The 60,541-nt window shown below is 42.0% G+C and overlaps 7 protein-coding genes across 7 annotated transcripts; 3 read left to right on the forward strand and 4 right to left on the reverse strand.

Moving 5' to 3' along the window:
• Positions 1 to 4,570: 4,570 nt before the first annotated feature.
• Positions 4,571 to 6,565, forward strand: MELLADRAFT_112323 (uncharacterized protein; the record flags this gene model as incomplete). Its single annotated transcript, XM_007416799.1, has 4 exons — positions 4,571 to 4,577; positions 4,722 to 6,071; positions 6,274 to 6,381; positions 6,480 to 6,565. 4 exons carry the CDS (start codon positions 4,571 to 4,573, stop codon positions 6,563 to 6,565), a joined length of 1,551 nt encoding a protein of 516 aa, XP_007416861.1.
• A 1,036-nt stretch (positions 6,566 to 7,601) lies between these two features.
• MELLADRAFT_79375 (uncharacterized protein) lies at positions 7,602 to 13,897 on the reverse strand (the record flags this gene model as incomplete). Its single annotated transcript, XM_007416774.1, has 5 exons — positions 7,602 to 8,737; positions 8,826 to 9,198; positions 9,265 to 12,960; positions 13,055 to 13,194; positions 13,744 to 13,897. The coding sequence occupies 5 exons, from the start codon at positions 13,895 to 13,897 to the stop codon at positions 8,010 to 8,012; spliced, it is 5,091 nt and encodes a 1,696-aa protein (XP_007416836.1).
• Positions 13,898 to 15,619: 1,722 nt separating this feature from the next.
• On the reverse strand, positions 15,620 to 16,193 carry MELLADRAFT_29450 (uncharacterized protein; the record flags this gene model as incomplete). Its single annotated transcript, XM_007416733.1, has 3 exons — positions 15,620 to 15,822; positions 15,900 to 15,988; positions 16,069 to 16,193. Coding segments are annotated over 3 exons (417 nt in total), but the record flags the coding sequence as incomplete, so codon positions are not given.
• Positions 16,194 to 17,753: 1,560 nt separating this feature from the next.
• MELLADRAFT_118193 (uncharacterized protein) lies at positions 17,754 to 20,575 on the reverse strand (the record flags this gene model as incomplete). Its single annotated transcript, XM_007416814.1, has 12 exons — positions 17,754 to 18,085; positions 18,158 to 18,586; positions 18,648 to 18,668; positions 18,740 to 18,796; positions 18,863 to 18,907; positions 18,984 to 19,034; positions 19,100 to 19,150; positions 19,216 to 19,393; positions 19,460 to 19,656; positions 19,721 to 19,795; positions 19,859 to 19,983; positions 20,047 to 20,575. The coding sequence occupies 12 exons, from the start codon at positions 20,205 to 20,207 to the stop codon at positions 17,883 to 17,885; spliced, it is 1,593 nt and encodes a 530-aa protein (XP_007416876.1).
• Positions 20,576 to 20,922: 347 nt separating this feature from the next.
• MELLADRAFT_118194 (uncharacterized protein) lies at positions 20,923 to 24,054 on the forward strand (the record flags this gene model as incomplete). Its single annotated transcript, XM_007416800.1, is given in 13 exon segments — positions 20,923 to 21,562; positions 21,630 to 21,754; positions 21,814 to 21,888; positions 21,949 to 22,151; positions 22,213 to 22,390; positions 22,448 to 22,483; positions 22,538 to 22,651; positions 22,671 to 22,784; positions 22,846 to 22,923; positions 22,984 to 23,145; positions 23,228 to 23,284; positions 23,344 to 23,616; positions 23,690 to 24,054. The coding sequence occupies 13 exon segments, from the start codon at positions 21,402 to 21,404 to the stop codon at positions 23,830 to 23,832; spliced, it is 1,719 nt and encodes a 572-aa protein (XP_007416862.1).
• An 11,591-nt stretch (positions 24,055 to 35,645) lies between these two features.
• MELLADRAFT_118195 (uncharacterized protein) lies at positions 35,646 to 39,419 on the reverse strand (the record flags this gene model as incomplete). The annotated part of the gene is made up of 5 exons (XM_007416813.1): positions 35,646 to 36,310; positions 36,375 to 36,498; positions 36,570 to 36,590; positions 36,659 to 36,850; positions 36,937 to 39,419. The coding sequence occupies 5 exons, from the start codon at positions 38,914 to 38,916 to the stop codon at positions 36,129 to 36,131; spliced, it is 2,499 nt and encodes an 832-aa protein (XP_007416875.1).
• A 10,761-nt stretch (positions 39,420 to 50,180) lies between these two features.
• On the forward strand, positions 50,181 to 55,568 carry MELLADRAFT_112328 (uncharacterized protein; the record flags this gene model as incomplete). The annotated part of the gene is made up of 8 exons (XM_007416801.1): positions 50,181 to 50,212; positions 50,288 to 50,358; positions 50,490 to 50,789; positions 50,851 to 52,194; positions 52,265 to 54,611; positions 54,681 to 54,825; positions 54,900 to 55,447; positions 55,529 to 55,568. The coding sequence occupies 8 exons, from the start codon at positions 50,181 to 50,183 to the stop codon at positions 55,566 to 55,568; spliced, it is 4,827 nt and encodes a 1,608-aa protein (XP_007416863.1).
• Between the last annotated feature and the right edge of the window lie 4,973 nt (positions 55,569 to 60,541).

Consider the following 60,541-nt stretch of genomic DNA (forward strand, 5'->3'; position numbering starts at 1 on the left):
CCAAGCTTTTGAGCGTTCCTTAACCGGAGAATTCTTTATAAATACAACAACAAAAACTTCAAAATAGAGGTGTACACTGTCAAGAAGAAAGTTCCTTTAACCGATCCTGTAATCTGACTTTCTTGGAGATCACGTTATTGTACAACATACATACAATTTGGTTGGTCCTCTTAAAAAGCCTTATGTATTCGCTTCCGTCACGATTTTCTTAGAATTTTAATCTCAAAGGTTATTTGAAGTTTGAAATCTGGAATTTTTTTGGATATGATCACAATTTAGTTTAATCAGATGATATGCAATGGACTGATAGATAAATTAAAGGGTGTTCTGATTAAAGGAGGACCCCTTTAGTGAATTATAGAGCATGCAGGGTTGTAGGGTTCAGGAGTGAAAGGTGATGATGATGATGATGATGATGAGAAGCAGATTGGTCAAAGTGATGATGATTTCATGAAAGTGATGAATTGGTGCGGAGGCAATTCTTGAAGATGATTGTATGTCAAAAGAACTTCAGTAGAATTGTAAACCGAGTCAGCGTGTGACTCTATGTAATCCAATCGATTTGACACAATTTCTTTTCCAATCATTCACGTACCACGACATTCAAATCGTATCAATCATCCTAAAATCCCTTTCGAATCTCGATTGGTATGATCAACTTCAAATTGATGTTAAAGAAGTCTTCATCATCAAAGATCTGAAGTTTGAGATTCAATAAACCAAATCATGAGCTCATACTAATCACTTGCCCAAGTCACAAGACGATTCGAAGATCAAAATCTCACAATCATAAACTAGTAAAAAAAAGATGAAAGTAAACCCACCGTAATCGTATGGAAATAGACAAACCAACTCATGATCCATCATCCAAGGCTCACATCTTGCAAATCAGTATCCACAACCACCTTCAAGTAAAAACACAACTAAACCATAAAATTCTCCGACGATTTGCTCGAGTGGTTCAGTTGTTCAAGAATAGTTCAAGATTGGATTGTAGAATTCCAACATGTTTTGAAGTTTTGATTATTCCGGATCGATCGGTCCAAAGAAATTTGATTATCTTGGAGATCCATAGCTCAGCTTCTGAGTTACTTATCCACAAACCAAAAACGTTCATCTATATGGACTGGTTGATGATTCAGCCAAATGATCTTCGTTTGAACTTTACCATCGAACTCTTTCGATTCTTGATTCTCGATTCTCGATTCTCGAAGGCCCGAGGGGTTTGGGCAAACAAAAACTTCATTCTAAGAGATCTTTTTCGGAGGATTTCTGATTTCGGATCACATCCTCAACACTTTAGAATTCCAAATTATGTGATTAGCAAGACGAAGTTATGTACAATCCGTTTAAGTATCAAGACTTTAAGATCTCTAAAAAGAGTATCGCTATCAGACTTATCAGATGGTAAGATTGAGTTTAACGATCAAGCTCCTCACGTGCGATTTTGCCCGCGCTCTTCTCACAGAGGGGCGTATAACAGATCAAACCCAAGTTTTTGGTTTGGCAGAGGAGATTCGAGAATGTAAGGAGACTTGATGTTGTACTTTGTCTTTGATTTTTCCACTTCCCCTATCCATGAAAAGGTCCAGAAAATTTATACAAGAAAAGTTGAAGAAGACTTTGTATAGAACAGACAAAAAACACAAGGAAAACAGAACAGATATCATACTTTCAAATTTTTATCTCTGCTTTTTTCCTTTTTTTTCTCTTCTCTAATTTTTAGATGACTTATACTGGAATAAGTTATATTGAAAAAAGAAATCTAAAAGATTCAAAAACATATTTATCTCAAAGTTAACAGATGTAGAATGTGTTGAGTATTAGACCAATCATTTATTCAGAGATTCGTTTTAAGAAAGGGGAGGAAAACAGTCAACTTGGAAAGGACTCAAATACCAGATATCTCTGGCTAACAGTGACTACATCATCAAGCACCCAGGTAGACATATATTTTATTGTGCATCTTGGTGGGATCTTGATGTAAAAGGGTTCATGATAGAGAGAAATAAAGATGAACTTTCTTATTGTCTCAACCAGATCTAACAAAAAAAATCATTCAATCATTTTTACATACCTGATGAAAAAATCTACAAAACCACCAATGAATCTACCAAAAAATCCAACATCACCAAACACAGATAAAGAAAAAGTTGATACCAAAAAATATCTCTCAGAAATTGGAAGTAACAATTATCTATTTGTTGCAACTAGACCAGATATCACCTACACAGTCGACTATTTAGCAAGGTTTTCATCTGACCTACAATAACAACACTGACAAGTCAATTGAATACATAATACGATATCTCAACACCACTGGAGTCAAACAACTTGCAATCAAACCGTTGAAGTCAAAATTCAACACACCAATTCATATGTATGTCAATACAAATTGGGGAGGAGAAGGAGCAAGATCATCTCATGGTTTCATTACTTATTTCCTGAACTGCTCAATCTCATTGACATCAGAGGCAGATTTGTGTAGGTTTATCAACATTTCGTGCTGAATAAATGGCTATATTGGGCACAGATTGTCAAGACACAGTTTGGTTAAGGAATCTGATTGAGGACTTAATGGGAGAAGGTAATGTAGTCGATATGCACTGTCACAATACCTCAGCTATCCATGTTGCCAGTGATAATTCATTTAAAAAGAGAACTTGACACACTGATAGAGAATACTATTACATTCTCAATTTGTCTATTCTCATCTTACTTATGTGGTCTTGTTTATCCTTTTACTTGTAATAAATATGACCGCCACAAAGGTGATGCATGCCAATTCCTCACGTGTAAATTACAATCACCTCATCATTGTATTACAATGCCATCCGGAGAGGATACATGCAATTCTGAATGTGGTCAATTTGAGGTTACTGAGATAGACAAAAATGCAGATTTATTGTGACTGAAAATGTGGGAGAAGGATTAGTGAGATGACTGTGTTGTGTAATAGCATACCATGGGGACACTCAAAATGGCCGCAGGGCATCTCAATGGGGCTAGGTCAGAACATATGGCAAGTGGTAAGCTTTTTTTTCCTTAAATTACTTTCCTTTATTATAATTAGGAGGAAATAAATATGACTGATTGGTAGACTTTGAGAGACCTTGAAATCGTGGCCAAGTAACAATTTATTGATCCATTATATTGATGATCTCAAATATGGCCCCTTCTGATAAAGTTATGAAAAGACTGGGAAAGAAGGTAAGCAAAGTGTTCAGAACCTTAGGGGTTTTCTGTTTCCGAAGAGTTATAAACTTGTTTAGTCATCCATCAAGAAAAATGTTGGTGTGATCTGATTGTGCCTTGAGTCTTCAGATAAGGACCAGTGACAATCAATTTGAAGAGGATTAAGTTTTTGGTCTCACAATGCTATTGTCAGGTTGTGAGATTGATGCTTATGCATTCAACCAATTCCTTTCAAACTTCATTTGCAGTTTCTCTTGACTGCTGATCTATACCATTTCTTTCAACTCTACTTTTTCATTTCATCATTGATCAATCCTCAACCATTATCTGATGAGCTCATTGACCACCAGATCCTTGGCCATAGTCCAACTACCAAACAAATCATTCAGGATTTTCGTGCTCTTGTCTGTGATCTTCTTCAACCGCTTTGGAAGAGTTTCTCAACTTTTCATCATGGGCTGAGGCTGAGTCTTGAAACAAAACCGGGTAGATTTGTAGAGATTTGCACAAGTACATGTGGAGATCATCACGCCGACGTTGGGCTCTTGGGTGTTGTCATAAATCGAACAATGGCTTGCAGTTGGGTTTTGGTCCTTTCCATGTCTTCTTCAATACATGACGTCATCAAATGGACCGGTTCTCAGTCAAGTTTGGCGCAATTGACAGGTTCTCTTTGACTCATAGGTAACCCATCCATAATTTTTTCCAAAGATGGCTTCAAGAAAAATAAAATTGACACGATAAGCGCAAATTGTATAGTCGATCAGATCAGTTCGGTAAATGTGGTGTAATCCAAATGGAAGCTATAAATCAACAGAAAGACTTGTTGACCGAAACAAAAGAAGGCTTGTTGGTCACTGACCGTGAGTGGTGATGTAAACTTTTTCATCCCAATTCATGAGGTCATCCATATCAAGAACTCGAAGAAAAACTAAATGACCTAGTTTGAAGAGTGGATGTCAGACTATGACTGGCAATGCTTACCTACCATCTCTTGATTCACGAAGACACCTATATAAAGGTATTCCAATTTGCGGTTTTTCGAATCCAAATCTTTCCTCATCCTTGCCTTACTTTTTATCAACTTAACCCGCATTTATCAGTTTACCAATCTCATCATCCAACTGTTTAACTTTTTACCCAAATCAAATTTCATTTTTGATCTCTGAAGTTGTCTGCAGTACTTTTTTTGTTACCTTTATTGATTTTCTTTCCTCACCTTACCTACCTCTTTTTTCAACGTGAACACGACGAGTTGACCTCGTTAGGTTGCATTCATTCAATTCTCAACTTATTTAAAACACGCCGAGTTGATCTCGACAGTTTTCACAAATATCAAGCGGACAAGTAAAGTCAACAAAAAACTCAATTGAACATGATTGGTACGTTTTCACCTTGTCGCGATCTATAACAAAATACACGTTTGCTGACCCAAAGGTTATCTTCAAACTTTTTCTCACCTGTCACGTTCGCATCTTGTGCTACCTTCTTCGACTGCCACTGGTTTTTGGACCCGATCACAACAGCCGGAAACAGCTTGATGCGTCTCCCGCAAGAACCACTTGTGGTCAACAATCCCTTGATGGGATTCACTACATTTTCCGCCAAGTTTTTCGAATTTAGAACTTGGCTAGGAGTGACTACGGAACCTGTGCAGCTCAGCACCTCGATCGACTCAAGCCTGGATAGCTCGACAAATTTAAGATTCATCAAACGAGAAGATGAAACCGCGGAGCGGCCAAGCAGTGATCAGCAAAAGCCGGAGAACCAGAAGAAGAAGGAAAAGACGAAAGTTGAAAAGGATATCAAGGGCAAGAAGAAAATGGGTCAGTCCACCAATCATCCCAACGACAAATCACTACATGGGCCCAAACGGACAATAGATGATAACATGGCATTTGACGGGTCACGACGCAAGAACAGGACGTCTGCTCAAGCGACTCATATGATACACGCTCCCAATCAAGCTGATCATACACACTCGATCTCAACTCACGACTCACAAACCAAGCTGAATTTAGGAAATCTCACTAGACTTGATTTGAAGAAGAGTAAAGACGGACGCCGGAAGAAGCCATTTGGTTACGACCTGACCAATTCCAAGAACAGGAATCAAACCATGAATGGATCAAATCACAAGTCTTCCCGTCCTACGAGCCAGCCGGCGCACATGACCCAGGCGTTGAGTGAAGACGGAAATGCCAACCGGACAACTTCCCAAAACACCCACAAACCTGCGTCAAAGAACTCTGAACTCAAGACCAAGAAGAAGAAAACCGGACAAGGGGTAACGAAGAACCAGAACTCCACATCATCCGACCCCGGAATCCACTCTTCAAGAAATTCCAAACACACGGTGGAAACTTCGAACAAAGGCGCAAGTTCACGCAACATGACGACCAACAGGACCGGCAAGGACAAAGGGTCAAAGAAAAAGATGACCATGAAGAAAGGTAAAGCTCACAACTTGACTGCTCCATCTAACTCTTCATCTAGAATTGTTCCAGGTCCCAGCCCGCCGGTTAGGAACGAAACACAGGTCCCAACCCCTGTTTCTCAAGCACCTATGGAGACTCCTTCGCCGTCGCCAACGACTTCCGAGGCCACTCCAACAGCAACTCCCGAATCCGCTTCCAGAGCCGCTCCAGACGGATCCGCTTCAGGAGCCACTCCCGGAATCACTCCGGATGCCAATACCGGAGCCACTCCAGATCAAAGTCCGCAAGATGGACCAGCAAGAAACGACGGGACGCCGATGACCAGCAAGAACGATACGATCGATCAAGACACCCAAGCCGAGAAACCGAAAACTAGCGAGGCTTCGCCGGATCCGATGACAAGCTGGATCATCACGTTCAAAATGAATGCAACGGAGGGTTCGTACTTTCTTATCTTATCAAGCCAATTTGCCCATTCTACATGATCTCTGACATCGCTCCCCATCCATTGGGAAATTCAACTCAACAGAAGGAGTGAATCAATACGAACAAAAGCTAAACGATACAGGTAAAGCCATCAACATTGGTCCTTTTGGTACTTTTTTGTCTTGCTGAATGATATATTTGTTAATTTTATAAGGAGCGATCATCAAGTACAACTACTCGCCAGTTCTGAAAGGACTTGCTGCCTCGGTACCTGATCGTAGCTTCACGGCACTCTCGAAAGACCCGAACATTGATTCATTTGGTAAGTCATTTGTCCTGCACCTTTTGTTTTACATCATAAAAGATTAGGTCTCTTATCTCTCAGACTGATTCATCTTTTGGATCTGCTCTCGAAACCAGACCCAGATACGGTCATGAGCGCGCAACCGAACTTGGACGGGGGCCCAGTAATGGGTGATGCCGACGTGGTGTCTGAAGACGGTTAAGGAAGCTGAAGAGGATAGGGTGACGGAAAGATTCCAGGAAAGAAGAAGCCTTCTGAACTCACCTTGGTTTTCTATCTGTGTTGTTTTTGGGAATCTTTGGGAAAACGTATTGTCTTGGTAAAATTGGTATCATTTGGATTGGTTCTTATTATTGAAATATAAGTCAAAGATCATATTTAATGATCTCTGGATTGGCAAAAGACTTGGTATACTCTTGGTGTTAGAGTTGAGAAGAGAGAAAGAAATACTCAGGCACCAACTAATCCTCAGTGAACTGATAAGGGGCGCATGTGGAGTGGTGGTCATTTTGAATGTGATATGTTGATGATCATATCCACTCTCTACTCACTGTGTCTCGTGGGTGAGCGCATCTAAATCTTTCTCTATCTTATTGCATTAGTTGTATGTACTGAGCATCAGTGAGGTGTATTCTCAGTACCGGTTGTCCCATTCACACCCGAATTCAATGTTTAGTCAGAAGCAGGGAGGGCTTTGTCAAGCTAATGATGAAATCAAATTCAAAGGAGAGACCCCATGTCATAACCTCACAAAACGCTTTTCTATTTGTAAATCTTAAATCTCTTTATCAGGTGGAATTTGCAGTAATCACATGAGCGGAGTGGATCACTTGAGGCAAAAAAAGTGTAAACTCGATCAACTACGTAAGTTCTCAATCATCTTTCCCAAAAAGTGCTGCTGTCCCAAACGACTTTGTTTATTTTCAAGTCGATATCAAACGCATTATAGATAAATAGAAACATGCAAAAGCAAATAATTAAGTTCAAAATCACAGTTTCATGATTGAAGGCCTTTATAGAATCCCCCAAAATATTGGAAAACCAACTTGCTATATGTTCACACATACATATACTGATTTGATGAAAAAATTCAAAGACCAAAAAGACAAGCTTTAAACCTACACACAGCTGTCCTCCAAACCAAATCAACAAACTTGTATGTATATAGCCCCAGAAGACGAACAACAGAATCACAATCATTTTTTGAATAGATCAAATAAAGATATCAATCAACTTTTGGTTTTCCATATCTTACATTCTATATGTATCGAATTTCAAATCTAAATCTATCCCAAAGAACAAACCTGCTTTAATTAAAAGAAACAAAAAACAAAAACTATGTAGATGTATATACGAGCAAATGAGGTATAGAAGGAGTTCATGATATAAGGGGACTGGGTTTTAGGAGTTCAACTCTTTTTTGGTACAATCTCATTCAAAGGGGTTTTAAGATTGTTCAAAAAGTGTCTTACAGTAAGAAAAGCATTGGAGTTTTGATGAATATGTAAATGAATTTTGTTAGAGTATGATAAGCTTTGTTTGAGTGGGGATTGAAAATAAATAACATATATGTGTCTGGTTTGATTGGTTTATAAGACCAGAGTTAAGTTTTGAGTCAAGTTGTGATGAAATGAAGAAATCTTCAACTATTGATCAATCTTCCGACGACTTGTTTCGATTAGTTTTCTTACTCTATTCATTAATGCATTGGGATATGCTCTGTTTTCCATTCTCTTCATTAATCCTTCAGCTCTTTCGATTTCACCATTTTCAATTTCTGATCTGATCATTGTTTCCCAAGATGATGGTTCTCTATAAACTGGATCATGTACTTGGCCAATTGATTTTTGTAAGCTAGTTTGATGATTGTTATGATACCCTTGTTGAATCTTTTCAATTCCATGAGGGGTTGGGTGATTAAATGCAGCTGCTTGACCAGGTGCGGGATCTATTAAAGATTCAAACAAATCACGTGCTGCTTGAATATCACCAGATGAAGCATGTGCCTTGATTAACGTATTCATCACATATGCCGTCATATGCACACCTCCTGATTGCATCCTTTCCACATAAGTTGATATCAAGTCCGTTCTTTTCAATCCCAACAAGACATTGAATAATGCTTCGTAACACACTGCATCTGGGAGGACTTGAGCTTCACCTGATCGCGCAGATCGCATTCGAATTGTACTGCGATGTGAGCTAATCGAATCGAAAAGCTGAAGTGTGCCTTCCAAATCTTTTTCGATAGACCCCTTCACATTGATTAATGTAGACCAATGAGATCCATTGATCCGGACATTCCGATCAGCGCAAGCCCGTTCAAAGACGTCTCGCATCGAAACTGGATCGTATGGCTCGATAAATCCGTATGCTTGCATTAGTAAGTTATATGCTAAGGGAAGAAACACGCGATTGGTGTCAATGTCACTCTTTGAACAAAATAGATTTAGATCACTTACTATGATCAGAAGGCGACAAGTTTTGTCTTAACATTTCATCAAAGTAATACAAAACTTTCTCCCGATTAGGATGTTTGATACCTTGGGTATATAATTGGATCATCGTATTGAAAGGTGGAATCCGAGGCTTGTAGTACTTTGATCGTAACATCTCACGAAAGAGCTTTTCAGCCGACTTTTCGTCACCGGTTTTACAGCATGCATTGATGATGGCACCAAACGTTACTGAATTTCGAGGGAGGTTGTTCTGTTTCATATAATCAAATACTTGTAAAGCTTCAGGAGCCCTTCTGGCCTTTGAAAGCTTCGAGATGATGGTATTGCATAAAAATGTATTAGGTATCACTCGGTGCTGGATTGCCTCCTCAAAGTACTGCAACAATCGAGGTAAAATCAATATGGATCATCTGCCTGAATTAAGTAACAAAGGTAAACTTACCGCCAACGCCACACTCGCATCGTCAGTAGTCTCACGTGCGTGCTGGATCATGGCTGCATACGCATCTGCAGAGGGTGCTTCACCGTTTTCTAGAAGCCGAAGTTTATGGATAGCCAACTCATCGAGGGCGCCACAATACGACAATCCAATGATCATCCGATCTTCAACTCTGATCCAACTAGCGGAACGCGATATTTGATCACTCTGAGTAACCCCTTCGACTGATGCGAGTCCTACGTGAGCATATACATACATCTCCCTCATTCGGTCAAGCTGTCCCAGACGCCCAAAGGTCTCAATCAGTGCCGATGAAGCATCTGGTGTGAGGTAAATTCCTCTTGAGGCCGATTCATGCACACTTCGGTACATATTCTCAAGCTCAGCTAAATCTTTATTGCAAAACATACTCAATGCAACTTGACTGAGGTGTTCATTGAAGGAGCGGAACGATGAATGCGGCACCGGTACCACAGATTTGGATACACTTCGAGACATTGAGCGCGATGCATCATGGGGAACTTGGAGAGGGAGCCGAGATGGCGGCGTTGTAGAGCGAGTTGACTCGGATTCATTGGCGAGGTGAGGTGAGAACAGGGGCGATGGGAGGCTGGAAGGTACAGAGCTTGCGCCAATGAGTGTTAGTGAAGGAGATGTGACAGAGGCAGAGTCGGTAGCATTCGAGAGATTATTAGGGGAGCTATGATCTTCGTGACCAAGGACGCTAAATCGATTGGTAACATACTTGCCACCCTCTTGTATATAGTGGTTCAGTCGCAGGTCACTCGCGCTGTACGAGCCTCCACCTGCGGCCCTGAGTTCGGCGAAGAGTCCATTCAGCTTTCCGTCGACAGGCAGTGGGATATTATATGTATCAATGACCCGGATGAGGAACTGCGAATCGATGGCAGGGTCTCGCTCAGCAAAGTTCACTCTGCCAGTGGCGAGGGCATTTTCAAGACTGATGAGTAAACTTTCCAAGATGGATTGAGTCGAAAACCGAGAGTCGTCTTCTGCAAATGAGAGTGATTTCCCTTCTTTGACTTGTACTTCGAAAATCGCACCAGCTGTCAACATTACAAACCAATCATTGGTCGATCGGAGAAGTTGATCAGCTTGCGAAGATAGATTGTAGAACCGGACCAACTGTTTCGCCAAGATCAACGACATATTGTTGATGATGACAGGTGTTGTGATCTTCAAAGAAAATTCGAGCTGGGTATCATGATTGAGGCCACTAGCAGATATCGCTGTTGAAGAAATGAGGTTTTGATAGCAGGTGAGAAGGCCAGCGAGAGAGGATCTTTCGTGCTGTACATCAACGTCTTCAGAATCAATTGGGCGATGATCAGGAATTGTGGAATAATGCGATAACAGCTTGATGAGCATATCTTGACATAGATCAGTCAGCTCTTTGAACTGGCCAGTGGCTCCGGTGGCGATGCGGATATGTTGACATGTCTGGATAGCTCTATTTAACAAATTCTCCATCATCCCATAGGTCTGAAGGTTCAAGAGGTAAGCTGAAGACTCCGAGTTAGTTTCGAGAAGGTACGATCTCCTCTTGATGAAATCACAGATTAAATTGGTGGCCTTCTCAAGCGAGTCTTTAGTAATACCGAGCGTGATGGAGGAATTTGTACTCTGATGATCTTTCTGTAGCGCGGTAGAGCTTTGTAAAGCGCGTACGAGGAGGCAGTTCAAAACCTGGCGCATACGGTACATCAAACTGATGCCAGCGTTCGGGTTTGATTGAGGTCTCATTGTCTCAATGCTGACTTTGACAGCGTCGTTGGCCACATCGAGACCACCGCTTACGCGTTCCGGTTGACAAGATAAGCGTACGATTTTATCGAGGAAACTGTTTCGCTTTCCAGGTTGGTCCAAGTCGTACAATGCGTGTTCCTCATTGAATATCCTTTTCAACCATTTCGAGGCTGAACGGAAGTCAGATAGTCGAATGAATCCTGAAATGATTTCTAGTATATGATCAGAGTTGATTTTACCCAGAGGTGTAGCACTAGTGGGATCACTATTGAGACATTCTTCCAGCAAAGTGACAGCTGAGACTGAGTCGCCATTGGCTAGATAGGCCCTCATCAGTGATAGAAGGACCATTGCGTCACTTACTTCATCCACCGGTTGGGACTGCCCTCGAAGATGAGTAAAACCAATCGTGCCATCCAGTTCGGGGGAAAGGCCGGCAAGATCAGGACATCTCAGATGATGTACGTGCAGTATGGGTGAAGTTATAGGAGTCGCACCCGATCTGACATTTCTGTAATCATCGAACATGACTTTCGCATTAGGCAGCTTTTGAGAATAACCAAGTACATCAATCATGCCGGCATAGGTTCGAGCAGAGCAGTTGCCTTGACTTTCCAAATTGCCAAAGGCGTCGACAGCCAAATTTAGCCTCATGATTTGCTGTCCACGAACGTTTTGCGGATCAAGAGCGCTTTGGTTGCTGCAAGATTTGATTAGAGAGTCTAGGGCTGCGGGCTGTAGCAGGCGAAGGTTTTCTTTGCTCAGTGTGTTGTACAATTGCACGGCATGATCAAAGTTGGGCTCAGATGTCAAGGTGTTGAGCACTTTCAAATCTTCAGCTGATGAAGGTGGGGCCAAAGAAAGATTCGGGAGACTTTGGTTGAGGCGTTGATTAATCATGGCATCGTCAAGCTTGCTCTTCCGTAGTTCTATCTCATTTGAATTGTTTATATCACGTTGACATAAAGCAGTGATCAGAATGCTGTAAGTGTCGGGAGACGGTTTATATTTCGAATTACGGAGGAGGTGTTGATAGTTATGAAGGAGCCCATGGATAGACTCAAAGTTGGGTCTAGTCATGACAAAGCCCCACATCATGTGGTCGACGACCTTGGTGGATGGCGAAGGCGTTGAGTTGACATAGGTATTTAGAAGTTTACGCATGCGATAGAACGACGTGTATTGGTTGTCCGTAGCACTGAGGATGTGAAGGGACTGCTCCAGCCATTGTTGGTCCGTAGGCGTCGACTGATTCACAGGCTGAAGAGCTGAAGCATGATGACCAAGTGGTAAGCTCCTAGGCACGAGGTTTTCCAGTGGCTGTGACGCAGTCTGGCTAGGTGGAAGATTACTAGGCGTCGAATGGTGTAGATCAGAAGCGCCCGTCGCTATCGAGTAGGACCTTGCGTTCGAGGAGATTGAGTGAATAGCACGAAGTTCAGATCCATGATATGCATCGCCGACAGAGACGCGGCGTAATCTGGGGGACCCCACAGCAAGGTTTAACGAGTTTCCAGAGACAGAATGCCTTCGCCGAGGTGATGAGCGAGAGTAAGATGATCGCACAAGCTGTCGGTCACGATCCGCTTGAGGAACCTGATAGTGAAACTGACCGGAAGGAGGTATAGTGACACTATGCTCGGGTTGTTCCTCGGACAGTTGGGCGGTAGGAAGCGGGGATGTGCGTTGAGATTGTTCTGTAAATGCAGATTTGTAGCGGACTTGGAGACTGGTGCTGAGTGTCGTCACGCTGGGCACCTTCTGCTGTGCATTTTGCCAACGTGACGAGATTGTACCATTGCGTTTATTGTAAAGTGCCTGATTATGTAAAAGATGCGCCGGCAATTCCTCCACTTCGTCATCGTCATTTTGCTTTGAATTCTGATTGTCTGACGTGGCAGAATTGGCATGCGTGATGAGTCGACCTTGAGTCTGGCAATAAGAAAAATAAGCGGACCAATGAGTTCGACAATCATCGAGCATGTAGCGCTTCAAGGGTCCATTCAAAGAGCCAAATTGACATTACCTGTTGAGTCCAGCCAGCTCGACTACCAGCACTCCATTTGGCACCACCGGCACCACCCGCCGTGCTTGGGCCTGTAGCAGCCCCTAAACCACCGGTCGCAGAACCACCCGCGGAAGATGCATTAGGCGCAACAGTGCTACCTAAGTTGATGTTGTTGAAAGTATTACGAAGGTTCTGAAACTGTAAGTGACCCCGATTGGCAAGATGAGAAAGCTTGAAGGGCGAGATATGTATCGCGAGCTTTGGAAATAGCATCTTGTTTACTTCGATTTGAGATGGGGTCGCCGTCAGAAGTGGAAAAAGATGAGTCAGCAGCAGTCCATAGCGAGACCTTCCGTAATCCGTGACGCTTTGCTGTACTCAACTATTGTAAACAGAGTTCTGGTCTCACCCGTGAGGGGAACCAAGCTAAATTGTGCTACCAGTACTGTTGGAGATGACTTGAAGATTGTTGAGATCGAAGACAGTGAATGTGATGGATGAAGGTATAGTATTTTGATGTTCACTCTTGATTGTGAAAAGTCGATATCATTTCTTATCTCTTCTTGAGGATATGTTTGAAGTTGATGGGAATTGCTGAAATTTAGTTTGGAGACTCAGCAAAAAAACTTCCCAAAAGTCCCAACACCGCCATTATGTCCTGTACACATACGGCAATTGCTGCGGGCCGGGCAAAAACTATCACTTACAGCTACATGCTTGCGAGGTTAGGTTTGTAATTGAAACAATTTGAAACTCCAATGAGCATCTCTTCGTCTCCTCCAGCTCAGCAGACTTCGGTACATCTTGGTGATGAAGATACGCCAGCAGATTGACCAAAAGCATGCTTAAGACAAATTCCATGTGGATTCCACTTGAAGAAGAAAGAACTTTGTGATCCCCTTTAAGAAGCCGCGGTGGACTCTCAAAGACAACTCGCTGTTCATATTTCTCAAGCTCTTCAATTCAAGGGAGAGCCACCCGCTTTGCAGAATAGGATAAGTTTCTCAAATTCTGTTTCAATTCCATTCCCATACATCAGTGAACTCTCAAGCATCAACCGTGATTGAAGTACATATATCTGCATATTCAGTCCCTCAATGCTATCACACGCCATTTCACAACTTTATCAAAAACCTCAAATGAAAGATTATCTTGAAGAGATGATGAAAGTTCCTTTTAGGCGCTCAACTCTCAAAATTGATGTGATATCTTGAGATGAAATGAGGTGGAGAACCTCTGATAACATCTACGTATGACAAATGCATTTGATGCATAGGAAAGCCTGCAAGAGAACTCCTGGGTGCAACAAAAAGCATGTGGTATAATGGTATTGCACGAGACGAGTGATGTGTGATTGAGAGCTATAAGGCAATCCAATGAATCAAAGGGAGTATACAAGAAATGCTGTTTACAAGGCCTACACTTTTGGTACTGGAAGGAATTCCAAGTATGTAAAAGGTTTCGATGATGTAATGAATAGAGTAGAACCACACTGCCCGCGATTTAGAGTGTTACAGCGAGTTGCTTGATCCGATCCTCTTCATGTGACAAAGGCGATCTTCGACGATTCCCCGACCAGTGTGACAGATAGGAGTTTCATCCAATTTCACTAACGCGTAGTCTTTCGTCTTTTCCTACTTGGCTTCTGGCACACTGGATCTGCTTCAACATTTGTTGTTGGCTCATCCTCTTTCCATCTTTGATCCATGCTATCCCAGATCTTCTTGTGAGCATTTCCAATGTTTGCGTCCTTGATGTCTGAAGCTGATACCCACCGAGCTGGATTTAGTGTTGCTGAAGACTTTGCTGTTTTCTTGCTAGATGATTTTGCTGTTTTCTTGCTAGATGAATTTGACGGGTTCTTCAAGAGGGGAGGATTGGGGGAGGAGATCGATATCCATAAAGGCTTGTATTCGACTTTCAAATGAGAGAACACGTGATGAATAGAGTCATTTTCTGCCACAAATCGTTCGAATTTTGTAGTTGTATCAGAGCAAGGCATGTCTTTGTCCTTGGCGGTGAGCGAAGGCAGTGGTTGCGCGAGAATTTCATCCACAAACTCAATGACAGATTCCATGAGGTCGTTCGAAGTAAGATTGTTGGGTACGGGCAAGTCGATAGCAGGAAACTCCCACAGCCCTGCTAACAAGCCTGTAGTACAAAAAGTAAGTAGACAAATTCTTTACGATTGAGTATTGTCATCTGGATCGCACCTTTTTCCGGCCTTTTGACTAACAAAATCATCGAATCGTTCTTGTGGAAGTCTTCTGGACTACTTGCAGTACTAGAGCTTGGTCGCCATTCGATCACCCCCACGGCCACCTCTTTTATCGACGGTTTTTTTCTCTGTTTAGCCATCGGATAAACCTGGACATAGTCCATGTCAGATGTCGTGGGTATGTGTCGTGGGTCAAAAGGTACACACAACGTGCACAGGTCTTCAATATCATCTTTCATATCTTCCTTTTCAATGTCAGTCTCACGTGGCTCGATTGTATCCGATTGAATCATTCTGCTCTGCGTAAAAAGCGATCGGGATCTGCATCAGTCAAATATGCTAACAGTCTATCATCGTGAATTAATTACCTCTTGATATGCTTTGCACCAACCAGTCAAAGGGCACTCTCCGCACTTACTCGCACGTGGCTTGCATATTGTTGCACCCAATTCCATAAGGGCTTGATTGAAGTCGCCGGGCCGATGGTTTGGCACTACGCTCTGCGCTACAGACCACAAAAAGTTGATTGTGGACTTGCTGGTTTGCGTGGAATGAAAAGCAGTCAGACCTGCAAAGGCAAAAGAACCAAATCGGTCATTCGATGTACCGAAGACAGGTCATTTGTGATAACGCCAGGCAACATACGAGTAAGAACCCGATGAACATTCCCGTCGATCATGGCGGCCGGTTTGTTGTAAGCGATGGAAGCTATTGCCCCAGCACTGTATGGGCCACTGCAAGTTGAGACGTGATTTGAGTTTAGTATTGGATATATAGGAAGAAGTCGAGTCGTCTTTTGCGTAGGCTTCCTCACATTCCGTCGACCTGACTTTCCATAATCGATGGATCATCCGGTAAGATTCCGCCAAAGTCCTGTACGACCTTTTTCGCACCACTTAACAATCTAGATGCGCGAGAATAATACCCCAGACCTACGAAACATTTCGTGCAACATATTGTGAGAGGATGCGTAGTTGGAGACGCAAGATAGTATATTGAGTTCCAAGAGACTCTTTGAGCAAAAATGAAACCACTCACCTTGCCAACATGCATTGACCTCCTCGATTGTTGCTTCTGCCAAGACAAAGATTGTTGGGAATTTTTCCATCCACCGTACTGAAACAAACAGGTTCATTGATAGCGGAAGTGAACAATGTCAGTCAATAATGCGATGATGGAGAATATCAGAGTGCTCACAGTAGTACGATTTCACTAGTGCAGATGGTTGAAAATACAACAAAACCGACGTGAGTAGACGCATCATTTTGAATAAAGATATTGCTTCTGTAGGCCATGAACATGCGACTGTAAGACCGCGACTCACCTGTCTCGACTTGAGTCTGCTGCACTGTTGGCGATGAGAAGACAGGCGTCAGTTCAGTACGAGGTCGGAATTCGCCAGTGAAAGTGCGGTTTCCAACATGTCCACCATGTCTCTCCGATTCAGATTGGTTGCAGAGCTATAGTTACATAACTAACTACTCACGCATGATCTCACTGACCCACACCTGATAGAAGACAATGTGCCAAAATAATGAATGGATAGCAACATGAAGACTCAGGATCATTGGGGTGGTAAAATTATAAACGCAATAAGCAGAACTAACTTCGTATGCTCGCTGGCCGCGTTCGCTGGGCGTCAGGATGTGGAAGTCCTTCACATCTTTCCTCCAGGGCATTTCACGGTCACGTTTAACGACATCATACCACTCCAATAAGCGAGACTGAAAAGATTCTCTGGACTGGTTTTGATCTTGATTAAATTCTAAGCTTTGCCTTCCTCTGACGGGCGGTATTATTTGGTAGGGACGTAAAGAAAGATGCTTAGTGTGATAGGAGGTTGGGTGAGAATGGGTCGGGCTGTGGATTGCTGGGTAAATGGACGAGTAATAAGAAGCCGCCTCTTGAGATTGCCTTGAAGGAACCTCATCAGCGATATCACTGAGACTTGTCAAACTGGAAGTATCGTGTGTCTGCTGAGCTCGAGCCATTTCTTTGTTTATTGTGGTCAAGTCGTCAAGCCCTAAAGAGACGAGATATTAGAGTGAGATAAAGTGAGAGCTCGGCGCGCCCGCGTGCTGGCGAAGAGATCTGTCGACGCTCTGGGACCGCGACCTATGGTTGAAAACGAGCCCCGACGGGTAACATAGTACCAGAAAGTCCAAGACCCTGCCCAATGCTCACTGACACCGACTTTGGTTCTTGAATTGCAAAGTTTTTGATTGCGTCTTTAGCAATTTTAGGTAGGGTCATGTTGACATCTTGGTGTGAATAATTTTAAGTTTACATGCCCTGTGAATTGATGTGCGGTGAATACTTCTCATTTTGCCAAGTCCGAATGCCACACGTTCGGTTCATTGCGAATGAGCAGCATACCTATAGCTCAAATGTACCTGGTGCTGATGTAAGAAAACTCACAAATGTGGTCTTTGAAGACCTGGGTAGGGAGCTCGAAATATGTCAAGATTGAGAGGGCTATACAAAGTGTCTCATAGTATTCAACCAAAAAGTGTTTTATAATTCATCATCTGCGTGAAGGGGTGCCTAAAGGGCTAGGTTCCATACAAACTATTTTGAACATGGATATCATGGGGTATTTGGTAGCCTGTTTACAATGTACAAAATCGTTTAAAAGCGCCTAGTTCGGAGTTTCTTTGCCTCGTGTTCAGCGTCGTCTTCTGCTTCCTCTTCGGCCTCTGCTTCATCAATCTCTTGATTGCTCAATGAAAGAGGGTTGGTGACTGAGCCTGGTCCTGCTTGTTTGCTTGGTGTTGGTGCGGATAGAGTTGTAGATGCTGCTCCATTGGTGACCGGAATGTTGGAATTGGGGGCTGATTTAGGAAAAATTTATATCAGTCAAATGAATATGGGTTTGCTGGGTAAGGTTTATGAATCGCTCGTACCGCTGGAAACAGGAGCCTTCTGTTGTGCTGGCGTGAATTGTGTGGCTTGTCTTCTGGAGATCGATCTTCTCTTGCCGCCGACACTTTGACGAATGTTCTGCGGGACATCTGCCTGTCCAAGAGGACCTGTCGCAATCTCATACGCAATACCCTGCTCGGTCGGCTTGATAGGGTCCACATGTCCCCGTAAGTTGCCGTTATTGCCGTTATTGCCGTTTGCGTTTCCGTTTCCATTTCCATTTCCATTTCCATTTCCATTTCCATTGGTGGAACGGTTTACTTGGTTAGCTTGGCCGCCGTTACCATTAGCATTTCCATTTCCGTTGCCATTTACGTTAGCGTTGGCATTTCCGTTTCCCGTAGCTGACCGATTAACGGTAGCCGCGTTGTTCCCATTCTGGGTGTTTGTATTTGCAGCTGGCTTATTGTCTAAGACGACGAAATTGTCAGCCCTATATCACTGATTTCGAAAGGAAGATACGATGCTTACTTTGAGGAGATCGGCGGCGTACTACAGACGGGATAGGGGTATGGAATTAGTTTGAGAGCAGCACTCGAAGATGAATGGTCTGGACCACGCACATGAAAATTCGCGCTGGTTTGTACTTGGTGAACGAGGCGCATATTGTGAACCCACAACTAAGGTTATTGCGCAAACATTAGCTCACGATATTTATAACACGGACATCAGTTTGAGTGACTTACTCGAGTCATTGGCCAAGTCACGTCTGGTGTTCTTCTTGCCTGCTGCTGTTAGAGATAAGACGCAATAAAAAAGCACAAAACCGTTAGGATTTATAGAAATGTTGGGTGAAGAAAGGCTTACTCTGAGCGGCTCCGCCGGTCGCTCCGGCTGCACCGGTCGCCTGTCGAGCGGCTATGAGACACATAATTATCAACAACAGATGTCAGGTAATGGTGGTAAAAGAGTAATGGACTCACTTGTCTGCGCGTTACCATTCCCGTTGCCACCTTGGGTTGCAAGAGCTTTCGCTGAGAGAATTTACGTCGATTAGTGAAATATTTTTTGGAAACATGTGACGTGGATGGAGACTCACGGTCCATTTTGGCCCTGGCGTCAGAAAATTGGTCACCGCCACGCGTCACAGGGTTTTCGGTTATCTTGTCAAGTTGAAATCCTTGCGTAGGGCCAGATCCGGCGGGAGCAGGATCGTTGAACAGTCCTTGCTTCTGGGTGAACGCGATACAACCTCCGTATGGACCGGCGTCTGCGGTCTGAGGACGGATTACATGATCTCAATAGGAGGAACTGTTTCAAGATAAAAAGGTTCAATGACTGACGTTGAGGCACCGCACAATGCAAGTTTGGCCATCTGAGCCTCCTGTGCATTTCGTACCTTGCGGAATCTTGGCTTCCAAAGTATAATCGGTGGGCCTAGTGGACTTGCCACCGTTCGGGACGTTCACAGATACTGGGATGTTTTGAAAATTTTGTCCCTTTGCTTCAGTATCAAGGCCACAACTATAGGGACCAGCACCTGTTTGAAACAAAAGTCTAAATCAGTTCGTTGTCTTGGAATGATATGACGAAAGAGGCCGTACCGTCTGCATTGACTTGATGGGCTACGATACGAATTACACCCCCCGGGCCGACGTCGGGGAGACCACCATCTTCGGCTGATATGGGCAGAAGAACAATGAACACGTGTTATAACTTGGATGGTAAGATTGATAGCTGACCTTTTTCCATAGAGTCGGAGATACCCAGCTTTCCCTGGATGAGTGTTCGGCCACATGTAGATGCAGTGCCGTCCTGAATTTCGAAGTCACGCACAAAAGGTGAATCAAGCTGTGCAGGGTCACGTCTGGAATCCAAGAGGTTCGTTAGTGCAAGGTGGAAAACAAGTCAAAAGACAATCAAGCCTTACTGAGAGGAGTCACGAGGTGCGCCGTCTTTGATACCGAACCCCTTTCCCGTCAATCCATTGGTTTCCCCATACATCGCCACCAAGGCCATGTGCCCGTATGCCGTGTGGATTAGACTTGCAGCAAGAAGCGAAGAAACTGAGATTCTGCCGGTGTAGTGCATAATGAAATTGGTTTTTTTGCTTTTGCGTTACTTGAGGTATGATAGGTGATATCACGAAGTTGAGTAATAAATAGATAACAAAGAAATTGAAATGCTCCTTAGTGTTGTATATAAAAAGTAATGTAGTAACAAGGGAATAAGAATTACAAACTAAGACTAATGTGAGAGCACCAGGCTCAACGTAAATAAGAAAATAAAAATGAAAATAAAGAAAATTTATTATTAATCAAAGTTGTGCACTTGGGGAGATGCGTCAAGCAATCGAAGGAAGAAATCCGCTGTCTTTATGGGGTTGGTATTGAAGACGAGATCTAATTGCGAGGGTATAATCATCTGGTCTGGGTTCGCCCATCCTGGATGACCTTGAGGTTGCTTGATTGCCAGGCTGTGAAGGCGATGACCGAGGCGAGTCAGGAAGGATTGTGAGACACGTATCTTGAATTTTTTGTAGTCTGGTCCGGTTCAAAGGGTGTCTTTAACGATGGCAGACTAGTCGAGCGGCTTTTCCCTGCGTGTTCCCTTCAAGGCGAAACAAAATGAGTCTGAGTCAAGAAGGTAGCAGCGCCGTCTCAGCCGCGCCCTCTGCGCCGCCTCATTCCGCCAGCACCACCTGACTTTGGCTGGCATCCGAGCCTTACACAAGATGCTGAAGTGACACCGAGGGAACTGTTCAGCTTTGGCCATTCCACAGCCTTCGAGGCCAGCTAAAGTCAGCCGAAGATTGTTGCGAATTGCAACCACTGATCAATTTTTGTAGAAACTTTTCACGCCCTCTGTTGGCCTCGGGCTTCAATATTTGGTGGCCATCTTGCGTAATTGACCAACAACGTGGATTCCATTCTCGACCAACCGAACTGGAGCCAAGGGTTGTTATCCACTTTTGGACTGGCTTTCATCCACACTATGGAGGTCAACGATATTGAACAAGGCTGTCTAATATTGACGCGGCATAAAGGAGTATAATAAGGCGAACACTTGGCTTCCAGTTGGATCATTCCTCATCGCCGTCAGTACTTCGATCCTTAGTAATATTTTTCTTTCAGAGCCTGGTGCTCATCACAAATTACCTAATTTAAGATTTCCTTTTAATTATTAATTCTATTTATTCTGTTCCCGTACTTTCTAAGCATTCTATTTATCACCTTCCGGCCATAATCTTTCGTATAACCTCCTTTCATTCAAACCTTGATCGCCATGCGTTTCATCGGTATTCAATTTGTCTTGTTCATCAGTGCGTGTAGCTTTGTTGAACATGCCAGAGCCCATTTGGCCTTGGTTGCAATGACGGGAGAGACGAACGGACTCACTGGTAAAGGATATGGTATTCTGGACGGCACTCCACGAGATGGCACTGCGTAAGTCCCCCCTTTGGCAACTGACACCGAATGCGCATCGACATCTAATGGCTTTCATTTTGATCAGGCGAGACCCTTTCCAGCTCGATACAGCCGTCATCCGCGAAGCTGACATCGTCAAAGGGATTGCCTCACCTTGTGGACGTACGCTCATTGGGGGCCCGATTGACATGAACAAAGCGTTGGAAAAATGTTGGCACTTTTCCCCATTCACAGACATGGTGCTCATCTAACCATATGATCATTTGTAGCTGAAGACGGTGGTCTACCTGATGTTGGAAGCGGAGGTCTGATCAACCTTGTTGCACATCAAGTCAACGCTGATGGTAGGTGTCTCGCAACTTGACTTGATTTTTTTGTAAGATTACAAACGATTGTGTTTGTAGGTGGTGGGCCGTACTCCTGTGCCGTCGATTACACTGCAACTGGAAACAACTTTCAGAAAGTCGACATGCAAGTCAATCTCCCTGGACAGAATGGACGATCTGATGCCCGAGCAATCGACCTTCCTATCACCGCCAAGATGCCTGCCGGTGCAAAATGCACTGGTGGAGTCGACGGAATGACTTGCCTTGTGCGATGCCTCAATGTGAGCCTTTGTTACTCTCCACCCTTTGGCTGTCTTCTTATGAATTTGTTGTGCACATCAGGGTGCCAAAGCCGGCCCATTCGGTGGTTGCATGGCCTTTACTCAAAAACAAGGCCTGTTCAACGACCCTGCACCAGCAGGCAAAGGTCCCTCATCAGGAGCCGCGATGGACCCAATCACAGCAAACCCAGTCACACGCTTTGGGGATACTTTTACCGACGCGTCTGCAAAGCTTGCCGGTAAGTCTTTTCATGACATTCTACATACACTGTACCGACGTTCATTGTTCATCACAGACCAAGCACAAAACGGCCCCGTCACAGTCATGCCAAGTAAGTTTCCAATATACCTATGTTTTCTTCATATTACTAATCGATCCTACGCAGTTGCAAATCGTATACAGACTCAGAATGGAGGCAACGACAATGGCAACAATCAAGGCAATGGCAAGCGACAAAACCGCAGAAGAGCCGTATTGAACCCATTCCAACCAGCCTCTCGTGAGTAATTGTCATGTAGTTGGAATCATCGCCCAAAGCATGAACTTAATTCGTGACATCTCAGTTTCCCGGCGTCAAAATAATGGTCAGAACAACGGACAAAACAATCAAAATTTGAACACGCAGCCACCTAGTACGTCAACTCATCTCTTCGGAATTTCTACTCACCCCCTGACAGAACTTATTCAAAATAGCTTCCCGAGTAGCCCCACAGACGAATGGCGCGAAGACAGACGCTTCCACTACATTCGGAACAACCAACTCAAATGGAGGTGAGCTTGTGGTCTTTCAGCTACAACAGTCAAAGACGAAATTGACACTTCCGATGCTAGGCAATGGCGGCAACGGCAATAGTAATAACAACAACAACGCCCAACGTGGAAACAACAAGAGAGACGTTATCCTACTTCCACGACAGAATACAAACGGAAACGGCAATGGAAATGGAAACCAGAAACCGAATGGAAACGGAAACGGAAATGGAAACGGAGGCGGTAAGTCTCTACACACTCACAATCTAGCAAGGCTAGATACAATTTTTTTATCTTTTAACTAATCAAACATACCACCCCCCAGCATCACAAACGAGCACTGGTGGTAATGCAAATGGCAATAGTGGCAATGCGAATACTGGTAGGTTGACTTATGACGAGAATTGTTTCAAAAAGGTCGCTGACATCAGTTCCCCACAGTATCACGGACTGCCACCAATGGCAATAACGGAAATAACGGAAACAACGGAAACAACGGAAATGACCCCAACAAAGAAAACATAGTTTCACAGGTGGGCCACGTTGACAGCATAAAACCTACCAAAGAAGGAATCGCTTTCGAAATTGCCACTGGTCCACTCGGCCAAGCCGACGTACCCAAAAACGTGAGACAGGTGAATGGAAAGAGACGTAGTCTGCAGGCGCGAGCTCTTGTCACACGTCAGCAACAGCAACAGCAACAGCAACAAAATTGTCAGTGTTTCTTATGCAAATTCCTTAACCAAACTCCTCCGCTTAAACTTACCTCACATACATCCCTCATCAGCGCAACAAAACCCAACCAACCCGAAGAACCTAACCAAGGATCAGATCTTGAAGGCCGAAGCAGCAGAAGCAGCCGCCAGTCCCCAAGGCCAAGGAAAAGCTAATAAGCGCGCACGATCTATCGCCTCAGCCGTACAACTTTAAACGAAGGAACAGAACAGTGTTAATTTATTTGGAAATACAAAATTTTGCTGTACATATTTCCTTGTAACCATTCCTGGTCGCTCTTGTCGATAGCCATGTTGAATCACTTTCTGCATTGGCTCGCGCATAGCAATGCAAACATGTCCAAAGACAAACAGCATCTTTTTATGTAACATTTTCCTGTCATGTACCCACATGTAAACTCATTCCAGGATTTACATCAAAATGGGTGGCCGAACGCCAGTTCCGGCCTGACACATTGTTCTCGACCGTACTTTGTGCCTCTTTCCACCTATCTCCTCGTGAATTTGATCTTAGCCAACAGCTCTGTAATCATTGATCAAAGAGTCCTGACCCATGATTTCAAAAATTGGCAGGGGAAGGATTAAGATGATGGTCGATGATAACGCGACCATGTAGGGCAGCGACACAACACCGTATCTAAATCACTCATTCGAAACTTCATATCCTACCGTTGAGTTAAATACAGAAGGAAATGGGAATAACGAACAACTGACTATAATACTTAGTGGAAACACTAAAACAAATGAGAAGTTTTGTGGGCGAAAACCCTAGGCTAAACGTCTAGGGTAAATTTCTGTCATAAACCAAATCACATCCCTACGGGGTGGCTAGCGGACTAAAAAATATATCTCGCCACAATATAGAAAAAAATGAAATCAGAAACTGCACTAATAATAAAAAATACTAGCGCACCAAAAAAACAAAAACAACAAAACACAAAACACAGGAAATTTTGAAAGAAGAAAAAAGAAAAAAGAACGAAAAAACTGCGATACCAAAAAATGAAAAATAAAAAAGATTTACTTAAAAAAAATATGAGGGAAATATGGATGGGAGGGCCGCAAAAAACTAGAGCTTTTTGAAATAGGAATGATGACTAAATGATAATTTGAAGAGTTCTTTTAGTTATCGACGGTAGTAAACACAATGGGATGGTAAAAATCGGAAAGACGGTAAACAGTCTATGACATCATCAAATTTGGATGATGTACATAAAACAAGCGAAGATCCGACCCGTTGGTATCACGTCGGTACCAAATCCAATTCCGATTACAATTCAGAAAAGATCATTGGTCAATCCTTTGTGTAGATGGTGAATACAAACACTCATTAGTACACATACAAAGTAGAAAGAGATGAAATAAACTCACTTGAAAATAATTCAACCCGAGGTGTGGAACTAGGATGGTAGCACAGACTGGTGCAGGTTTGGCAAGCACTTCTTTAAAGTAATCTTCAAGTTTGGGTATCATCTTTTTTGAAGCAGGGATCAGTTGATCGCAATCATGTTTCCAAGCTATTTATAGCATTGATTGACATCAACAAATTGAAATGTGAATGTGAAATGATTAGTCAAAATTCCTTAGAGCACCCACTATGGTTGCGTTAATGACCTGATTTAGCATTACCGTAGTGCTAAAATACACACAGGTGCACTATGGACCTGTTTTAGACCTGCGGTCCGTACTGCTGCGTTAAATTCTGCACCCCATGTGTTCAGATCTATGCAAGCCTACGACTTGATTTATCACAGGATAATTGGTCAACAACTACATTTTTCAAAACCTCAAACTTCAAAACTTCACAAATCAAGACTTAAAATATCAAAGTGCAAACCTCAACTTTGAAGGTGGAACTTCACACCTGCCTTTTGAGCCCAGAATCCATCATGAATATGTAAATCTTCAATAATTTTTAAACAAAGTTGTATACTTGGTCAAAATTTATGTTTGAACTTCAACTCATATCTAGTGTTTGGGGCAAAATGGTCATCATGCAATTGCTGAGCAACTTGAGCGCAGTCTTGATCTTGTTGGATGCAAGCATGAGGAGGTTCAGGAGGTGTGGGAGGTTTATCAAACAGGAAGTCAAAGACCATTTGGTCATTTGAAGACTTCAAAAGGGTATCAATTGGGTTTTTAAGAAACTTGGAGCAAGCATATGATGGATGTCTTTTGGATGAAGGTTATGAGAATTAAGATAGTTCATTTCAAAATCATACCACTGTGGATCAGGTTGGTTCAGAGTGATTTAACATTGGTAAATTGTATTTCACATCATCCCATAGTGGATTTCATGTGTTTACCAAGTTTGGTAAACCACACTGTAAGGGTGTGACCTTACAGTTAGCATATGGGTACTTGGTTATGGGTTTAGACAGTTAGGATTGTACTAGTCTCTTTTGCCCTGGCTCCCGAGTGTCTTCTTCTCCATAGGGGAACCTCCTACTTGGAGCCAGATTGTTTGGAATTCATAATGACGTTCTATAGGTAGTCTTGGCTTTTGAGCTGTTCTGTGACTCAGTGAAGGCTCTTTTTTATAGGAACCTTACACACACATGATTAATTTTCACACTCTGGAAAGCAAAATCTAAATCACCCTCATGATAGTGGGTGCTCTTACTGATTTCAGTTCTTGTAGGACTACAGAATACAATGGAACCACCTGATGCATTGTTGGGTACTGTGACTTGCAAAGTATCTCAGTTGCTTTGCTGAGGGGTTCCACGAAATCACACATTTTCTTGACGTAATCCCACTCCATTGGTAAGAGTGCATATTTCTTGAGGTCATCACACTTGCAGAGCTCATTGCATGCTTTTTGTAGCCAGAGAATTCTTCAGAACATGTGATATGAAGAGTTGCAATGAGTTTGAGTTGTGTTGTCTCTTTGGGTGTGAGGTGGTCTAACATTACTAACAGTCAGATCTTCTAAAAGGTATTGATCAAGAGCCTTGAAGTTGCCAGGATTGGGAGCAGGGGTTGGATGAGTTGGGCAGGCTTTGCTCATAAAGCAGGTTCACATCTTGCTGAGGGAGCTGGATACTTTGTCAAATTAGCATATGGCATATGGACAATATTTGCAAAAAGTTGACCGTGTTGAGGGCTGCACCGGGTAGTTGGAACCAGACCATGGCGTTGGTGGTAAATGGTCTTGAGAGTAACTTGACTGACATTGGGATGAGCCTGTGAGGAGACACAAGTGTGATGGATTGTCCTCCCCTTTGTCCAATTCCATAATTTGTCCAAATATCTTGAGTCCCTCTTTTGCATCAGGGTTGATAACATGCACTACACACCCATGAACTTGGTTTTGGTGATTGAAATCATTGCCATCTGTGTTTCCAATGGCTCAACCAATGGCTGCATTGGTACTGACATTGTTGGCATTCATTGCAGTCAATGTGTTTGTGAGATTGTAGTTCTTCAGATAATCAACAATGATACTAGCAAAGGGCCTTACACTGCAAATATAATGTGTTTTTCAAAGGTGAAAAATGATTACATTTAACTTACAAAATGATTAAAAGTGAATTAAATCTGCATTAAATATGCATTTTTCAGCATTAAATCTGCATTATTAACCATTTTGTGCATTAAGTTCAATCTTTTTTTACCTCAGAGAAACACATTATATTTGCAGTGTTATGAGCACCTGGAAGAGAACATGTCAGTTGTTTCAAATTGAATTGATAGATAGAAAAAGAAAACATGCTCACCCTTGATTTCCACAATAACAAGGGTGATACCCATTAGTTCCCACTTGTCAGTTATAAACTGACCAGTCAACAACATGAATGGGACATTATTTGGCAACAACCATGCATCTTGAGTGACGGCAATAAATTATACTACACAAAGTTGTTCTGGAACTTTTCAATGAAGGGTCCAGAACACATTTTCCACAAAGCCAGAAAGGCAGAATACATTCTGGCTTTCTGGACTTCAATCACAACACCACATCCCCAATCTAGTCCAACATCCACCATCACAACATGCCTGATGAGATTCCCCTTCAAGTACCGTGTTGATCAAATTTCTCAACAACAAATTGACCCAACAACCTTGCTCAACTTACTTCATTTGACCCCAAGATTCATCTGAAGAAAACCAAATCACTATTCATCAATTCATTCAACTTTTGACCGATCATCATTTGAATGTATTCAATTTAATGCATAAACTTGGTCCACCAGTAAAATCAGAAATTGATTCAGATAGATATTGCTCTTGTTCAAGATCCAAGAGCTTTATTTTGTATCATCAATTGGACCTTGTTCCTATCAATCTTGCAAATGTAATTGATTTGGTTTTTCAACTTAGTTCGCAATTAACATCAGAAATCAATTCAAATAGATATCAATCTTGTTTAGGATCCAAGAGCTTTTTTTAATTGTTTTGGTATCATCAAATAGACCTTGTTCCTATCAATCTTCAACAAAAGCCAATCTAATTTGGATTATTTTCCATTGAAGGATCAGACATTGATCTTGTTCAAAATCAATGATGTTCTTCCAAATCCTGTTCCTATCAATGTGTTCCTATCAATATTCTTGTACACAAAAGAATGTAATTCATTGACCTCATTTGTCCTTTCAGGCCATAGTGTGGTTTATGAGGACAGAGGTGTGGAAGCAAGGTGAAGAAAGAGAGTTGGTTGAGGGGGAAGATGAAGAGGCCTCAATCAGTAGCTACAGGGTTAAATCAGGTTGGATCGCGCTGTCCTTTGGACCCTAGGGGCAAGGGGTATTCAAATTTGTTTTTCCCATGAGTCCTGGAAGCCACAACACAGCCAAGATTGATGTGGCCACCACTGAGCTAGCCTGAGCTGGTGTGCCCACCACATGAACCCCGGCAAACACTCCCTCAACTGGTATAAACTTATACAGATACATGCCAAGCCATTTTGTACCAATCTCCCCTGCAGTTGAGGGTTCAACAGCCAGACCAGCATCCACATCTAACATAGAGCCCGGCCCCAATGCATAATCCAAAGATACCAAGGCCAGGGTCATTTGAAATACTCAGACCAAATCCTAGGCAAGAATTTATCACTTTGAAGAACTTAAATTTGGCCCAAAATTTCATGCCTCAAGGGGTTGGAGTATCTTATGCCTTTGACCTCCGTTTTTTCTGTCACCCAAAATAATGGGGTTCAATTCCAAAATTCCAAGCAGAGATTTACAATTGCCAAGCTATTCTTTCAACCAGAAGTTGATTTCAGTGCAGCCAGAAATGCACAGCAGTGCTGAATGCTGCGCCTGACACAGACCCATGATTGCCCTGGCAGTGGTGTGTCACTTTCAGAGCACTTTTTGCTGCCAAATTTAGACTCATAAAATATGATTTAAGCTTCATGCTTATATTCCTGGCCAACACTGCTCAACTCTTGGTATTCCAACATATCTCACCACCAAATTTCCACCTTTTCAAATGACTTCAGTCTTCACATATCCCCTATTCAAGATACAACATCCAATTCCTGATTGCCTTTGCAATCTCAATCAAGGAAAGGTGGCAATTCTGGCTCTCACCAATCAAAGAACCACATCTTGTGGAGAAGGATCCCTTTTCTCAAGGTTATGAAGTCAAGTGGCTCTTTCACTTCTCACTCTCATTGGTCACAATAAACTATAGTTGTTGACTGTCTTCATATTTTGAAGTTTCCTTCAATTATTGTCAACCTCAATCCACCTGCATCCACCTCCTATCACCTCTATTTACTCCAATTATTTCAGGTATGACAGTGATTTGATGCTTGGATGTATTCAGTATCATTGTGTTTTGAAAACAACACAATAAATAAAAACCACCTTTTTGGAACATAAACTTGGAGATGTAAAGTGGTACTCCACATATGGAATCCAATTTTTCAAGAAACCACAAACCAATAAAAAAGTTATGTATATCACAATTAACTCAAGTGTCATACAGATTATCAAAAACATCCAAGAATCAAAGCAATGGGTGATCAAGACAAGAAGAAAACCATTGAAGAAAATAATAAGGATTGATAAATTGATTGGATTTTGACAAGTAAAAGCAATCTTGTAAATCTCACCGCAACCTCCCTTTTCAAAAACTTGAAAGACTTTTGAGGAGAATATTGTCTTGAAGATGAAAAGGATAGATGATTTGATTGAATCATTAAATGACTCTGAACAATTTTATTTCACATTCAGACACCAAAAGGAAATTAGTTTTTTCCTAACTTAGCTAAATCCCCTCCCAGTACGTGTGCCTCCAGGGTATGTTTTTTTTACCCAGACACTAAGAGGGGACTTAGTTAAGTGTAAGTTTTTCCCACCAAAAAGAATCAATGGATAAAATGTAAAAACAAGATCACAAAATTAAATCCATCAAAGATTCATTTCACTGTTCAGAAAGGAAACAAGACCAAGTTTTCTTTATTTATTTTAGTCTTTTTTGCTTCTTTACACTTGTTCCAAATTATTTTTCTTCTTTCTTTACTGTAATTACAACACACACTTTTCAATTGGTTTTCACATTTTTTTAACTTGTTGGGGAATGAAAGAATGGCTTTTTTGGCTTGACATACTCCAAAACACTGCCTGATAAGACTGCGCTTTTGACTACCAGGTCCAAACCCTTGACTGGTCCTCCCCCCTGATTCTTCCAAATTTACCAAAATTTTGTATCACAGAAAATCACAGAAGTGCTGAAATCATGCATTTCTGCGCAGAGCAGCACTGCCAACGCCGGAACGGCTGCAAAACGCTACGGATTCCAAGGCCTTTGGACAGCAATGCGCAGGCTCTGCAATGAACTGCTGCACATCCACATCGCGATTTTCAGCAAAACAAAATTGTGTGATATTGTAGTGCAGTGAGCGCTCCAATATTGCTATATTTCACACTATTTGGGCCAGATTGAGGGATAAGATGAAAAATTTAAAGATGATTTGAGAAACAATATGTTTTTTTCTACAAAAACTTTGATACAGTCAACAAAAAAATAAAACACAAACATCAGAAAAAAAACCAAGAAAAGAAAACCCAGGTTTTCAAGTCAAGACTAGAGAAAAAGGAAACATCCCAATTTTCTTTATAAAAAAGATCATTGAAGTATACCAAACCCCAAAAAGAGAGAAAGAAAAATCCAAGATTTAAGAATTAATGATTGTAGTTGGACAAGACTTAGTTCTACCACAATAACACTCTTTACTTTATAACAAATCATTTTCATTGTCATCCGCTTCATTCAAAGGAGTTTTATGACTCATAACTAAATGATCATTTGTATTAGGTAGTTTTTGTTGATCAATTGAACACAAATCTGATCCAGCAGGAAAGACTTGACAAGAGTCTAATGAATAAAGGTCTTCATTTGACATTAGCACATCTTGAGATAATCCGTGATGATCTATTTTTTCATCTTTCAATGTGATTTGAGAAGCTATAAAAGTTGAAGCTGAGCTACAATGGAATGGCTTACAATAACATTCATGATTTGGATTAAGATCTAATGGAGTAGATCTAGATCTAACTTGATGATCATGTACTAAATCATTAGAATGATCATTAAAATCATACAATGAATACCTTCGAAAATTATTAATAGGAGGTAAAGAAGCAGATAAGTAATTTGAATTGGTTTGATTTAATGTAACATAATCTTGATGTATTGATTCAAATTCATGATTCAAACTTGAGCTTCTTAAATGATTGTGATGTGATTAAGAGTTTTTCAAGATGAGTGAAATCAGAGGATGTTGTAAGTTAGGAACCAAAACATGATCTTTTGTTTGAACCAAGGCAGGTTGAGTGATTTGAGTCTTAATTGGCAATGGTGTCTTTAAAGGTATAGTTAAAGGGGAGATTGGACTTTCAGGTGAAACCAAATGTACTGGTGGTGAAGGTGTCTTGATTGATATGAATCCAGAATCTAAGGCCAGGTGGTGAATGGGTGTGAATCCAGGTCGGTGTGAGGGTTCCCAGCCTGTATGTATGGTTTTCTCCAATATATAGCAGAGCAAACCCCCCTGGCCTGGGTGGTGCAGTGATGGCTCCGCTATGGGAAAACCCAGCCCTGGGTTGCGGTGCGCAGCCTCCGCTATACAATGCGGAGGCTATAGCGGATGGCTGAATTGCTGCAAAACCGCTGCAAAACCGCTATCTGCATCGGAGCGGTTCCGGTATTGGCACTGCAAACCAGACTTGTTCAGAGCTTGTTGTTTCTTGCATATGTTTTTTGATATCTTTGCTGCATGTGGGTACCTAGTTATCATAGAGTGTTTTAGATTCAGCTTACATTCTCTGAAAGTAATGAAAATATGTACCTCCTCTTGCAGTGTTCTTCCCCAGACTCTCAAATACATCCACTTTTGCTCCATAGAGCTTGGAGATTGACACTTGTATCCAGATGAGAGCTCAATGCTTTGGTGCTGAATTCATCACCAATTGTAAGTATAAAGATGAGTTCAATCAAACTGGAGTTAGTGCACTTGCAGCGCCAGGAATATGAAGGTATAGTGGGTAGTGTCTAAAAGCGTGTAATGTCGGGCCGGTTAGTACGGCCAAAAAGCTGATTTATCAAAAACTCCATTGGATGAAAAGAACTTTCTCTACTGTAAAAATTGTTAAAAACAACATGTTCAATACAATTTTGGATTCCTATCGATGTGAGGATTCCAAATCTGCCCTTGGCTTAAAAATTGGATCAATTTTGTGGGCTTCATGAACTTTTTTCTCAAAATACCCAATTTCACGTGTTTAGGCACTACCCACCATAGTGATCAATCCCTAGCACTTTGACCAATCCATTGATCTGCTCATCAATGATGAGAACACATGGGTGTTAGATGCTTGCACCTTTTGGAGGCTGTGTGAAGTTGCCTGTCTTTGGCCTCAAGAGCTTTCATCCTCTCTAAAGTTAAAATGCTAAAGTCAACACAGGTAGGTTATATTACAGACACACTGCCACCATATACTCCACAGGTTGAGAAATCCAAGGCATAATTGGAGGCAAATCCTTGGAATGACCTTGTCCAAGTTTTTTATCTGACATATTATTCTGCGCTGAGAATCACCTTGGATAAAAACCTTGGAAAGCTTCTGCCCAAGGCTTGGAATCAAAGAATACCTTGTATTGAAAAGGTAAGTTGCTCAACTCAGCTTCTTGATGCTGATCTTCCAGCTCTATCAGGTGATTGAGACTTTGATTCAACACCTGCAAGTTTTCAACAGCCAAGGCACAAAGTTGGCAATCTCTTTGCCTGTTCCACAATATTTTCAAATATCCTTGTATATACATAGAATTTTTGTGTCAAATTGTGTTCAAATTCTGAACACTCTGGTCATTCAATTTTTTGGCTTGATAAAAAATCCATATTCAACTATCTTGCTAGTCAATGAAACAACATGGGATGAGTATGAATTGATAATAATATCCAAACAGGATCAACTCACAAGAATCACCATAACAAACTACATACATTTGTTTACCCTTGTTGATGGGACACTTTTGCAAAGCCAAAGCACAAAGCCTGTGGGCTGTTCTCAAATATTGCAATGCACTCATCAATGTGGCAAGATTGGACCACATGTGCTCTAACCCTTCTCCATCCAAAAACTTTGAGTTGTTTTTCAATCTGGGATTGTATCTTGATTGGCATGCGCACTGATGAACACAATGAAACATGCTGGTATCAAGCATCAATCTCAGCTCTGCTTTCTTTGTAAAACAAATTGCACTGGTCACCCAAATATTTGGAACACAAAAGTCAGTAGTTGTAATTTATTTCAGACTGACTCAATAACTGACCTTAACAATCCCTTTCTCCATGCTACATCCTACATCATATAGGATTCCAAATCTATGCACTTCTCCATTGTTATCAGTTATTCACAAGATCCAGTCAAGCATTCCCAGATGATAATAGCTGCTACAGTTGCCGCTTGATATAAGCACACATTGAGTAAGCATATTTTGCTATAGGAATCAAATTTTGGTGAAACAAAAATGAAAATATGCAGTACACTCCTTTCAAACTGATGCATCGCGCTTTGTAAGCATCAAATTTGGTGAATTTTAGTGATGCTTATAGCAAGCGGCAACTGTATATGAATGGCTGAGCCTGTATCAAACAGGCTGCCAGTAGCCCCGCCACCACCCCCTTCACAGGTACTGTAATGCTTGTTAAGGCTTGTGACCAGTGAAGGTAGTGGTGAGAGGTTACTGTAGGCTACCTGACTGAACTAGATCCTTGCCCTTGAAATTGCCAACTCATGAAGAACTTCACAATGAATTTTCTGTTCAATACCCTGTGTCACTGATCAAGTCCCAACTTAAGTCCTTTGTGCAGAGGTTTAACATAGCAAGCAAGATTGAGTCTTACCCTCAGGCACCACATCCAATCCAATCCAATCCAATCCATTTGATTAGGAGCATTTGCTCATTTTACATTACATATCAACACACACTATTGGTTTCTCATGTTCTGCTTATTCACCTTAATCATAGCTGATTCGAACTCAAAGCTAGAAAAACAATCTCAAAAGACCATTCATCTACTCAAGGATCATCAGGATTATCATACTAATGATTCAATGATTTTTTGAGACTTCTAGTCCATCAGCACAATGTGCCCAACAAAGTCTTAATGTAGAAACTGTTTTAAATTCCCACATCAGGAAGTTCAAGACTATATTGTGGTGTATCCACTTTAGTGGGAACACCGCCAAGTAATCCAAACCTTGCCAAATGAGCATTGGAAAATTTTCTATTTGCTGACTTTGGGAGGGGTTTTCAAGTGAAATTAGGCTCAGTTGTGTAGAGTAATGTCACAACTGCTTTCAGCTAACTTAACAAAGCCTGTCCTACTTTCATAGGTAACATGTCTAAAACAAGCATTACACTACCTGTGAAAGGGAGGGTAAATAAGCTCACTGTGCTCCAGATTTAACAATGTTGATGAATTTGAGTAGGATGTTGTGATGAGATGTCATTCCCATCAAACCCGTTTCATTGCATCCTTGTCACATCTGACCGCCTCAAATATCATTCACTGTGTATGTTGAGCAGTGCAAGTCATGTGGTGGGCACAAGTTTTGAACTTTACAAAGGCACACCTTTAGTGGGAGGGCTCTGAGGTATCAAATCCCTCCAAAAAGCAAAACTAAAATAAAAAACACTCTCAACAACAACAAAAATAACATGTTCAATAAACCAAAGGGACCATCTCATCAATAGTCCTTAATAAAATCCATTGAAACTATCATCCTCCTAATCCTTGTTCTCAGACCCCTCATCTAAAACAATAGTAACAAGTGAATCTACTTCTACTCAAATATTGAACCACATAAACCAAAAAGTGTACCTATATAACCATTCTCAGTAAAAGTATCATTCTTTTTGTCCTTCTTCCTACTCATCTACATCTTTGCCAGGACTTTGAAATTGAATTTCAAACATTTCAATGCTAAACAAAGAGATTTGATCCATAATCACATGGTAAGATCCAACTCGAGGTGATTCAAGTAAGCCTCTCAGCACCACCACATCTACGGTATTTTACTGATTTGCAGACTCCATCTTTGTTTTCCAGGACAAAACTTGCGCTGAAGAGAGGAAAACAGCTAGTAACACCCCGGTGTCACAGCGCCAAGCAGGACTTGCGGCGAGGTGCCTTCGGTGTTGAAAATTGGCATCAAGACAAATTATATGACCAGGTTCATTGGCGCGCATTCCAGGATCAAGACACTTTGGACAGTTCCCTGCTGAAACCTTCAGAAGTGTTAACCGTAGAGCCGCTGACACCATTTCATATTCCATGCACAGCATCTCTTGGTAGAGATCAACCGCTGCCGAAAGCAGCGGCGTACTCGGGTCCTATTGAATTTGTCAACTTGGACCTTTCTCCGTTGCCAATCATTACAGTCAGAAGGTTGAAGGCCCGGTTCCATAAACTGATATCACACCAATGATAAGTTTCTCGACTACAGGGCATGGAAAAATTTCCTGTTCATATGACTACCTATCGGTATGATTGATGTAGCTCATTAAAGAAGAAATGACTGATTGTTATCAACAGAATGCAAATCAAGTTATGACAAGAGGAAAATCAAAATCATGTATGGCTATGTTCCCAATTAAAATCCTCCTTTCTCTGACCTCTTTTCAACACATGTACTAATGGTTTGTGCGTGTATAGAAAAGTGCTATAATATAAGGAAAGGTTTAACAACTAGGATAATGTTACAATATGTGGTAAGAAGAGAAGAAACGGACATTGGCAATGCCTTCAAAGAGAGAAAGAAATAAAGATGAAGGTCGAAATGAAATCTAATCTACAAGGGTTGAAAAATATTAGGAAAAGCGGGTCAAACAAAAAAGTGAGGGAATGAAAATAAAACAAAAGTATACGTAGGTCAACTTGTCAAGGAAGACATGATACTGTCAGTTACTACTTGTATGTAACAAAAAAACGTCCAAATTATAGCGAGCGTATATTTTGAGAACAAGGGTTGCCTCTCAGGCGACATCGGAGATCAGTTCGTCGGCGAATTGATCAAGAGTATAGACAGCAAGCATTCCATGATCACCTATTCTGGTAGGCGACTCTAATTGAAACCAGCGATTCGAGATAGCTTGTTTGAATCCGATGATCTCGACATCCCAACCTAACTTCAAACATCTTACAACCCATCCCCAAACTGAAGCCAAGCAAATTACGTTAGTGGATAATAATGGGGTGGCACAAAAGAATGATCAACTTACAGCCTGGTTTACTATATTCGCCAGCGTTGGCATCTCCGGAAACAAGTGTGAGGATGGGGCGAGGTCTCGAGTCATGATCTGATCCCTTCCAATCAAATTCCATGATCGTGTCAATCATGTTCAACTGCAAAGTAGAACACAAGAAATTAGTTTATGAATTCGCAGACAATCAAGGTCAATATGATGAAGGCAAACCTGAATGACTTCATCGACAGCCTAGAACAAAATGAAGTGAGAACACATGAGTTGATTTGTCAAAGTCAAGAAGTCAGGTATTAACGCACCTGTTCCTTGTACCGCAGGTGTTTGCTGCTTTTGCCAGCTGGGTATGGAGTGGTGGAAGGGTCTGAATCAGATTCAGTGCAGCTACTTTTATCTGCAGAGTTGGTAGTAGGTCTTGCTGAGCCTCGACGAGGCATTCTACTAGGATTGATTATTTTTCTGGTTGTCGGATTGCGATTGACAACCGGGTCGAGCTGTCAAGACGATGGCAAAAGTAAGGGGGCATTGACCATCAGTAAGCTGTGCCGACATGGGAATATCATGCAAGAATACGACTTACAATAGCAATTTCATACCCTTTCGATTCCCAGTAAGGAATCATATCAGGTTGGTAGAGAGGATTAGAAGCCGCGATATACCGCCTGAGAATCGTTGTGCGTTCGCGCTCAAGGATGCGGAAAAGTACTGCGTAGTCTAGTCTTCGCTTAGGCTTGGCCATACCGCGGTCAAGATGATGAAAACGATCCTGATCGTAGACGTCTAATGAAGGTCGATTGATGTTGAGATGACGAAGGAATGACCAAATCACATTGGAGTGGTCTACAAAGATGAAGGCAGGTCGATAGGATCCGTCTGGAATGGTTGCACACATGCTTTTTAGTTTGCAATCAAGTGACCTTGTTTTCTCGGCGGCAGTAAGGGGTAGAATCAAATCATTTTCTGCCGAAGGTGAAGAATATGTTTGCGTCGTAACTTGCGTTGAGAAAGTGTCCATGATCGAAATGGTCGACATATCGAATGGATTGGTGCATTGTGAACTTAAAGAATGTGGGAAAGGGAGTGTAGCAATCGAGTGCCTGTGCCGGGCAAGAGGTAGAGATTGAAAAAGGGTGGTAGATTGTGTGACAGGACGAGCGACGAACTTTCGAGGGATATCACCATAATAATAAGGAATCGGGGGTTCTGAGGTGAGGGAGGTAACAGGAATTCGAAGCAATTCAGAGGCTGCCTGTGCGGCTGAGCCGCGCTTAAACCTTGGAACAAGACCTGGATCAGCGGCAACGGGAAGCAAAGCTTTCGCGCATGGCTGAGGGCAAAATGCATCAACTGCACCAGTATGGAGGTGACCATGAGTAAGGGGTACGCCTGAGGCCCCATTTGTAGTAGATGCATGGCGGCGGGGGCCTTGCGAAGGAGGAACTGACTTCCGCCTCTTGGACTTCGACGAACGAGACTTGTGTTTTTGGGATGAAGGCACGATAGGAGCAGGATCGACTTGCGTAGGCTGATGGCGTTGGGTCCGGTCCTCCGGTTGAGTGTTAGCTCGAACATGAAGTCTTTTGGTCTTCAAAGTGCATTTCGTATGTGTAGGAGATGACTGAATTGCAGCACTGGGGTCTGACTTGGACGACGGAGACGAAGGTGGTGACTGTGAACATAGCTCACGCGCGCGTGACTGCCAGTAATTTTTTTGAGATGAGAGGTATCGAATAGCTTCCGAGAAGTCGCCGAGCTGAACTCCGGATGCGTTGGATTGCTCAACAGAGGGAGACTTGGGAGTTGAAGAATTGAACTCTGTAACAACAGGCGCAATGGTGACAAGTGGTAGTAGGCTGACAGCTTCAGAGGTAGACTTTAAGGAATGACTTGAAATCTTAGGAGAATGCTGTTGGCGACGATGATCACCATAGACATTCGGCGATGCAAGGGACGGTGGGAGAGGACCAATGGAATGTAACAGTTTGTAAGCCTGTTCAGGAAGCTGATCGAGATGTGGCTGCGAGGTCCGAGTAGCTTTTGGATAAGTGAGCTTGGTTATAGTTGGGCTGGATGGCACATGATTCAAGTAAATGATAGGGTGTTTGTGGTCAGGAGGAGTTGCTGAAACAATGTGCTGGCCATCAACTTCAAGAGAGTAATGCTGAGAATGATTGTCAGATGACGTAGCCGTTTTAATGTTGAAGTCGAATAGATCAGGTTCGAGTGTAAGCCGAGGTGACTGAGGATGATTGGTCGGAGTTTGAGCGTTTGAAGTGGGATCGCTCTTGGAATCGTATCGAATCTTCATGGTCGTAAAAGGAATCATTAACTGGTCTTTGTAACATTTCAAAGTGGGAGATGGTGTGGGCGGAAAGGAAGGTGGTGAATCGGATGACTGAGAAGGAGAACCAGAGCTGGAATGAGTCAAAGTTGAGTTCGAAGAGTGATACCGACGATGAGTTGTGGTAGTAGTAGTAGTGATTGCTCTGGATCTTTTTGGTGTTGTTGTTGAAGAGGAAGATGGAGGAGCATCGAATGGGATCGCTACTGGTCCGGCCATTTCGTATTCTGAGTGAGATTGATAGTTGAAGATAGATTACGTTGAGTGATTATATGCACTGTTATTCAGGGCTTAAGGTTCGGCGATGTTGAGTTTTAGCACAACAGGGAGTGTTTTGGATCGTAAATAGGATTTGATTCAAGCGTCAAGAGTATGTGATGAGATAAGGTCACCGATTATCAGTCGATCTGAGCTTGAACTTCAACTTTCAACTAGACTAGTCCCGAACTCCAATTGTGACTTGATGGATACTCTGACAAGGTATTTTGAAGATAACGCTGAAGAAGTTTGAATATAGATGACCAAGTTATGATAGAAAGAAATATCGAATTTAAACAATTCCAATAGATAAGTTGATATAAATATGTTAAGATGAAGATTGAAATAGGTTAGAGAGGCTTTTGAGAGAAGAGAGGAAATGGTTGTTGTGAATCGAATGGTTGGTTGAAGAGTCCTGCACGTTATAAAATCAGGAAAATAGCTGAGTGAACGAAATGAAAATGGTAAACAAGAGAAGTAGATTCTATTGGAAATCAGAATGAGAAAAGTAAAGAACCTGATTTGGCAAACAAGTCAAGATCGATTTAAAATCAAGCGCCATAGAACTCAAATTCCGTTACAGGGCTTTTGGACCCACACACACACACACACAGCATTGGCCACCCATCCATAACCCCGTCCAGTTAAAAGCTCAAGTTGATTTTAATTTTGTCATCGTCTGGTCCACCAAACATATCCACACAGTTATCTACACCAAACTCGTGGTCCAAACAACCGATTCGTTTAAACATCTTGCAGTCTCAACTACAAACCTTTCACACCGTAGCGGAGGTTAGCATTTCGACAATCAACGACATCATCACTTGCTCGGCTATCATTCTGATCGGGGTTCATACACAGGCTTCTTGCTCTCGATTCATGTCATTCAATTTCTCCCCTATCAGACATCCAGCCTTTGAGTGAACCTCGAGCTTTCAGAACGAGCAATATAGAATGAGACTATGAGGTCCGCACCCGGGTCGGGTAATAAGACGGGATGGCCGAGTGGTTAAGGCGGCAGTTTAGAACCGTGCCTTGTCCGGACCTGATTTAGCTGCTTCACTTTGTGAGCGTGAGTTCAAATCTCACTTCCGTCGTTTTTTCGCACCCACACCCGTGCGCATCTTTTTTATAAAGGTGGACAGAAAATATCTCCGGGTGTTGAATATCGGAAATTTTGGCCCCAGCTAGTTTAGCAAGGAGAAAACTTTGACCTGTCGAGTTTCCTAAAATCTAGATCACATGACTAGGTTGGTCAACAGGACACGGGTTATCCCATGTGTGCTTGAGTTCAGGCAAAATCCATTTTTCACTTACAATCCTTTTCCTCGCATCGACACTTGAATACTTACATCATTCATTCGCTGGGAAGAATTCTCGGTTGCGTATGCAGTCTGTGACTTTGTGTAACACATGCCCCCCAAGTGTTTGATAGCCTGCGGTTACAAAAGCACTTAAACCAATGCAATAAAAAAATGCCCCCCCTAACCCTCCGACTCGGGTGACATGCAATTTCACCTAGGGAGCCCTACGATAGCGTGCATACCAGCTCAATTGTCGATCAGCAGAATGTATGCAACAAGTACACCCTTCTCTATAGCCTGTGAGCGCTTGTTTGGCTACCTTATATGTGGTTTAAAAGAAGAAGACTAAAATGTCTCAAGATGATCACCATCCATCTCGTGATGCCATCAGGCAAAGTATGATGTCATGAGATGGAGAATACTTGGTTGAATAGCTGCAATGACTCAAGGATCTAGCCTTGAAATCAGTTATTCAAACCCTTACCATAGTTATACTGGTGGTTATACTGATATCCAATACATTGAAAGAAAAACTGGAAGTCATACCATATATTCTGGAATATTGAATCAGCAGTAAATCAGCTTTTTATCTTCAATGAAGGAAAAGAGGAACAAAAGAAGTTGACTGAAAGATGACTTTATCAAGAAATTGTGATCTGTTGAGAAAACACAAAAAATCCTTGATAGGGATCCATAAAACCAGTAATTGATCAAAATAGAAAAGTTCTGCTGAGATTGATTGCTTTTTGATATCATTCATCAGTTACCCCAAAGAGTAGGACCCAAGGCCAAAGTATTCATTTTTTCTTGCAAAGTTGGGTCTTATGCCTGATTGATCTTGAGATGTGAGGAGCTCTATCATGCACACAACACAGCCTCACCTGTCTGGCTTTCAGCTACAGTTCTGACCAAGCTCCTAGGACAATCTGGATTGAGGTTCCAGTTGATCATTATCTCCTTGCCTTGGAGGGGGTTTGGGGGGGTTGGTTCATGACTTGGTAAGTTGTCCAAGGCTCCACTCAATGGTCCTGCCTGAGTCATATGTATGTAATAAACAAAGTCCAAATTTTGTTGGGTTTTTGAGCACTTACAATTGTCCATGGAGGATTCCCCACTTCTACATATTGTTACTATCACAATCTATCACAACCATGTGATGATCAAACCCACTAAATGTCTTGTGCCAAATTTACAAATCCAAGCTTGTTCAAATGATCCTGGTGGATAAAGTTGATGAGGTGAAATAACCTGACAGCCAAAAAAATGAGCACCTGTAAATATTTCAAGCCTCAACAGTAAGCAAATGTACACAGCACTGTCTGCTCCAACATCTTCCAGTTTTTCAGTACAATCAATCAATAACTGCTCAATCTGGGTGATATCCATTTGATTTCCAATTCAAAAACATTCTCAAGGTGCCAGGACACACTGGCCTGCCAGTGATGTGTGATTGGGGGCTGTGAATGTCGTGGTTTTGGCTTTATGTCAGAAGGCCAGCAAACCATATAACTTCCCTGATTTTGTGGTCAGATATCTCTTCCAATATAAGTTTATTGATCTTGAGATAATCGGCACAGGTCCAACAGCATCTCAATTTGAAAATAGCAACCCCACATCAAAAATCAAGCCCAAGCCTTTCAAGGAAGCCACATAGTGGTCAGCCCGTTGGTGGACACACTTAGTTTGGCCAACGCTGGAACTGCTCCACTCTGCTCTTGATTTTGACACCTACCAGTATAGTATATTTGCACCCTTGTTAGAGTGGCATAAAGAACCCGCTCCACAAGTGCTATGTAGCGGAAATATTGTGCTCAATCACAAAGGCAACAAAAAAGAAAACATGTATAATAGTTAATTCTTGTTTATAGGATTGAATGTACTGTGTAAAGTAGATATTTTGGGTAAACTATGGGAACTACTTAATACCTTAGGGCCCGTTCGGCCGGATTTTGAAAAAATTGTTACACAAAAACGATTTTTCGATCTGCCCCTTTTTCAAGGGGCAGATTGAAAAACTCAAAATTTGGCTTTTCCGTTTACTGAACAGTCAACCAAATTGGTCAACAAAAAATTGAAATGGAGGGGCAAATGAGCCCAAAAACTGTTTTTGGTCTTAAAAACAGCCCTGATGCTGTTTTTCAAAAGTGAAGATTTTTTGATCAAATACCGTATTTGGGTATGGATCAAATACGATTTCCGAACGCCGGTGTTTTTGGCAAAAGCCAAATACGTTTTTGACCCAAATATCGTATTTGGCTTTGGTGGGGTATTTGGCCAAATACAATATTTGGAACCCAGCCGAACGGGCCCTTAGATTTTTAAAATGAGAGTCTAGCTTTTTTTCTTGCTCAGTCCTGCTATATAACATTCAAGGGCCTTTGCAGCATCCTCAGACATTCTATCAGGTGCAATACCTTCTTTCATCCAAGCTTGATATCCTACCAGGAGCTCCATTGTCATTGGAAGCATAATAGACCTCTAAAAGGTGTACACACATTGGCAGCCACTGAAAAAATAGTCTCACAAGCACATGACATGGCTGAGGTGGCCAGGTAATTGCAGGCAAGCTTGAATAGTGTGGGGAAGTGTTGTGTGTGTTCCTCTGCAAAAAGGATAAGAAAACATATGACAATTGGTAGCCCCACACATAAAAAACAATTGGACAAAACTTCCACCAACCAAGAGGAGTTTGATCATTTTTTATTGGGATGTGTCCTTGCAGGTGTTCATCCAGACCAGACTTATCCAAAGTCTTGGTACCTTTGTTTTTAACTCCAAATATTTTGTATTCATTGGCAGCAATATCATTTTGATTGCCAGGTGGAGGGCTTGTGTTGTGTACCTCAGATTCTTCCAACTTAGTGTTGAAAGCTCTCTCAATTTCTGAAAGGGTATAAAGCTTGTGTTTGGGGTAGTGAACCATAAATAACTTGGTTCAGAATCATGGGTTGAGGATAGTCGCCAAGACTATAGCCTCTCTACTCACTGCCTCTCCCTGTACTTGGTATGCCACTCAATCATGATGTTGATTGGGTTGTTGAGGCTTGAAAATTCAACAGCTTCCGCTTGATGGGTTTTGATCTTGGAGATGACATGTTTATACTCTGCCAGTAAGACACTGTAAGGTTTCAGAACCTTCACTAGACACGGGAGACGGGACGCTGTGAATCACAGCAAGGTTTCTAGAACCCAAGAGACCTGATCTGTAAATTTCAAATACCAATGAGAACACAGCTGGTTCCGAAGGATAAGGGGCGGGAGATCAGTCCCGATATCTCTAAGCTGTACAAAGTAATAGATGAAAACAAGAATAGAATGAACTGTGACATTACCTGGTTCCAAAGGATAAGGGGCGGGAGATCAGTCCCGATATCTCTAAGGAACCAGAACTGAGAATTGAATTGAAACAAGGTATATATATGAAACTTAATTGTTAAGGTCTAAGTGTTAATTGTTAGTGTTTTGGTTATGTGTATTTGTGTAATGACCGTAGGTCTTACAGACACACCCAGTAGGGCCATTGCCCTCAACTCAAGCAGAGTGTCAACAAAGCTCTAATGTGAATGTCAATATATCAATTTTAAAAGGGGAGGATAATAAAGAGAAACTTACCCTAAAGACCTTGTTGACCATTTCAACTGTATCCCATTCCTGTGGTGAGATAGCAATACCCTTCAGATATGCCTTCCAATCTGCCACAATCATTGAGTTGATGACCTGCATAATGAAGAAGATATAAGAAGGAGATTGGACAAAATGAAAGGACAGGAATTAGAATGAAAGAAATACAATATACCTCTTGAGCCACCAAAACTATCTGACGGCTTTTGTAATGGCTGGTCCACTGTGTTTTATAAGGTTGTTTAATCATGCAACCCTTGTATCTCAAACAAGTGGAGCAGGCCTTGAAATCACTGTGATGTGTGGCACTACTTGAAATTTGGCCTGATATTGTATTCAACTGTATGAAAAACTTGAAAGCATTGACAATTTTACATGAAAAGAGAAAGCAGATTGAAAAGATAAGAGTTATCGCTCACCTTGGGAAGGGTCAATGCAACCACATCTTATGGTAAGTCTTCATCTTTTTCTTCAGTGTCTGTGTCTTTGAGGCTGACATCAATACTTTCATCCTCTTCATCCACACCATCAGGCTGGTCAAGAAGACCAGCCTCATCTTTGTCTGACTTGAGATCATCAATTTGGATTTTGTCATTGTCATTGTTCACCTTTATTGCTGGAATTGGGAGAGCCACTCCATCTGGAGTAGTTGGCTTCAAATTAAAAACCTTTTGACCAAGTGCTCTTACACCATGGCCAACTGTCAAGTTGAGCTTATCTGCATAACATTTGATATGGTATCCTGATGGATTTCAATAGATAAAGTCATGGGGTTTTAAAAACATTGACTGCAGCTCACCAGCCATTTGACCACTGTTGCCTCCACCGTTGGTGGTTTGAGCAAGCATCAAGTAGATTATAAAAGATAGGATTAGAAGGTAACTTCTGGTGGAAAGAAGATAAAGAATATAAAGGAAAAGAGACCACTTATCTACTTGTGAAGCCTGTGTTGGATCAATAATTGTCCAATGGGTCTTGAAAGTAGTGTCCCAAAGGGTTGCCATCTGACCATCTTCAGAGTAAGGTGTGTCAATTGATCTTCCCAATTATTTTTGATGTAATTGGCTGATGAACCCACAACTTGAAGGTATCCTTCAATTAGTATTCCAGACATTGTGTATCAAGTAGAATTTGCGTTCATGTTGCTTGATACATGAGAAGTTAAAAGAGAAACATATTATGAAATGGATGTGATAAGGAAATTCAGCAAATTCAAAACCATGTGTACCTTAAGAGTGTTGATCACCTTATTGCACAAGCCTACAAACAGATGGAATGATTGCTGAGCTGCCCAAGTTTCTTACCTGACAAAAGCACCTCAATTGACACAGGGAAAATTTGTAAGTATGAGTGAATCTTCAAATCAATACCAAGGTAAAGCAAGCCAAACCACCCACATGACCAAGATGTTGTTCAACAGGTTGGCTGAAGATGCTGGTCCAGATAAATATGAGTCCCATTTTCCAGACTTTGCAGACTTCTTCTTATAAGCCTGCTCCTTTTCAGCATATGAAAGTGGAAGAATCACACCAGCAGCTATTGATTTGTGAAAATTCACACATTGAGGTCAACCATTTCCACCATCCCAATGGCTCCATAGGCCCCAATACAATCTGTCACCACCAGTGTACAAGTAGACACAGAAAGTATATGTCACCCATAGGGCCAGACTGGCTCACAGTACATATGCTGTAGTGATCTTTTGGCCCCAAGGGTGTTGTATCTTTTTGGTTTCTACTTGTACAAATTGGTGAACCATCAACACTGGTATTGTCAATCCCTCAGAAAAGGTAGTGCAGTCAGTGATGTGATAGACATAAAGAGATATTACCCAAGATATGAGACAGTAAGCAAGTTACAAACTTTAGGTGGGTGAAAGTGCTCAAGCAGGTCCTCAACACAGCTCAATCAGACTGTTTTATATCCAGGTTCACCATTGTCCCCAACAATTTTGACATCAGAGTCTTGATCAAGGTCCACACTTTTTGGAATGTCAAAGACCTACATTTATTGAGAGATTGTTATATCAACTTTGAAAGGACATTTCATGTCAGTTGAGACCTAAGACCTACATTGGACTTGTCCAATCTAACCCTCTTTGATTATTGGGGGGTGCCACTTGATGAGGCTACAGCTACACTTCCAGAAGGTGATCCAGCTTGTTTGCTAATTGAAGAACAAGACTAGACAAGTAAACACAGGAAACAAGAGATGAATTTCATGTGGGAAGACTGATTACATTTACTGCAGTTTCTAAGCCAAAACACAGAAATAATGCAGAATTAATGCCCAAATGTTACATTTTGGCTCATCAACTGTGTTGAATATAATGGGTTTTCCCACAGGAAAATTGCCTCTTGTTTCCTGTGAAATCAAACAATATAAATTGATGAGTTTGTGATTTGATCATTATTGTCATTACAGATGAATTTGAAACAACTCACCTTTCTTGTGTGGTTGGCTTGGACTTTGATTGAGATGCTGGGCCTGTTGTCCTTTTCTCCTTGTTCATTGGAACCAGGGTCTCAGGTGATGCTGAACAACTAGCAATAGGGCCTGGTGATTTGGCCACCAGTGGATTTGGCTGATGATCCATCCTCATTCTCACAAGACACAAGAGTTGTATGCAAGAGTTGTATGCAAGTCTTTTGGAGGTACAATAAAACCTGAATTAGTTGGACGTGGGCTAGGTAGAGGGATTTGTCTGGTGGAGGGTTGACTGGGAAACTTGAGTGAACTTTGGGTTGAACTACTTCAGGAGGGAACCATTGGGGTTGATAATTGGAAATGAAATGTAAGACAAAGAACAAAGGTGGTCAGCAAGGTGAGTTTTGTTTTTGACTTGTTTTTGCTGAAATGATTCTGAACTGACCATAAGACACTCTTGAACTAAGAAATGACAAAATGGGAACCACAGGCCAGCTGGATTGAAAAACCTTGCCAGGGGTCCATCATTTCCAAAACAGTCAATGTGGCACTGGTTGATATTGAATCAAAAGAAGATAGATCAAGATGTGGTATGTATTGAATCCAGAATTGGATGAGGTGGAGACTTTACTGTACCAGCCTGTACCCTAGCCCCTGGGGCCTGAGTACAGGGTTCTTGCTGACTATATAGTGATGAGTGCAAACCTGGGCCAGATTGTGCAACAATTGCTCTGCCTGGGAAATTTCCGGCCTGGATGAGCAGACTAGAGGCTCTGCTCTATATTATGGTGTGCAGAGCAGCAAAAAACTGTTATAAAAGCACTCCACTCCCTCATTTTAGAGTGGAGAGATTCTGGTATTGGTTTGGCATTTGTACATCCAAAGTTTTTCAGAGATCATTAGCCAACACTATCTGTGGGGTTGTTTTTCAGCACTGTGTTCATCCAAGTTGTATTTTAATCTTCATAGGGATGTCAAGTTTGGTCAAAAGATTTGGTTGAGCTTGATCTTCAGATGGAATTTATTTCAATACTTTTGATCCTCTGAGTTACATAGATTATCTCTCATCCATGTCAATTGATCAAGAAGTTGAACACTCTCAATCATTCACCATTGATTTGTTTGTATATTTCTTTCTCACAAATATTTACTGCTATCTTGTACATCTACAAATTTTTTGCTAAGTAGAGTGTATGATGAGAAGACTTAAATGAGTTCTGACATACTCTTTTCTTACAGTTGTGACCAAACACCCAACTGGTGATCAAAAGGTCAACAACAATTGTTGTGATCTTTTAATGACCTTTTTGGTAAGTGTATAATGTTGAGAGACACCTCAGTCTCTCGTACCTAGGTTTCAGCCGTGGTGAAAGGTGAATAAGACTCTAAGTATCAAATCACTTTACATACTAAAATACAGTAGTTTTATTCAAACTTAAGATGTCAGACTCAAACTTAAATGATCCCTATTTAAATTGCGCCTCCCCCTTTTCGCGCTAATACTCTTTTCCTTTATCCGTCTTCTTACGGAAAGGAAAAGAGTAAGTTCAACCCCTTCACTACATTATCATCAATAGTCTCTACTCTCCATTAGTTTGATCTTCAATATGACTGTTACTAATTATCATACTGTGATGTTATCTTTTTCTTTTTCATCTGAATCATTGTCGACGCTAGATCTTACTGAACTCATCGCGTCGACCCTTTTCCTTATTTTATATTGTGACCTGAACAAACCTTATAGGTCAGATACATAGTCAACTGGTCTATTCTTTCTATTCTCTTCATCTAACAAGTAGTGTCCTTTTTGTACTTGTCTATTTCTATCTTTTGTTCTATATAGGTTAGTGTTTCAGGTATTGTGACGAGAAGTGATTGAGACTCACTTCTAGAAACTGTCACGGGAATTCAGGTGAAATTGATCCGTCTTCTTACGGAAAGGAAAAGAATCTTACTGAACTCATCGCGTCGACCCTTTTCCTTATTTTATATTGTGACCTGAACAAACCTTATAGGTTAGTGTTTCAGGTATTGTGACGAGAAGTGATTGAGACTCACTTCTAGAAACTGTCACGGGAATTCAGGTTAGTGTTTCAGGTATTGTGACGAGAAGTGATTGAGACTCACTTCTAGAAACTGTCACGGGAATTCAGGTATCTCGACAAAGGAGATTTGTCGCTTTTCATATAACCAAAATTCACACATTTCAATCTCCCCCTTGAAACAGGGGCAGATTGAAATACCGTTCTTTTGTAACAATATATCACAAAAGTTACCAAATGGGCCCTTAGGTCTTTAACCAAGGTGAAAACATGTGGAGTAGTGGAAAGGGTTGCAGGTCTGTCAGGTTTTGCACTGTCTTTGAAAGAACTCCCATCTCTGATATACAGGATTCTCTTTCTCCCTCATCACCACCTTATTCAACTGTTGCATGTTCTTCTCCCCTCTGTTCAACATCTTCCCCTCTTTCTTCTCCTCCATCTTCTCTATACTAATCCAGCATATGTTGCTACTGGTCATCATTGTGCCTTTCTTCTCTAACATCACTGATTTGTGTCTCTGAAGTTTTGTAATAATTGAATAGTGAATATGTAGGGAACAATTTCTTGGATAGAGTGATAGGTCTGGTAGTTGACCTCCAATAGGGCATATAAACCTTCGGATGTTCGTTAAACTTGCCCCCACTTTTGTCACAAAAATGGAGAAGTGACGGTGAAAGTTCTGATGATTGAATGGGATAGCTTGAGCAGATGAGCCGCGGAGGGATGCCATGTTATGTGTGTTGCCACCTCCTGCGTCTTAGGGTAAAAGAGCTTGTGAACTAGCTGCGACATCTTTGTAGACCCGCGACTGAATTATGACTTGCTGTGATCATTAAAGTCTGGATCAAGAAGGAAAAAAGAAGAAAAAATAAACGACCAGAACTGGGATCGAATGTGAGATTGACTGTACTGCTCCAAGTGAGATGAGACTTCGAGAGGAGTCGAGAAATCTTCGTATGACGAAAGCGAGAAGTGGAAAAGCAACAAAGATTCGATAAGGAACCAAACTGGACCTTCTTTCGTCGGGGATCTGTACCTAGCATAACTCGAGAAAAATCGTTCTCGCTCTGAAATCGATCCATTGGGGGACTCTCCCTCACGAAGAGTCCGTCTCATCCTTGCACATCCAGATATCTGGGGATCTTCAGTTCATCGTTTCCCTACTTCCTATCTCCTGATTCAGCCTGATTCCACTTAGTTCATAGGGACACCGACTACGATTCCACTTGGCCTCACGAGGCGCGAGCGTGGGACTTTGTTAAGTTTAGATTCCATGCAGTTTGCATGTTATGATGTGATTTGTGATCTCGTCGCCATCGTTGACGGGAAGCTATCCACCTTGGTCTCCATAGATTCCACTTGGCGAGGCAAGCTATTATCCGCACGTTTGCTCCTGCTGTTCATGAGGTAGTCACTGGATCATATCACTTGAAGACCAATCCGCGGAGTAGTTAGGCAATCGGAATCGATCGTCACTAAAAGGGATATGTATCGGCCTCTCCAGTTATCAACGATGGTAAAATAGCGTTGCATCAATTTTTTGCCATGATACGTGTGATATAACCTACGAACCACACTGACTCAATTTCCGCCTTGAAACGCCCTAGATTGTCCTCCCCGTTCTCGGCACGCAACCTGCAAGGACACTGTCTGACATATTTTCTCACATTAGCTTATCGTCAAGCACTAGTGCATGGTATGATTTCTGTTCTTGTCTGATTTTTTCGCTGGTCGAACAAGCAAGTATCGTACAATCCGGTATTCGTTTTTCTAAATAAACATCAAGTATCCTCATAATATATTATCATCTTCAACACTTGAAGCCGCAGTCATGCCTCGTCTTTGGCTAAACACATTTACAAGGTGAGTCCATATCTTTTGACTGACTTCCTTACGGGCTACGCGATCAACTGAAAAACATATCTGTTTACATTTCAGAAACCGTACAGCACCTGCATCATCTGGACAAGATGACCTTCTTCACAGTTCGCCCTTATCAACACATGAAGGTGGGCGATCTCGTTCGCAGCTCGTTCTCTCAGATCATCTCTGGCTTTTCTGAAGACTTGCGAAGTCATATGCGAAGTTGAGATGACATGCAGTTGACTGACTCTCATTTCTTATCCTCGGATCCTTCCAGAGTCGGCATCTAAGCAGAAACAGCCACTAACGGAAGCCGGAAAGGATGATCATGAGCTAAGAGATGGTTCGAGCTCAGCCTCCACTCAATATTCCATGAAACGTCTTACTCCCCGCTCGCATGCCTTGGAAAGTCTGGCATCTTCGCTTCCACAGAAGTCTCCTGTACCATATCTCAGCAAGCGATTACCTTCTCCTCCAACAAGAGAAGAGCATAGCGACAATCACGCGGACCCTTCGAACTTGACCCGGCGAATGGTTCACAGTGTGCGAATTGATCACTCCATCTCTGGAAGTAGAGGTAAGTTTTCATATCAGGGCAAGTTCGTGCTTAGGCTTAAACTGATGTAGCCACTCATCAGGTGCCACCTCTACCTCTACCTCTGCCCTCGACTTTCGCGCCACGGAAGACCGTGTTGTTCCATCTATATGCCTAACATCATCCCCGAAACAGTCAATGTTGATGGAGATAAAGTCTTCAGAAATTGTACGAAAAGCAGAACAAGATCCCATCCCTGCTGGACAATCTTTGAGAAGGAAACCCGACCAAGAACTCGATCATGTAGCGGCATCACTCATCGAGAGTCCACAGAAACCCGACGCTTCGGGGGGAATTTTCCTCGTGGCCTCTCATGGAACCACTACACCCTCTACGACAACTAGAAGCGGGACACATACAATTCCATCTATCTCGCTTTCTAAGAGCACTCAAGCAATCGATGGGCATCAGTGCACAGATGGCGGACCAGTCATTTCGGGAAAAGCGGCTGAGAAATCTCCTGAGAAGCGATCGAAACATAAGAGCCGAACTAATGAGGAGGTCAGAGCAAAAGAGAAGAGAGAAAGGCATAAATCCTCACATCCGAGACTGGAGGCTAATGACATCTCGGGCGAACCGGAACAATCTAGCTCGGGTCTCAAGAGCAGAGTAAGAAAGAGTTCATCTCATTCACATCGTCGCGCAAGTAGTTGTACACAAGGAATACCAACCATCACTGATAAGGACGGGAAAAGCCTCGACTCAAAAGAAGAGAAACCCTCTGGTTCATCGTCTCGCCGTAGCGGCGAGAAGAAGAGACACTCATCAAAAAGTAGCGAGCAAAAGCATCTAGTCAACTCTGATGAAGGCATGAACCGGAATGAAAAGGTTCGAGCCAAATCTACTAGAAGCAGGTCGAAATCAGACGCCTCAAAGGAGAAAGCCTCCCGAGAACTGCATAGGTCTCAGCGCGCTTCTATGGCTGCGCCATCTCAGGCTTCCCACTCAACACCTCGCGAACAGCTCTCCAAATTGGATCTTCTAAAGACAAGGGCATCCATCTCGAGTTATTCGCCTCTTGCGGCATTCCTTGGTACCACCTCATCAAGCGCAGCAAATACTCCAGCCACCTGCTCACCGTTACAAAGGCTGCCATACTCGTTCGAAAATGCCTTGAAGGGGAGTAAAATTGAAGAAGAAAACACTTCCAAAACCGAATCACCCGAGTTTCGCAGTCTATTTGCGTCAATGCCTCCTCAAGTTCCCAAGACAAGCACTCAACTGGATTGCATCTCACCGACCAATACCCAATATGATTCGTCCTTTTCCAGCGCGAAAATTCCAAACGTGGTCACTCAACTTGAAGACGCGGGGTTACCCCAGAAGAGCACGAGTCCTGCGCAGGAAGTCTCGCATCTTTCTGATAGCGAAGCAAACAATTCGGGACGTGAGTGATGTGCTCAATTTCCTTGAAACCTTTAGACTGCCTGCTAAGCTGGTGTTTCGGCACTTACTAGGTGATCAACCTGAGAGTATTGGTCAACAATGTGAAGAATTCATTGCACTCAAGAATGGCCAAGAGATATCTCGTCAGATCGTTTCTGAACAGAAAGCTCTGGAATGCCTTGCCAAAGAAGAATTGAAGTCTATGTCAGATGCGCCTCTGAGAAGGGCATCTATTATGCCGATCTCAGTCAAAACCTCTTCCTCCGTACTTTCGGAAAACGAAGATCCATTGCGAAAGTATTCAACGGTATCCTCTGTATCGACGCAATGCTCGTCATTATTTTCCAAACAGACATCAGGGAGTCCTACGACACCCCCGTCATCTCATTACGCAGAAATTACGTCAAAATCATTTGGTGAATTTGCGATGTCAAACATTTCAAGCACGGAATTGACCACAGAAGATCCCAGCATAGATGACATAGAGTCAAAGGATCGCTCAGAGGCGGGAGAGCTTGAACACAGGGGTGTTCCACTCGAATCTCTGACCAAGGATTCTAATGTAAATTCAACGGGATCCGATTCAAAAGAGACGAAGAGCAAAAAAGAAGATAAGCTCACGAGTGAAATTGATCAAATCCTTGCCGAGATCGGGCAAATTTTTCCAGAACCCCCACAAGAAGACGGACCGGATGAATCTCTGAAGAACGAGCGGGATCGAGGAGTGGATGTGATCAAAAGTATCGGTCCCGACCTCAAAACTAAGGCAGATGAGATTGAAAAAACTGCCACATCACCTCTAAAACTTTCGAAACGTCACCGGTCAAGGACTGACCTCTCAAACCTGGATCCTATTTATGAGGGAGTAATCGACTCACCTGCATCTATGCAATCGCCAACTACTCTATATCCGGTTTTGGAAAGCACTTCCGAGTCGTGTATGGAGGCAAACCTGCGTGAACACATGAAGACATTCGAAATGACCGACCCGAGAGGGAAAGCCTCCGAACGCCAGTTTTCTAACTTCTACATGGATCTTGGTCACTACACCGATCATGTCATTATGACAACTTCAGACGAAAAGAAAGATGATGACGTTCATTTCGGTGGACAAGATGTGCGGGAATATAACCCACAGAGATCTAAGTTGACTATTCAAACTGGCAAGAGCCTTCAAAGGACATCTGATCTTAGTTGTGTGACTCCCGCTATGAGGATAAGACTTTCGAATTCCCTGAAGGAAAAGAATGCGACATTGGTAGAGGTTGAGGAAGCACAAAATTCTTCTTCGTGCGTAGTTGAAGGATTTCCTGAAAGCGGCAGCAACAACACTGTAGGAATTGCAGAAGAGGACGTGCTGTTCCACGCGAGTCCTGATCAGGCAAATATGGACGACCACTTCGAATCGGAAACTACTCCACATGACGACTCCTCTATAAAAATAAGTGATAAGGTTCCGCAAGATATAAGTCAATCGAATTTAGACGAGAGCGGCACATCAGCTGATTCTGCGAAAATTGACGCGACTCACGAACAAAAACAAATGCTGGAAGCAATGACTGGCCAGCGACGTAAGCCTAAAATATCGCGACGTGCAACAGAGCCGGGAATGCGCCCTAAAGATCAAGCATCTGACATAGGGAGTCCCAGTGTGACAGAAAAGGTGCCAAGCGAGGCGGCTGCCGAAAAGGACACTGTGAAAGTCCCGAAGCCGAGGTTTGAACACGCACTTTTGCGACATCCTAGGATACTTCAAACATTGATTTCTCGCATGGACTACTTGGACTTTTACACGCTACCTCAGATCTCTCGCAAGTTACGATACGGTTTGAATTCTGGAGAGCCCCGTGAGGTGATATTAGAGAGATACCTAGGAGCTGTTGGATATCGCAAAGAGCCTTCCGAAGAATACATGTATTCTACCCAAGGATATCAGACGAAGGGACCCTCCGGTGTGCGCACTAACTACCGCCAAACTCTTGGGTCCACGCCTAGTAACTCTTCCAACCCATTGAGACGATTGAGGTCTGCTTCTGTTATCTCCCTGTCTAGTAGACTAAAAGAGCTTCAGATCAGTCTGAAAGACTTGCATGCCTACTATACAGGACTTGAATTTGGCCCAGAAGAACTTGCAGAGTTGGCGGATAGATTAAGATCGAGCGGTTTGGATCTGCCAACGTTCAGAATGATCCGGGCATCTACCAGATCGTATAACAAATTGCTAGTTAGAATCAGATCTCAGTCAGCTCTCTTGGAGGAGGAAAGTCAGGCACCACGAAGTACGAGTTATCATTTAGGAAAACCTCTCCTTCCTATATACGCTCTCGGGAAACCAGCGGTATTCAAAGTTTGGGTCCCTACCGCAGATTTGTGGATGTCCCGGGAAGAACTAGTGGAATGTGAACGGGAGCTATGGAAGTGAGTGCATTGTACCATGAAACAGTCAAAGTACGAAAAGGTTTTTTGACGTATCTTATAATTGTTCAGGTCAGAAGTTAGACCGTTGATGAGAAGGGGTGATGTGTGTCATAACACTGCCGTAGGCGCCCGCGTAAATGAAGGTCGAGTTTTGTTCGACGGAAGATGCTTGCAAGATCTAGATATCACTTGGGATCATCTCGGGCACCTTCCTGTCAGTTCATCCTTTACTATATCTACCGTTTTTGTCAGGATATCTGACGCCTTATTGTCTTTCATCGCCTCCAGCCATGGCTCAACATGTTTATGTTTCCTCCTTCATATTACCACCATGTGATCTCATCATCTACCACCACCCCGGTCTTTTTCCTAGATTTGACCGAATTCAAAGATCAGATACAAAGAACTATGGAACTTTGTAAAGATAAAGTTCGCGTTCCTACCAATCAAGTTCAAGTCATGCGTCGAAACTCTTGCTATCGAGTTCAGCGATGGGTCTACAGATCTGTGGTAAGAGTCACGCCAGGTACAAGAACCTCAGTAGTTGAAGGTTTGAGAGAGTGGGACTCGCCCGACATGGGTTCTGGTCTGATACATAGAGACTGGGTTGGAAAACTAGTCATCGAAGTCGAGGGAACAACTGAGAAGGCTAGGGATCTGGTCCAACGATGTACCAAAGCTTCAGTTGATAGCTTGATATCTGCAGATAAGATATCGTCCTACCGATTCGCTAGCAAGGAACAGCAACAGGCGATGCGTGTCAAACTAAGAAGTGCGCAACTTTCCCCGTGGAAAATTATCCGTGAAAGGTCAAGGCCAGGGCTCTTATGGCTTCAGTATGTTTTCCGCTCGTTATCTACCACTTGCAAAAATGAGGGCTGACGATTAAGTGTGTAACTTTTGTGTTATCTCCGCAGAGCTGCCTATTACGCCAATGAGGAAGACTTGATTGAGTGAGGAGACCAACAACAGCGAGGGAAAGCTAGAGATATATTCGACCTGGTTGAAGGTTATTTATACACGTTTTGTAAGTATTCAAATATTTCATGGAATTTTGGTAAAACGCGGATCAAAGTCGCTCAGTGGAGCTCAGGGTTGCGTAAAGTACTGGATTTACGGCCAAAGACTTTAACTCTCAGTCTAGAGTTGAAAGTAGTTTTTTTCGTAGTTGGTGTTCATATTAACTGAGTGGAATCAGAGAGTTGGAAAATAAGGCAACGACAAACTGAAGAGCCTGCGATTTCAAATATGCCCGAGAAAATCTGGATGTGACGAATAACCTTTCGTCTGTTCGATGTCCCCCCAAAGAACTGGAATTCGGCAAGATGGAAAATTCACCACATGCAACTAGTGCTCATCACCGCCATTCTCACTTCTCAACATTGCAGAATATTCACATCCCTGATCCGATTGCACATAGATCGTTCCACAGTTTATTCGGTTTATTTGTTCCCAACCACCCATACCTGGAAAAACAAAGGAGAAAAGAGTGTTCAGTGAACTTGTTTACTTTATCTCTTATTGTTTCCCTGAATTCTATTTTCTTAGTTCCCTATTTTCTTTAATTCTCTACTTGTTACGATTTTAACCTCACTATATAACTACATAATACTAATTCCGACATCCTATCTTGCCAATAATAGCGACTCACTACCGACGGGTTATTTCCTTTTTATAAAGTGTCACCAAATTTCTAATAATTCTTTTGGCTTTTTCCTCTCTGGCTGTGCTCCACTATCAGTCAATGAAGACATTACAAAATGGTTTGATTTCAGTTTTTACACGGTTGATATCATACATATCTATTTATTATAGAGTTCAGATTGGTTGATTCCATAGAACTATCTCCATTTGTTCTTTATTTTCAATTATTTTTTAGGCTCGACATGACCTTGTATGTTTGTGTGCTGCTAAGTTTTTTTTACACCCACAATATTTGTATGTTCGTGTGTGATGCCTTCGGCCTTCCCTCAGGGGTCTTTTCTTGTGCTCGCTTTTTAATTTCGGCTTTTCTCATTCTGTCTCTTAGTCTCAGTGAGGCAATTCAAAAAGGACCTTTGTGCGTGCTGCTACGCGGCACCACTCCGCGTACACTTATGATCCGAGAGTAGAGAGTGACCAAAGTGTAACTCTTTCCACCCTGGCTAATTCCTCATTTCTCTCCTCCATTGATATTTTGTTTTCCTCTTCTACGCCTCAACACGAGTGTTTTTTTTGTTCTGTATATATAAGTAAATGATATATGTTAATGGACGCTTATGCTATATACCCATATTCCAAAAATTCATGTCTACCATTTGAATTCTGGCTCCTGGACCTCAGAGATATTCCAGGTCTCTCATTTTGAAAACAAAGTAGTGGTCTCAGAGATGTGAATAGCTTTATCTTTTCATAAGAAAACTTCACCATCCCACACTGGATGGCGAATTCTCAAATCACATCCTGATAACATATGCTTCACACAGTAGCATACCAGTCACAATATATAGATCTAATTCTAGTTCTTATAAATTCCTCAAGTTGGTCCTGACTTTGAGAATTTCCCTTTTGGTATTGTGAAATCTTATCTTTCATGTTGAGCTTGGCCTCATGGCCTGTATCCTTTCTTGATTTCTAGTGATGAACTTTAAGTCCTTACACTTTATGGCACGGCCATTCAAATTGACACATATTGCAACATCTGTAGACACCTCAGTGATAGAATGCTGGTATCCATACTACCACGGGTCTGAAGTCCTTCAGATGCACCATGGAAAGAATCCTGGACAAGAACTTCCTGGATATCACTGCCAGCATTAAAGAGGTTCCCGGATGGGAATATGGGTCCTAGGGACCAGATTCCCCTTCTGTTACTGTTACACAGCTTCATGAATATTTCCCAAGTAGCCATTGTGACACTGCGGGAATTATTAAGTTCAAAACCCAATTGAGTGAAGTTGTGGTGTCCGAGTCCCAAACTTTTCTCAATCATGGATCTCGTTCACAACTTGTTCACAACTTGTTCACAGGTTTCCCTTGAATACTCCCTTGATATCCTTTACTGAGCCCCTTTGTTTGTTCTCAGCCATGAGGATCATGGACAAACTCCCTTTTATGTAGAAACCTTTGATAAATACAACACCCCGTCTGTATTTCTAAAGATTTGTCACAAACAATCGGCATGCTCTCGTGTTGTTGGTTAGCTGCCTATGTACACAATGGTGACCAAACAAGGCTTCCTGGGGCACATTGGAAGTATTGAAATAAATGTATACTTAACAAGAGACCAGAAAGATGATCTCAAGCAAGACACAAGTTGGTGAGTAATTGCAAAGAGACTTTTGTATGTATATAACCCAAAACACGTAGTAAACCAGTTGGTAGGGTAGATTGAGGGAAACTTGTGAACCTAATGTGAACAAGTTGTGAACAAGATTGGCAATTGAGAAAAGTTGCGGACTCAGACACTGCAACTTCTCTCAATCAGGATTCAAACTTATTCATTCCCGCTGTGTGATGTATGTAGTCAATGTTTCAAAATGCTTGTCTCAATCTGAACAAATTTACAGAATGTATTACATGTGATTTGCTTATTCAGATGAGCAGATAACTGAGCAGAACTATATGTACCTGATAGCTAAGGGTACATTTGGTAGCGATTATTTTTGTCAATTATTTTGCAAAATAATTGCTGTTGAAAAAGTACGTGTGGGACCATTTATGGTACCCCAAAATAAACTCCTTCCCCATCCCCAAAGGAGTTTAAAAGGGTACTTTGGATAAACACCAAAAGGGAGTTTAACCATGCAATAAACTCCTGTTTGGACTCAAAAGTTCATTTCGAAAGACTTCGACCCTCCTCGGTGTCATAGCAAGCAAACCAGATGCTATTTCTTTGACTCAATCAACACCTTCAACACTACACCATCACCTTCAACACTCACCAGCCAATCTTCATTTCTACTTTTAGCTCTTAGCTGCCTTTCCTTCTGATTTTGTCTCACTGATCATTGCCTCCAATCTATCTTGTGTTTCTCAAGTCTCAATTTGAATCTAGAACTGAAATTCATCCTGATCTTTGGTGTAAAAAGTTATTGTCTTTTGTGATACACATATGAAAGCGTTAAAACCAATTTTGATTGCAGAAGCAAATTCTCGATTGTTCAATTTAATTTTTTAGTGATTTTGCAATTTCAATCGATCGGTCAATTTCAATCGATTGGGCAATATCAATCAATCATTCAAAATAATTCATTTGTTGAATTTCAATCAACCATTCAATCATGATCAATTTTTGAACGTCCAGAAATACAACACAAATCACCCTTGAAAGATGAGATACATAGAAAGTGAAGCAGAGTATTGGAATTGGATTTTTTGTTGAATTTGATTGATGATTCAATTTGAGTCAATCATTCAATTTTGTCCATTCCATCCTAATTGATTGTTCAACATTGACTTTGATTGAAAAGTTGTTGGATGGGGATAAAGAGGACAAAGATTGTGTCACATGATCATTGCTTGGATTGGAGATTGCCAAAGCATATCCATACCGGTCAATGTGAGGTGGTAGAATGTGACAGTGAAGTGAGGTGAGGTGAGAGAGGGAGTGAGAAACTTTGGTAAACAGTTTGCACACAAGATACGTCTGGTTAGGATTTTCCACCAAACGTGATTTTCTCAAATGGACCCATAACGGAGTTTTTTTTGAAGAAAACTCCATTTGACCAATAAACTCAATTGCCCCGGGGCAATGTACCTGGGGTCAAATGGAGTTTACAATCCGTAAGTGCAACCAAATGTACCCTAAGGATTTACTCAGATGTTTGCACAGATGTAGCATATGCTTTATGGCTCAGTTTTGCAGTGTGAGATGATTTGATGACCCATTCTCCTCTCAATGAGATTCCCAACCTCTTTAATGCTGGCAGGGTATCTGGCTCAAAGGACACTTCAAACCATACCAACCATATTGGTTGTGCCAATCATGATAAAACGTTGCACATATGCAGAGCTCATGGATGTCTTCACCAAACATCAAGCAACAACTATCCACTTGAGATATACTCACACTCACCATAGTCTATGTGTACATTTTAAGCCTATCTGAACCAGGTTGTTTTCAATCAAGATTAAAACCAAGACCTAAGAAGCCTACAAATCTCACACAATATCACTATCAATATATGTGGTGCTGACTAGCCTCATATAACAGGAAATTATTCATGTACCCAAATATTCTCATCAATTGATCTTGAGTCTAGTAGAAACCATTTGGCTACTCTTGACATCTTGGTTTGTCTATATCTTAGCTTCACAGTCTAAATTTAAGCTTTACAAGTTTTAATTAACTTTACAATATAAGTTGGAAATTAAAAAATCACTGACACATATGAGTGACGTGCTAAAACTAGCGATCAGTCTATGCATTAATATCAGAGCCATCCCTCAGGATTTGGCAGTTTAATAAAAGAGTGGCAGGAAATTACGGAATCCTAGGTGATTTGTAGTGATCATTGGCTTGAAATATCATTCCTCTTCTTGTTTCACTACTGGTGTGCGATCAGAGCGATGATCGGAGTGACCAAAGTGAGTAGAAGAGGGAAGGGAATTGTTAGAACGATGAGAGTTCGCTAGGCCTCGTAAGGCAGGGTCTATGTGACGCTCTCTGTTTGTGGTTGAGCTAGAAGAAGACATTCGTTGATGATGGGAAGCTCGTTGGGAAGGAGATGATGGGGGAGTTGGAGTTGGAGAGTCTTCAATAGGTACCGCTAGCTCAAATGTGCTTGAAGAGGGTCCCGGAAGAGGTGTGTGAAGATGAGAGGTCGGGATTGAGGTGGGTTTTGTGGACTGAGGAAATCGTGATGAAGGTGCAGGTTCGGATTCAGAGATAGGTACGGCTAACTCCCATCCTTTGGGATGTCGGATCACGGCTGGCACGTTTGTGTGAT

This window comes from Melampsora larici-populina (genome assembly GCF_000204055.1).
Source record: "Melampsora larici-populina 98AG31 unplaced genomic scaffold MELLAscaffold_64, whole genome shotgun sequence".
Classification (NCBI taxonomy): Eukaryota; Fungi; Basidiomycota; class Pucciniomycetes; order Pucciniales; family Melampsoraceae; genus Melampsora; species Melampsora laricis-populina.